The sequence below is a fragment of the Malania oleifera genome, chromosome 5 (assembly GCF_029873635.1).
Source record: "Malania oleifera isolate guangnan ecotype guangnan chromosome 5, ASM2987363v1, whole genome shotgun sequence".
NCBI lineage: Eukaryota > Viridiplantae > Streptophyta > Magnoliopsida > Santalales > Ximeniaceae > Malania > Malania oleifera.
The window spans coordinates 6978736-7050824 of NC_080421.1; the positions used below are offsets into that span (position 1 = coordinate 6978736).

At 35.7% G+C, this 72089-nt stretch overlaps 4 protein-coding genes across 10 annotated transcripts; 3 read left to right on the forward strand and 1 right to left on the reverse strand.

Moving 5' to 3' along the window:
- Positions 1 to 7015: 7015 nt before the first annotated feature.
- Positions 7016 to 38027, forward strand: LOC131156431 (uncharacterized). Its single transcript, XM_058110117.1, has 10 exons — positions 7016 to 7247; positions 14177 to 14228; positions 15138 to 15215; positions 16936 to 16960; positions 17050 to 17082; positions 17183 to 17304; positions 17427 to 17557; positions 32292 to 32515; positions 37390 to 37643; positions 37756 to 38027. Exons 2-10 carry the CDS (start codon positions 14226 to 14228, stop codon positions 37849 to 37851), a joined length of 966 nt encoding a protein of 321 aa, XP_057966100.1. The 5' UTR covers positions 7016 to 7247; positions 14177 to 14225; the 3' UTR covers positions 37852 to 38027.
- On the forward strand, positions 19640 to 22714 carry LOC131156432 (uncharacterized). 2 transcript variants are annotated; one of them, XR_009136997.1, is made up of 3 exons: positions 19640 to 21696; positions 21795 to 22474; positions 22577 to 22714. XR_009136997.1 is itself a non-coding variant. In XM_058110118.1 (2 exons), exons 1-2 carry the CDS (start codon positions 22162 to 22164, stop codon positions 22657 to 22659), a joined length of 396 nt encoding a protein of 131 aa, XP_057966101.1. In that variant the 5' UTR covers positions 21795 to 22161; the 3' UTR covers positions 22660 to 22714. The 2 variants fall into 2 exon arrangements, 1 of the variants encoding a protein (XP_057966101.1); XM_058110118.1 differs by lacking the exon at positions 19640 to 21696.
- A 2537-nt stretch (positions 38028 to 40564) lies between the features above and the next one.
- Positions 40565 to 66629, reverse strand: LOC131156433 (epimerase family protein SDR39U1 homolog, chloroplastic). Of its 6 annotated transcripts, none has more exons than XM_058110120.1 (13): positions 66356 to 66629; positions 66180 to 66263; positions 59702 to 59768; positions 56102 to 56161; positions 46273 to 46391; positions 45640 to 45684; positions 45417 to 45495; positions 44141 to 44202; positions 43415 to 43517; positions 42779 to 42839; positions 42279 to 42349; positions 41544 to 41683; positions 40565 to 40961 (listed from the first exon to the last, which is right to left on the reverse strand). In XM_058110120.1, exons 1-13 carry the CDS (start codon positions 66413 to 66415, stop codon positions 40863 to 40865), a joined length of 1050 nt encoding a protein of 349 aa, XP_057966103.1. In that variant the 5' UTR covers positions 66416 to 66629; the 3' UTR covers positions 40565 to 40862. The 6 variants fall into 6 exon arrangements, with proteins under 6 accessions (XP_057966103.1, XP_057966102.1, XP_057966106.1 ...); XM_058110119.1 differs by having other exon boundaries at positions 59702 to 59777; XM_058110123.1 differs by lacking the exon at positions 56102 to 56161.
- Positions 66630 to 70546: 3917 nt separating this feature from the next.
- On the forward strand, positions 70547 to 71186 carry LOC131156434 (small ribosomal subunit protein bTHXm). Its single transcript, XM_058110126.1, has one exon. The coding sequence runs from the start codon at positions 70717 to 70719 to the stop codon at positions 70999 to 71001; it is 285 nt and encodes a 94-aa protein (XP_057966109.1). The 5' UTR covers positions 70547 to 70716; the 3' UTR covers positions 71002 to 71186.
- The last annotated feature ends 903 nt before the right edge of the window (positions 71187 to 72089 follow it).

The following is a 72089-nucleotide window of genomic DNA, read 5'->3' on the forward strand; positions in this document are numbered from 1 at the left end:
CATTTAAATTGTATTTAATTCCCTATAAACTAATACAAAATTTAAAATTAAAGATTTCATCAAAATCTATATTCCTAAACCAAGTTTGAATATTTTGATGAGAACTGAATATGTAATGTGAAAATACAAATTCATATTCAACTTGCACATACAAAGGAATTTTGGATAAAGTCAGATTTCAGAACAGACCGTTTGTTCATATCTATTTGTTTGTGTAGCGCTTCCAAACCTAATAGAGTCTAAGGTGCTACTTCTTATAACTATTCTTTTAGTGAAAACAGTAACACCGAAAATAAATAAATCTTATATATTATTATACTATTATATTTATATAGTTGATTAGATTTATGAATATGAAATTTTAAACCATTGATGCATGTTATCTAGAAATTAATTATGGATCATCAATATATGTGTATGTGTTTTTACAAACATAAATAATATATTTTTCTTATAACTATTCTTTTAGTGAAAACAGTAACACCGAAAATAAATAAATCTTATATATTATTATACTATTATATTTATATAGTTGATTAGATTTATGAATATGAAATTTTAAACCATTGATGCATGTTATCTAGAAATTAATTATGGATCATCAATATATGTGTATGTGTTTTTACAAACATAAATAATATATTTAAACTAAGTGACGTGTCTCCACGATAATACTATTATTTTTCTTAGAGAACATAAAATTGTTACTAGTCATTGGGAACCTCCTCGTTAATCTCAAATCCTTCAGCATTCACATTGCTATCTTTAGGGTCCATTTTTAAACAACAACCAATGTCATTTTAAATTCATAAATCTATTGTTGACGCATAATAATATAATAGGTTGAAAGAAAATATCATAAACTACCCAATCCTATCCACATCATAAGTATTGCATAAACTCTGGTAAAATCTATATGTTAGAGTATGCAGGGTCTGTATCCTATTCTCTAATATCAATTGTAAGGACCCGAAACCGAGTGAATTCTTAAATATAAATTTTTCAGTGGAAGCAAATAAATTTAAATTATTTTTATTACCAGAACACTAATTAACTTTATTACAAATATATATTTCAACTATTAAAATTAACATTCTTAAAATTTTAAAATACACAAACATATTCTAAAATTGTATTATACTAAATTTTTATTCTACTCTACTCTTTCTATTCCCGCTCATGCACTTGCTACACCAAGTTTCTAATACTCTCTTTAGAATTATCTAAAATGTAAAATAATAGTTGGGGGGAGACGACGCTCAATAAGTAAATAAGATTATTATTGGTATGTGACCAAAATGAGTTTTCATAATATTATAATTTTGTAAAATAATATTGAATACTATAACTTCAATTTTTTTTAAATAAATATAAATTTAAAAATTTATATATAAAACTTTTACTATCATCTCTATTAGTAAAATTTTATAATCATATACTATAACTATTAAACTGAACTTTTTAACTTTAAAACTATAACTATGATATATATATATATATATATATATATATATATATGTATACACATATTCCTTATGTGTTTCCTTCAAATCATTAATAGTTTTATACACGTAATTAAATATGTATATACATATATTGTAAAAACTACCTTTAGGTCTATTAATCGTAAGTCATATTTACCTCTATGATTGGGTTGTACAGTTCAAAAAATGGTCTTAGTTGACTGGGCGGCTAAATTAAATCAACGTACATTATCATTAAGTGAGATTTTCTCTATTAAGCCCTGATCCGCCTCAGGTGTGCACTTAGGAGAAATCCATTGTCATATAAAACCATTTTGTAAACAGTATGAGTGCACTCTGATCCGTTTAAATTTTAAGTTATGGTACCGAACATTCGTAGTTTTACATATCTTCTGAGTCATAAGGGGTTTTGAAAACATCTTAACATATAATTTATGCTATTAAAATAATATCATGAAGATATCATTTTTACGTAACGTAAAAATAAACTCATGTCATATTTACTCATATTTTCGTGAAATATGCAACGTATAAATAAACTCATGCCACACGATTTTCATGTTAAAAATATTTTTTTTGAATATAAATTAATGTTAAAAAATACCTGAGGGATTTGAAACATTTCTTAATTAAAAAATAAACGCAAGTATATTAAAGATAAAACTTGTATAATTAAATAAACTCAGGAAAATTTTATGAAAATAACTAAAATAATCAAAATTTACTTACAAATAAACTCGGGGATAAATTTTAATAAAAATCTAACATAATCAAATTTACTTACTCTTTCTTAACATTGTGAAATGGTCACCACGAATATATTTGAAAATGAGATTGGAAATAGCGGGTAAGTGAGAATTTTAATTATAATAATTTTTTTTTCTCTATTACTAATTCTTTCACTCACGAATCCTTCATTTCTTTTGAAAACTTTTTATAAAAAATGAAAGTTGAAAGCTTCCTATTTATAAAAAATTTTGGAGAAGAAAATAAAATTTATAAAAGTATCGGGAGATTAATGAAATTATAATTTTTTTAAAAATAAATGAATAAGTAAGGAATGTACATGTAATGAACATGAGATGAGCTTGGGATATGAGGTATGAGATGAGAGTACATGTGGGGAAAATTAAAGTGTTTGTCGACACTCCTATTTAATTAATTTACTTAATTAATTAATTAATTAAATTTTTTTGAAATCATTATTATTATTTATTATTATTATTATCATTGTTATTATTTTTAAGTTATGTTTTAGTATTTATTATGAAAGAAAAATTAAATTTGAATTTCAAAAACTCATATGAGCCTTATACGGTCTTGTGGGTCCTACATCACTTCAAGACCCAAGTAGGTCATACGTAACTCCAATAGTCCTTACATGGTCTTTTGGGTCCTACTTGGGGATTCATGTGGATCTCACACAATTTCGAGACTCATGTGGACCCTACACGATCATGTGGTCCACATAAGATACTTATATTATTATTATTATTATTATTATTATTATTATTATTATAAATTATGTCAATCAAAATATTATTTTATGTATATATACTTATTTACGTGTACAAATAGTATCTACTGTCATGCCCTGAACCCGAAAATGGGACCCGAGGGTGAAAATATAATCTAACCTGTCCTTGTATCATACAAATCATCACAGATACAGTACAAAGGATGAGGCACCTTAAACACATCCAATCATAATCTTATACGCAGCGGAAAAAGTCATTCTATATCAACATATGCAATACCATACCAGAGTTTATACAAGAGTAGAACGCGACTCTAACAAAACGTACAAACTGGGTGCCCAAATACAACTCAAAATGGCAACCTAACAAAACAACAGTCCTAACACTTATCCAAGTGCTAACGTAGTACACCTACCATTATGCTCCCTATACCAGGACGCTAGTTCTAGTTACCCGAAAGACCTGTAAAAATGTACGTACAGTAGGGGTGAGACACCTCTTAGTTATATCGGTGTGTGACATTTGAGTGTTATCATGATACAACATACACGCAGTTAAATGCATTCCAGTACTAATTTACACAGTGCATACACGCACACATACGACGGCCATTTATACGCAGTCCCATCACAATACATGCACATGATCAGTAATCCTTAGTGTCATCACACTCTTCGGCCCGAAGCCGGCCCGCGACATACGGCGTTGGCCCGTAGCCAACCCCGCGAACACGACGCCACCGGCACATAGCTAATCCCCGACTCCCATGGCATCGTACCGACGCTAAACTGGTGGATCCACACCCTTCAGCCTGATCTGTCGGAATAGGCTCACGCCCTCGAATATAGAGCAGGACACTCTTACCTACATGACAAGCGATAACACGCCCTCAGAAATAGAGCTGGACACTCTCAGTACCTGGGACAATTTCGGAACCTTGTTCCTACTAGCATTTCAACATATCACACACACATGCATGCTCATATAACCAAACAAACCACACTCATTTGGTAATCTAAATTATGGTTTTCCAAACAAATACTGTTTAAACAAAGTCAAGGCACGACCATCCTAATATCATAGTATAAATCACACATATACTCGGTTTTCAACAAAACTTGGGATTCAGCTCGTCACCCTCTTTTTCCCAAAATTGTAATAATAAAAAACTCATAGTTTTCCCCGTTAGATCCCCCCAAATGAGTATCCAAAACACACACAGGACCGTGGACCACAGTTTCACTGAGTCCGATTTAAAAAATAACCAATATAAATATAGTTCCCCTTATCTTAACCCCGTAAGCAAATCCCGACCTCCAAGGTCCCTAAACAGCGAATCGAGTTCTAAAACCTACAAATCACAGTACATAATATGTTCACAAGACAGTTACCTACAAATCTACAGGATTAGAATTGAAAACCGAGCCTTACCTCGATTTTACGTCGAAACCCGAAAATCTCCGAAACGAGATTCCGATCCATAGAAGTTGTAGAGAATCCTTCCACGATCCTCGTGGTAGCTTCCGTTTCCCGATTCCGTCAACGATCGACGAAGAATTCTAGAGAGAAAGAGTAGGGAGAGGTTTAGAGAGAGAGAGATAATTGAGATTTCTTAATGAGGAAGCAAATGAAATTTCCTTTTATAACCCTTTGACCTAGAATTTCCAATTTTACCCCTCTCTTAATATTTAAACCCATTTTTCATATTTTGGGTTCTAACATCTACCTTATTTATCTTATGAAATTACATTTTGACCAGATCGACCTCTAGGGAGCGATTGAGTTATAATGGTCATTGAACACTAGTTAAGATAAAATATTTCTTAAGCATCAAACGTGGAATCAATGATCCTTAAGAGAAACACCTTCGTATTGATATTAACTTAATGAACAATTTTATTTTTTTATTATTATTATTTAATCGTATAGACATTTATGGGTCATTACACACTTTGTACGCACTATTCAATTAGAAGATTATTTTAGTTTTGAAAATATTAAAAAAGTAAGGGGTTGTTTGGTATCTCTATCAAAAAATATGAAAATGGAAACAAAAAATGAAATCTAAAAATTTTATAAATTAAAACTAAAACCTAAAAAACAGTAACCTATTTGATTATTATATTTCTAAAACTAAAAATTATTAAAATCTTAGTTAAACAAAAGTTCATTTTTATTCTTGAATCAAATAATAATTAAAATATGATTAAAATAATAAATTACAAAATAATACAAATTTAAAATACTATAATAAAACATATATGTTATTGTAAATATTTTACATATTAAAAATTTAATACTATAATACAAATACAAATTATCATAATTATTTTACTTAATTATTATATTTCAAAATTCACTTTATTAGAACAATCTTAATGTATATGACAATTTTAAAATAGTAAAAATATTTGGTAAATGGCTTCATTATTTTTATTTTTTAAAAATTATGGATATTTTATTTTAATTATAAATTAAAAATATATAACATCATATATATATATATATTATATTTTAACTTTGAATTAAAAATATGCATAAAATGAATAATTTAATTCAAAAAAATTTATTTTAAATTCTAAAATATTTTTGCAACAAGTTGTCGAAACAATTGAAAACATAAAATTTGTTATTTAGTGTTTTTGCAAATAACCGAAAATCAATAACAAAAAACAATAAAAATCGTAACGTAAATAAATACATTTTTTTTTGACAATAATATAAGTGAAAATGAAATCTCATAATCTTTAAACTATTTTTAGACTTTGATACGTTGTGTAAACTAATGCGAATCGCCATGAAATAAATTTCTAATACAAATCAATTCAATGTCAAAGACCGCAATATCGAAATAAATTTCAAGTACAAATCAATTCAAAATCAAACAGCACAACACCATTAGAGTGCATGTGGTCTATAGTAGGCTAGACTTGCTAAACTCTTTAAGGCATGTCAATTGCCAAGGGGAAGACCCTTTATTCCATCCAGGTAAGCTAGAGGTGGCTTGCCCTTCCCCACTTTCTCCCACTACTAATATGAACATTAAGGACATGTTTAGTTATGAAAAATAATTTTTTTTTATTATCATTTTTTTAAAAAATGTGAAAAAGTTAAACTAATTTTTTAGTTCTACAATATTTGTATAAAATGAATAAACAATAATATATATATTTTTCTATATTATTTACTTATGGAAATAGTTTTATTTTTAATTTCTAATTTTTTGAATAATTACAGAAATTTCATTTTATTTTCAAAATTTTAAATTTATATAGGCAATTTAGAAAATAATTTTTTAATTATTTTTGAGGGTTTTGACTTCTGACTTTGCATATGGGAGTATGATTCAGATCTTGAACTCTGGTTTATGTTGAGTTTTTCAAATCCATACAAGTTCAAGAAAATATTACTTTATATAATTTAAAAAAAATCAATTTTTTTTCATAGTTATTGAAATCTAAAAATAAAACAAGAACTATTTTACACAATTAAATAAACTCTTGACTGTATACCTTATTAATACAAATTTTGGAAACTAGAAACAAGATAAAAATTTTATACAGACTCTAAAGGTTTTTCATAATAATAATAATAATAATAATAATAATAATAATAATAATAATAATACAATTTTACTCACAACATTATCTTGTGTACTACTAATGATAGATAAATCACAAAACACAATTATCTTGGTCTAATCTAATTTTACAAAACACAATTTCACAAAACAAGTGAACCCTTAGATAGTGTTAGAAATAGGAATTTCAAGTTCTAAATTTCAATTTATAACAAAATTAAATAAAATTCTTATAATAATTTATTCAAAATCCCACAAACCTAAATGAAAAATTCAAATGCCAAGGTGGGTTAAACACAAAAGGCCCATGCTGGGCCCATTTTGGTTAAGGGCCTAAAAAGTTTGGACATTTCCATTGGTATCTGGGCCTGGGTATAAAACCCACTCCAAGTTTGCCTTAGTCCCCTCAAGGATCTGGGCCTCACTTGGGCCATTCCAAATAGCCCACGATAGCCACTCAGCGAGCAAAAGCCCTGGTGCAAACGTGGCTGCTGCTGACTTCGCGTGCGTAATACGCAACGGAGCGCATCTTTAGTTCTCCTAGTTCCTCTGGACCTCTGGCAGCAACAACATCGCCTTGTCAACTGTCTCTTAAATTCTTAGGACGACTAAGGGTTTGTACCTTCAACTCTCCAATCTCTATCTTTATCAATCGATCGTTCAAGATCAGAACTTCGCAAGTTGATTCTTCGTTCTCCTCAGTCGGTAGGGCAATTTCCCTAGCTTATTTCAGTTTTTTCCACTGTACACACTGCTAGATCTGTTCATTCCTCGGTTTCTCATCTTCGTTAGTTTTTGCTTTTAATTTTTGAATAAATTCTATTGGATTGAATTGTTTTTAGTTTCGCGATGTACACCGTAATGTCAGTGGTTCAAATGATGGAATATTTCACTAAAATGCTGTTTAATTTCATGAGTAGAATTTTTTTAAAAATAATTTGCTATGTTCACTATTGATGATACACACACACACACACACACACACATCTATATACAACTGCGCATATGTGTGTTTTGAAAGGGGGAGAGAGGTGCAAGGATGGTTTACAAACCTTGCTTTTGTTGCCTAAGAAATTAGGGTAAACTGGAATAACATTTACAATTTTTTGTATCATTCTGCTTTTGCAGTTGTGTGATTTATGTCGTGGGAGCTTAAAAATCAGGATTTTTGAAGTGGCAAGTGATTCTCTCTAATTTGGTTTGGAGGACGCTCATCTTTCTGGTTTAGTTTTACTGTTCCACTAAGGGTTTCGTTGAGGGAGTGATTTGGTGGATATACATAGGGATTGGAGAGCTTAGCTAAGGGTTTCGTTAAGGGAGTGGTTTTGGTGGATATACGTAGGGATTGGAGAGCTTAGTTTCATTACGGTTTTCTTTTTTCTTTTATTTTAAAACTTTGGTTTAGTTGATCTAGTAGAATTTCTTGCCCTCCTTTTTGCATTCGTTCTTCTTCCTCCCTCCCTTTATAACACCTTTTGTTGAAAAAACAAAAAACATAATGTTTGTTTTTTTGAGTTAGTAGAAGTAAATTACTTACCCTGGTGTCACGGTCCGACTATTTTCACACCGTTGTGAAAGGGCTATGCGGGTTAGTTAAAGCACTCTTGTTTAATTAGCCAGCCTATTGTTTACTAACATTCATCCACGAAACACTTTCATTAGCATTCAATCAAATGACAGCGAAAACAGTAAGTATTCATGAAAACAATGGCAAGCAAGCAGTAAACATTGAATCTACGCAATTCATTAACAACACCTCCGTTGACATCGTGTGTTTAGCGAGGGAGGCAAGTAGGCTAAACACGTTGACAATAGCTAGTGAGTTTTACAATGACTGATGAACACTCACCCTCCCCTAAAGAGGTTTTTATGTAATTATCATCCTGACACTAGGAAACATCAAAGTGATCGAGAAGTCATACTGCCTTATTTGGCATACAAATAAACTACTAGCAGAAAATAACCCTATACTAGTATTTATATGATGGAAAACCATCCCAAGTACACGAGACAAGTGGTCATAGGCAAGCATAATGCCCTGAACAAGCTTAGCTCATGATATTCTCTCTCACTTATGCGGTCAACATCCTCGTAGACTTTGGTGGTAGGTACACTTCAAGTTTGTCCACGAACGGTTTCATATCTTCTGCAGAAATTTAGCTGATTTCTTTGTCATCAAGGCATTTCCACTTCACTAGGAACTTCTGCCGCTTCTTCCTTGAGAATATGAACTTTCTGTTTGTAAGGATCTCTTCAACTTCACGTTTGTCAGGTTGCACTGTCTTCAACTCTGTTCTGTTGGATTGACTTCTGCTCAGGTCATTGGTGTCGGTGTTGAACGACTTGAGGCAGTTGACATGAAATTGCGGTCTTTTCCCCTGATCTGCCCACTTCATCTGCTTAGAAGCTTTCTTCAGATAGGCTTGGGCAAACTTTGCATTCTGTCTCCATTCTCTGGTGAAGATGTACGCCCTGAGACTCTTTCATCTGTAAGGTTCGCCCACTGTGTGAGGTAACAGCGGCTGCTGGCCTACAACAAGTTCAAAAGTTCTCTTGTTGGTTGTTGAGCTCCTTTGGGCATTCCTGCAGAATGGAGTCACATCAAGTAGTTGCACGCCATTCTTCTGGTTGTCGTTGACAAAATGGCGAAAGTACTCATCTAGCAGCTCTCTGAATCTCTTCATCTGTCCGTCTATCTATCGGTGGTAACTCGAAGAGATGTCAAGATGTGACCCAAATATCCTGAAAAATTCTGTTAAGAAGTTGTCAGTGAACATTAAGTCTCAGTCACAGACAATAACTTGGGGAATACCCAGTGTTTCACAATGGTCACAAGGAACAATTGTGTCATCTCTTTTGCCAAACAGTACTTTGGTTCGGCCATGAAAGTACCATACTTCTTCCGCTCCTCCTTTGTTGGCAAGTGAGACAAGTTTTGGTATAATCAACCACATCATCCCGCGTGTGCAGCCAATAATACCTCCCCAGTAGTCCTGTCATTGGAGTCATTCTTCACGAATACCCCTTAACGGACTTCCTGCAATATCTAGTAAGGTTAAGAAAGGAACGCAACTCCTTCATTGTAGTGGGGATCTTTCGTTCTTTTATCATCCTTACCTTCTCCATACCCCTTTGGATACGAGCTTTTTCAACCACATGACCAAGGAATTTGTTGCTCCACTGAGCGAAAAAGCACTTCTCTTTCTTCACATCCAGACTGTTTCCCCTCAACCTGTCGAACACCTTCCGTAGATGCTCTTCATGTTTCCTCTGAAACAACACCGATTCTTCCAATAGTGCTTTGGAAGGACGAACACATTCTGCTTCCAATTTATCAAGCTGTTTCCCCAACTCTACTATATCTGGAGGCGCCATCCGACATGGCCCTTTAGCAGGTGGTTTCACTGCTGATAACAACTCGATCTCATGCTCCATAGTCCGTCGTGAAGGCAAATTGTGAGGCACCTTATCGAACAACACCTCCTTATACTCCTCCAACATTGCTTGGATGGTCATAGGTTTCAGCTCTTGGCCTACTTCTTTGTCTACCACCACCGTGGCTAGATGTGTTTGCTCACCCTGACTCAATCTCTCATTGAATTGTATGGCTGAAAGGAACTTCCCGTCGTCTCCTTTCGTTGCAATGACTTGCACCATGCACGAGTGATCTCCCATCAGACAAAGGGAGTCGGTCGAAGGCATCAGCACTGCCCTCGTCCCCCTTAGGAACTTCATTCCTAGAATGAATGGAAAGTCATCCAATGGCACCGCTGTGAAATTTGCATGACCTTCCCACTGTCTAAGCTTTACAGTCACTTGCTTGGCTATTCCTAGAGTAGGCTGGGTTACATAGTTCACTGCTTTCATGCGTCCAGTATCCTTCTCTAAGGATAAGTTGAGTCTCCATGCTTCCAATTGTGAAACAAAATTATGAGTAGCCCCCCGCCCTTGTATCCACCATAGCGCGGGTACTCTTCCCAGTTATCCTCAAGTCCACAAACATTAACCTTTTTGCTTGTGCAACTTTCGGTGCTTTTTCCTGCTTTTCCAATGCGCTCACCAGCCGCATTGAACCTACCCTTAGGGCATCATTCTCTTCCTCCTCGCTTTCCACCACTTTTCCTAAAATGGAAGCTTGTAAGGCATTGAGTAATCCCTTGTGTTGACACTCACTCACTCTGTGAGATCCACCACACAAGTAGCACGGAATTTTACTCTTCCCCTTCTCATTGGGTGTGTTGAACCCTTGAGACGACGAAGCTTCCTTTGAGGTTGATGATTTAGAGTCGGCTCCCCCACTCTTGGGTTTGCTTTTTGTGAAAGACTTTACTGTTTCCCTCTTCGCCAAACTGTTTGGACGAAACAGTATCATCACCAGCGTAGTCAGTCAAGTGTTCTGCAGTAGCTTGTGAAGTAGACAAGTCTTGAACTCTTTGCCTATAAAGTTCTGTCCTTGCCCACTGTTTCATCCCCTCAAGAAAATAGAACAACTTGTCCTTCTCCTACATGTCCCGTATATTCAACATTAAAGCAGAAAATTGTTTCGCATATTCCATGATTGACCTCAAATGCTTGAGATCTCTTAGCTTTCTCCTTGCGTTATACTCAATATTCTTAGGAAAGAATTGGGCCTTGAGCTCTCTCTTCAAGTCTGCCCAACCATCGATTACACAGCTTCCATTTTCAATATCTTTGTACTTGGTACGCCACCACAGTTTGACATCACCAACCAAGTACATGGTTGTAGTATTCACCTTTGCCTGTTCTGAGGCCATCCTTACAGTGCAAAAGTACTACTCCACATCAAACAAGAAGTTCTCTAACTCCTTGGCATCACGGGCACCCCCATACGTCTTGGGTTCTGGTACCTTGGTTTTGCTAACTTCTGGAGTGTTGGAGTTCCCCATAGCAAGAACCATTAGATTTAGTTTTGCATCTAGATCCACCATTCGAGATTGCAAAGTTTCCACTATATGGCGAAAGTCCTCTAACATCTCACCTAGCAAACTTGCTTGATGCTTTTGTGACCCCATTACTTCATCAACAAGTTCTCTCATCTAGGCCACCTCTGCGGCCACAGTATTGGTTGTTGCCTCAACCTGTGCTTCCAGCACGTTGATCCTCTCAGCATTGTTTGGTGCCATGGTCACTTACCAAAGCTTTCCAAATCCCACAACGAAGGTAACTGAATTCTCGTAGCAACTGGCTTTGATACCAAGTGTCACGGTTCGATTATTTTCACACTGTTGTGAAAGGGTTGTGCGGCGCTAGCTAAAGCACTCTTGTTTGACTAGCCAGCCTATCACTTACCAACATTCATTCACGAAACACTTTCATTAGCATTCAATCAAATGACAGTCAAAATAGTAACCATTCATGAAAGCAGTGGCAAACAAGCAGTAAACATTGAATCTACACAATTCATTAACAACACCTCCGTTGACATTGTGTGTTTAGTGAGGGAGGCAAGTAGGCTAAACACGTTGACAATAGTTAGTGAGTTTTACAATGACTGATGAACACTCACCTTCCACTAAAGTGGTTTTTATGTAATTATTATTCTGACACTAGGAATTATCAAAGTGACTGAGGAATCATACTACCATATTTGGCATACAAATAAACTACTAGCAAAAAATAACCCTACACTAGTATTTACATGATGGAAACCCATCCTAAGTACACGAGACAAGCGGTCACAGGCAAGCATAATGCCCTAAACAAGCTTAGCTCATGACACTTGGCTATGTTAGGGTCTGTTGAGTATTATTGTTGTTTCTTGTTTTCTGTTTCTCTACAGGGAAAAACTAGATTATAAAAATGCACTTCTGTTGTCAGTTTTCTCTTCTGTTGCTGGTTTTCAGGTGTTTTGGCAACTTGTTGCCAGAAATTTTAATATCCAAAAATAATTTTTTTGGATTCAATTATTCATTTTATATGCTTTTAAATTAAAATAAAAATTAAATGATCATATAAATTTAAATATAATTAATTGTGTTTTAAAAGGCGAAGGTGTAAGGTGAGGCGTTTTACCCTCATTGAGGTGAGGGGTAAGCCTCACGGCATTGAGGCGTAAGTCTTTTGGGACTGTATTTTTTTAAATAATTAATAAATAAAATCAATTTTATATATAGTAAAAAATTAAAAAAATTTTAGAATAATGGAGAAAAAAAGAAAATATAATATTTAAATATCATATAAGCCAATTTTACATTATGAACACAAATAATACATGTTAAAAAATAAGCATGGCCACATTACTAAAAGAAGAGAAAAACCAAATTAAAGCATCCTCCACTAATTTCTAAGAATATAAAACTAAATGACCAAATTCAGAGGCAGATCAAATTGGAAGGGATCCACGACTCATCGGAGAGAGACGAGAAGCTTGGAGGAATCGTCAGAGAGGGAGAAGGAGCTAGAGGAAAGCAGAGGCTTCGTCAAGCTTGTCGAGGCTTCAAAAGAGAGAGCAGAGGCTTCGAGAGAGAGTAGAAGCTTTGTCGAGTCTTCGAAAGAGAGAGCAAAGGCGTCGTCGAAGGCTTCGAGAGAGAGCAGAGTCTTCATCGAGGCTTCGAGAGAGAGCAGAGGCTTCGTCGAGGTTTCGAGAGAGAGCAGAGGCTTAGTCGAGCTTTGTCGAGGCTTCGAAGAGAGAGCAAAGGCTTCGTCGACAAAGCAGAGGAGAAGAAGCTTCGCGGGAGAGAGGGAGGATAGGGTTTCAGTGTGTTTTGGGTTCTGGAAAGGCGTACACCTTGAAGCTGAAGCGTAAAAAGCGAGGGTTTTTGTCTGAGACATACGCCTTTTTGCCTGATGCGTACGCTTTTATGGAGTTACACCTTTTCACATACGCCTTGGAGCGTTTTTGGCCTAAAACGCCTCAAGGTGCACCTGAAAAGGGCCTTTCAAATCATTGATAATTGAAATAAATATGTATATAAATTTTAAAAAATAATAATGAACCCAATTACAAAATACTTTTACTATTTTTCAATTGTCATGTTCAATAAAATTTTTATTGTAAGATAAATTTTGAAAGTAAAACAGTTATGTAAAATAATTATAATAAATTTTATTTTTTTAATGTGTATTATTTGTAATTTTATTATTTTAATCATATTTTTATAATATTTTGATTTAAATATGGAAATGAGCATTTTTTAATTAAATTTTTTTTTTGTATTAGTTTTATAAATGTTAACCAAACAGGTTGTTGGTTTTTAGTTTTTAGTTTCTGTTTCTAGTTTTTGGTTTTTGTTTCTCCAATTTTTAACAGTGATACCAAACGGCCCCTTAAGTTTCCCACCCCTATTTTTCTTTTGTTCAGTTAGTGGTTAGAAGATACAAATGTAATATTTGATTTTTTTTTTTTAAAAAAATAAAAAATGTGTAGCCTACCCGCTAAACAGAGTTCAGTACTTATATTGAGGCTTGCTGAATGCAAATAATTCTCATAAATAGTAAAGGCTTGAGAATTGTTCAAAATTTTATGTTTACATCAGAAAATCTGAGCATTAGTTGTTCAATGTGGAAAAACAGTGAGATTTTCTTTATAATTGTCTGTGGTATTGCAATATTTTTTCTTTGGTTATTGAGTTTGCTATTTATTACTCACCATGGTAGATGTGCTTTTCTCATAGGGAGCTTGGAAGGCTGATTGCATTGTGTGACAATCCAGACTCAGTAGAAATGGTATGTTTTGTGGTGGTAGAATTTCCTTGTTCAAGCTTGGAAACTGTTTCTGGGAATCCCCTTAGATTTTAAGTCACAGAATGACATGTCTGATATTCAATCCTGTCGTGGAAATTTGTATTAATTTAATGAACATAGTTTTTGCATTGCCACTTAAGAAGTTTTTGTGCAGATTTTTTGGGGCTTGAAACCGATAGTGTTTGACTATTTGATCCTTCATTTTTCCTTTTGTCATGCAGAATTGTTTGTGTGGAACAGTGAAAGAATCCTAAATAGTTTTATTTTTCTTGTTCAATTGCTTTAAATTTTTATAAATGATCTGGTTTTTAAAGCCTCTATAAATTGTACAAAGGAATTGTTCATTCTCATCTAGTGGGAAAAATAGGGAAAATAAAATTTTGGAGGCATATTTACATTCAATGCTATGCCATAATAGAATGGAAGCATATTTTCCTTTCTCGGAAAAAGTTTACAATGGGTGTCTTGAAAATTATTTTATTTTTGCTTCTATGTTCCATCTTGGATTTTTGTTTTCTACATCAATCAATTTTTAGTTTAAAAATTTTAAGGATTGGTTTGAAGGGGAGCTTAGGTGCAACGGTAAGGTTGTCGCCGTGTGACTTGGAGGTTATGGGTTCGAGGTGTGGAAATAGTCTCTTGTAAAAATGCAAGGTAAGGCTGTGTACTATAGATCCATTGTGGTCCGCCCCTTCCCCGGACCCTGCATACGTGAGAGCTTTGTGTACCGGGCTGCCCTTTTTTATTTTTTTATTTTTTATTTTTAGGATTAGTTTACTTAAATGTAAGTTCTATATGTATGCTTTGATTGTCACCAAAGTTTGCTTAGACTATTTATAATTTATTACACATGCACCTTGTCATTTTTCACTCTTACTGGTGTTGTTACAGTTTTTTGATGGATATGGATACCATGGAACGTCATTTGAGCAAACGTATCGATGTTACCCGGCATCTTTCATTGACAAGGTTTGGATGGATTCCTCATCATCATTGTTAATGTTGAATTATAAGATTTGTTGTAGACTTGTAATCACTTGATTTACTTCATTTTTGTTAAAAATAAAAAGAAAACCATGACCCCTTACTGTACTGCAATGTAAAAGGCAAAAAAAATGTTGGCAAGGCATCTCATCACAAAAGAGGTGATATTTAAAGATAAGGGTTTAGGACTAGCAAGGTCTTAAATTTCGATTCAACTAAATTTTCGAAGCTTTAGAATTTTAGAAATTTCGATGAAAATTTCAATTTTGATGTCAATTTAGATTTAAAAAAATGACGAAAATTAGTAGTGAAACATGCAATTCTTTTATGGAACTTTAGAAATGACACAACAATGCAAGTTGTAGAACATATTATAAATTAAAGGCATCAATGACAGGTATTTGTTTATGAGGTGCAGTAGCTATAATATAATACTTAAATTAAACATATTCAGTTAATATATATGAAATCAATAAATCAGTTACATATTTTTTTTTATACAAATAAAGATAATTTTGGCATAAATGGTTAAATATAAAATTGTTTCTAATTTCTAAATTTTAAATTTTTTTTGAGTGATTTAAAAATTCTTGTAATAATTTTTTCAATAAAAAATAAGATGAATTAAGAGAGGAATTTCACTTTGTGTTAAATCTCACTTTTGAATTCAAGGAAATTTACTTCTACAGTTATAATTTCAAACTTTTTCTCCAAATTTTGAGATTTCGATAAAGTTTGGTTGATTCATTGAAATTTTGACAGAATTAAGGAAATTTTGTAAGAAAGAAATTGACTGCCATTTCAATTTTGAGGGAGATGGACAGCAGAAAATTTGACGAGAAATTTGATAATTTCATGGAAATAAGACTATGAGGACTAGGCCTTATTTTATTTTACATTAAAAAACTATATAATAACATTTAAAACAGAAAATTGATAATGAGCAGCATATGTATACTGATATTTCAGAACCTTTTTATTTTTGACTTGAATCTACCTGTGTAGCTATTTGAAAAAAGAGAAAAAATAGAGGTTAATGTTGTGTTAAAGGATTTAATTGTGTGATTAATGTAAAGAATTTGGCTTCTAAATTTCTTAGATACAGCCATAAAGTACACTTGAACAAACATCTTATTTTGCTTTAAAATATAAAAATTATTGACTTGTGAAGTATAGGCTCGTGAGTTTAGGTTCAGAAAGGTGTTAAAGGTAGTCTTTTTTGCTTTGAGGCTTGTGTTGTCCTATGAGGTTAATCAAATTTTTTAGTCTCTTGTATCCTCACGAAAATTTGTGGCTGCATAATGATAAAAAAATGAACCAACCTTTACAGCATGCAAGAGTTTGGAAAATTACGCTCTGAAGCATTAAAGAGGGGTGGTTATGATGCCATTGGTATCTCTGAACCTCTCAATTGCAAGACCTTCTACTTGGATGTAATTTTCTACCTTTTACAGTAGACTTTGCAAGCCTGCTAGTTCATTGTTGTGCTCTGAAGCATATAATTGGGGGTTTTTTGGTGGGGGGGAGGGAGTGGGGGTTGTAATTATGCCATTTGCATCCTGTCTTTATGTCTGCTGTCTCTCTCTCTCTTTCTCTTGCACGTGCATGCATGCGCTCATTTTAGATGTGTGCCATCTAGATGTTGATATGTTCTTCATTATTTATCCATGGTTCTGACTCCATCTTTTCTGTCTCTATATTGCAGCCACAAATAGAAAGTGGTGATAAAAGTAAGACCTCAAACTAATATTTACTGTCAATGTCAAACTAATGTCTTGTTCAATCTTTCTTGATCCTGTTTCTGTGTAAATTGTTTCAGTTATTATGCCTCCATCAGCCCTTGATCGCCTCGGTTAGTATTTTCATGGATAATTTATGATTGCATTTGCTCTACATAATTCTTATGCACTTTGGTTTCGCAATATAAAAGGCACCAAAATTTAATCCTGCAGCATCACTTCATATTGATTATCCAATGCTGTTTGAGCTTCGCAATGATGGTGCTGAGAGGATTTCTCACTGTGGTGTTCTAGAGTTCATTGCAGAAGAGGGCATGATCTATATGCCATATTGGGTAGGCATCCAAATTTCTATGATTGTATGCTTCCCATTACAAGCCTGAGTCTACTGGTCAGTTTAGCTGTTAACTTCTTGGCGTTTAATTCCTGTTGTATTATTTGAAATGATGTCTTTTAGATGATGGAGAACATGCTTTTACAAGAGGGAGATATTGTGCGAGTGAAAAATGTGACCCTCCCAAAAGGGACTTATGTTAAACTGCAACCCCACACAAAAGATTTCTTGGAGATTTCAAACCCTAAAGCAATGTGAGTGAATGTTTCTTATTTTTTGCATGTAGTCAGGCGTATATTCTATTTTCTGCCCTTTACATGTTTGATTCTTTGATAGGGGAGGAATTAACATAATCCATCATGATGTTCTTGCATCTGTAAAGACAACGCTGACTGTCAAATCATGATTTTGCATTTGGGCATAGCATTTTGCTCTTGTTTACAATTATCACCAGTTGTGTGAAGGGCTAGGGACCGTTTTCTGTTGAAGATAAAGATAACTTATTTGAAAAGAAATGGCTACTTCTTTGCACAACTATTGTTCCTTAGTCAGTAGGTGAGGTACCATTCCTCAGGGCATCAATTGTTTTTACAGCCACTGCTTTAACGGGGAAATGCATTTTCTTTATGTTTTCAAATACTAGGATCTAGAAGTATTGGAATGCCAATATGTATCCTGCCACTGAGATTAGAGAAAAGAAAGATGTTTTGAAAAGGGGATATGGTGGCCCAATATTGGTTTTTAATAGAAGGGTGCGATTTGAGTGTTTCTTTTGGTCCATTGGAAGGCTGTGTGCCTGGGCTACCATTTGATGATTGTGCTAAGAAGGTTTGGTAAATTTAAAATCAGCTGACTAGATAATATCAACTAACTTACCGTATAAATTTGTCCTTAACATCCATAATATAATGAAGTGAAGCAATTTAAAGAAGAGGATTTAGTCGAGCAATATCAACAACAACCAAGCCTTCATTCTTACATGGGGGGTTGTCGCTACATGAATCCTTTTTCACCATTCCACATGATCTAGGGCAACATCTTTCAATTTTCACCATTCCACATGATCTAGGGCAACCATGGTTTTAAATAACGGCCACGTAACGTAAATCAAGGGCTCCGAAACCAATACGGGCCGATAATGCGGTTCGGAAAAAATTCACAGCCGTAACGGCCGTTACGTCTCCGTAACGGCTGTTACCCCAACGTTACACTCCGTAACGGTCCGTTACGGACTGTTACATACCAACAACTTGCAGATTCTCCTTTCTGCTGCGCAGTGTTCCTTTCCCCCTTTCCCGAGTCCCAAGCTCTCATCTGCCATTCAATCTACCTAAATCTAACATTCAAAGAGCAAAAAAACTTACCTTGAAGTTTTGTTGGCCGAGCTGCCGAAGCTATAAGAAGGCTTCACGCCTTCACTCTTTCGAAGCCTGAGCTGATCTACTCATCTTCGCAGCCTTGGTCTAGCCTTCTTGAATCCTAATCCTAACTAAGTTCTTTGAAGCTTGAGAGTGGTCGAAGGCAGCTTCATCCGCCAGTCGTCGCACTCGCCACCACCAGCCAGCCCTCTGCCAGTTGTCGCACGGAGCTTGGAGTCATTGATAGCCCTTCGGCAGCCTCCGCCAGTCGTCGCACTCGCCACCACCAGCCAGCCTTTCGCCAGTCGTCGCACGAAGCTTAGAGGCTTCGAGGCTCCTCTAGTCCTCCGAGTCGCCTCCCCTCTCTTGGTCTCACTCAGAGTCTTAGACTCTTTGGCCTCTGCTCATCTCAGCGTATAAGATAAGCTTTAAAATTTCAGTAACACTCAACACCCACATGGCCACATCTTAAACTTTTTATTATGTTTTTTTTTTTAAAATTATAATTTGTTGTAAATTATGTTCGTTAAATTGAATTAAAAAAAAAAAGAGTAATTTAATAGAGTAAAATATTAATCTCAGCGTATGAGATAAGCTTTAAAATTTCAGATTCATTTAATATGCAAATTGGTTCCTAAACAATTTAAGCATGTCATATTCAGTTTTGATTAACATACTTTTATTCATTCTTCCAAATCGGCATACATATTCTTTCTTTCTTTTTGGTTTCATTGCATATAAAATATATATTATTTTAATATAAATGACTGTGACATGGCATTCCAAAAATATGGGGTGGACAATTTCTCATGTTCTATTTCTATGCTATTTTATATTTGTAAGAGTAAAACAACATTTTGCATAATTATTTCCCCTAACAGCATTTTTTTTCTTATAAGTTATTATAATCATATACAATATCAATTTCATCTATATGGTATTGCATTAACATTTTTTGAAAGCTGACACTATTAGTAATAGTATTATGGTTACAGACTTCCAAGATACAACATTAGTACAAAAAATACTCTTTTCTAGTCTTATGCCTTGCCCATAGATGTAGCTTTTGTTATTTTTTTTTTTTTTTCAAAGATCAGAAATCTCCCACATCTTAAACTTTTTATTATGTTTTTTTTTTTTATTTTTTATTATAATTTGTTGTAAATTATGTTTGTTAAATTGAATTAACGAAAAGAGTAATTTAATAGAGTAAAAAATTAGAAAACAATAATAATTATGTAAAATAAAATTTTCTTAATTTATAAATATTTTAATTGTCTTATATTTTTTGAAAGGTAATTAGGAAAATTTAGTTTCATCACATTTTTCCTATTTATAAAATATTTTTTAAGTTTTAAAACATCATTTTGACCTTAAATTTAAAATTAGATAAAATAAATCGTTACATGATCTATTTTTTGTTTTTAGTTATCAAATAAAGTAAAAATTGATAACTTAATAAAAAAATTTTTAACCTAATAGTTATTATATTAATAATTCAGCTTTTTACTAATTACTAGTTTACTAGTGGAATTTGTAGAAAAAATTTATTTTAATCCATAAACTGAGAAAATGCTTAAAAAATTAAATAGTCAATTTGTACTGTATGGATCTCTATTAGTGATGTTGTGATGTATATGAAAGTAGAGCAAGTCTTTTCCACCTTTAAAATTACAATGTTAATTTCTTATAGTTATAAATGAAAATAAAATCAAGTTACAAAAAATAATGAAAATATCTTTTTAAAGATAAAGGAATATATTTTTTTGTAATAAAATATCTAATATTTATAATTTTGCTTATTTAAATATAAAAATAAATTAAACATTACTTATTATTTTTAATCAAATATTATATTTTATTTTTACGTAATAAATATTTAAAATTAGAAGGACTATTTAGTACTTATTATTCAATATTTACTAAATTACTAATTATAATATTATTCTTGTCATTTTTTTTAGAAAGGTTGTAACTTTGTATTTTTTCTATGTTTTGTGTAGAGATCATCAAATTAAGTCTATCAATATGTCACGTGATAGAGGAAATGAGAACTTATCTAGTGAGGATATTGGATGGCATTTTGGTACTGCGGTGGACGGTAATAGACATGTTATTATGTGTAAGTTATGTGGGAAGATAATTAAAGAGGGCATTACACGCTTGAAACAATACTTGGCACATAAAAAGGTCAAGTAGCTGGATGCTCAAATGTGACCACACAAGTCAGAGAACAAATGATGAAACATCTACAACAGTATGTTGAGAAGAAAAGAGATAAACAAAAAAGGCAAGAAGAAGCAGAAGCCCAAATTAGAGGAGATTTTGAGAATTTGAGCGATAAAGAAGACTTGGAAGAAGAAAGTATGAGATTTGCTCGACAAGGAAGCATACGATCATAGCAACAATGGGAAGAGAGACAAAAATTTCGAGCAAGAACATCTAGAGGGGGTAATATTTATGAAGAGGGAGGTGGCTCTGGCAATGGTGCTACCAGTGGTTTCAATAAAACAGGAGCTCGATTTTATAGTGGTCGAGAAGTTGGAGGTAGTGGACGACAATGGATCAGCCCCTGAAGCTAAACTAAAGGCAATGGATCCTATTTTAGAAAGAAGCAAAAGTGTGAAACAACCAAAAATCAACACAAAGTTACTGAAAGGTTTAAGAAGTAAATTAGGAAAAGCAGTTGGAAAATTCCTAATTTATAATCGGATTCCAGCGAATGTAGCTGACTCTCCATTTATGCAGCCTATGCTTGATATTGCTGCAGAGATTGGAAAGGGGGTGAAGGGTCCATCACCCTATGAGATATTTGAAATTTATTTGGAGCAAGAGCATCAAGAAATGAAAAATTATATAGCTTCTTTTGCTAGAATTTAGAAAGAGAGAGGTGTAACCCTTATATGTGATGGTTGGTCAGGATCAACTAGAAAACACATTAGAAACTTTTTAGTTTATTGCGATAGAGGCACCGTGTTTCATAAATCAGTTGATGCCTCTGATGTGCCAAGCAGAACAACTGAATATTATTTCAGGTAATTTTCTAATTTTTATTGTATATGCAAATAGTATTATGAACTTGCATGTTTTTAATTAAATAGTAGTAATTATTGGATCTATAATTTCTTTTCAGATTAATGGACGAGGTGGTTGAAGAAATTGGAGAGGAGAATGTTGTCCAAATAGTGACTGATAATGAAGCTGCAATGAAGGCAGGAGGAAAATTATTAAAGCAGAAGAGGCCCAATCTCTATTAGACAGCATGTGCAGCTCATTGCATATACCTTATTCTTGAAGATATTGGTAAGAAAAGTAACGTGAAGAAGGTCTTAAAAGATGCAAAAACAATAAGCTCATTTATTTACAACCACACATGGACAGTGAATTTCATGAAGAAATTCACAAATAATAGAGAGTTATTTCGCCTTGCCATCACTTGATTTGCCACAAATTTCATTGCTTTGGAGACTATTGTCAGGCATAAATAAGCACTAAGGGAAATGTTTACATCTGATGCTTGGAAAAACTCAAGGTTTGGAATGGCAAAATCAGGTCCAGCATATGATTCAAAGAAAATTATCTTAAGCAAAGAGTTTTGGTTAAAGGCTTTTGATATAATTAAAGTGCAAGAACCCTTAGTGAAAGTTCTTAAATTGGTTGATGGTGATGAAAAACCAACCTTGAGCTTCATATACGAGGCAATTGATAGGGCGAAGTTGGCCATTCAAAAAGATTGCCGGTTTTACAAAGACTATTGGAAAATTATTGACAACCGGTGGAGTTTTCAGTTGCACCAAAATTTGCACGCTGCTGGTAAGTGTAAATCAAATGCAATTTTTTATTATTTTAACTTTTAAATTATGCATAGTTGCATTACAAAATTATTAATTAATATGTTTCTAAATTTAATTATAGGGTATTTTTTGAACCCACAATTTCTTTATGGTGCCCCACCCTCTCTTGAAGTTGATAGAGAAGTCATGGATGGAGTTAAATAAAGTGATAACCAAGTTGGTACCCGATATAAATACTCAAATTCGGGCTATTAATCAAGTAAGTATTGGTTCCATTAAATTGAATAATGAATTGTTCTAATATTAAATTGAATAATGAAATAGATTAAAGTACATGAAACTACAAAAACTTGTTTTTGTACATTACAACATGAGGTTAAAGTTAAGACGTACAATGAGAAGAAGCCAACGAGAAATTGAAGAGAGTTTCAATCCAATCAATTTGGACTACATTTTCGAAGAAGATGATCCTTTAAGTCAATGGTTAGAGGAGAGAGAGACACCACTACTCGACAGTCAAGACAATTCAAATTGGTTAAATGAAGAAGTTGGTGGTACTACAGAAGGAGGTGATCAACCACCAATAAACGCGCATGATGATTCAAGTTCAAGCCCTGAATGTACACAAAGTGATGACAATCTTGATTTGAGCTCACCAAGTGATGATGATGGGAATAGTGGTGCTGGAGCTGGGGTTGGGGGGGGGGGTGGCAGTGGTGGTGGTGGAGGCGGCGGTGTAGAATATAATTATGGATATGACACATGGACATCATTTGCAAGGGATATATATCCTTCTGATCCTCATGGACTACATGACATACTTGAAAATTATGACTTGGGTATTCTTCCAGGGAACCAATCTTCACAACCCAGGAGAAGGAGTGCTCGTGGTGACCCTAGTGATTCTATTGAAGATTCATATGGTGTGGTTCCTAGTTTTGGCGACTTTGGTTTAGATGGTTTATCATCACAATCATATGGATCTCATCCAGCATATGTACATTATGCATCTCGTGACTCACATTTTTATCCCACTGGATCAGGAATCTCAGGATCTAATGAGTCTTCTTCTACACACTACCTAGAGCTAGCCCCTGCCCCAACTTATAGACATTATTCAGGAGAATTTTCATCACCAGTACATTTTCAAGAGCAACAATGAAATGACGCAAACTTGGGTTTATTCAACTATGTATTTCCACAAGGATGGGGAGATAATTTCCCATCCCAATTTTAAGATACAGATGCAAATTATGAAGACCCTCCACATCATTCTTTTTGGTGTTGACATGTGTTATGTTATAAATTTGTAATATTGTATTCATGTATTTTCAACTATTTATTGATATTTGATATTAATCACTTTTTGAATTCATGTATGTGTAATGTGTATATTGAGTATTGAGTCTATTGAGTATTGATTCATTTTTAGTAACTTTATGACTTTAATTAATTGATTCTTACATTTCTACATCTTTTTACTCATTAAAGTAATGTAAACTATAAAAAAATATGTTTTTTTTTGTAAACAGCGCACTAAAATTAATATAAAAATTATAATGGCTATTAAAAAGCATTTGTAGGTTGAATGAAAGCCTTCAAAATTCATTAAAAATCATGTATTAATGGATTTCATGCTTATTTTTCAATTTTGGCATGGTTGTGCATGCGTGAAAAAAATTCACCACCGTTACGCCCGCTTCTCGTTACGTAACACCCGCGTCTCCCGTGACCTGCGACACCCGCAACCGTTATGCGACGTTACCCGCGACCGCGATTTCGAACCATGAGGGCAACATTTTAAAAAATTGGAGGGCTGTCAACCTACCTCATCCCTCCCCCCCCCCCCCCCCCCCCCAGCATTACTAGGCATACTTTGCAAGGGTCCAAATCATTCCATATTTCCACTAGCTTATCTTGTACAAGTTCTACACATAACGTACTATGAATGTGTTCATTCCTTCATCTATCGTTTAGAATTACCACTCATTCATTGTAGTGTTCTCATTTAGGCAACTTTTACTTTTTGGATATGTTGTTTCTTAGTCGTCCATCATTCTAATCCATATAGCATGGTTGCTCTTGTAACTGTTCTATAGAAGTTTCCTTTTAATTTAGGGGTATCCTCCATTCACATAACACGCCTAACCTGCTTTAATTCTATATATAATATCTTCTTCAATTTCTCTTTCAGCTTGCATGATAGGTCTAAGGTATAAAAATCTACTAGTGCTAGTAATTCGTAATCATAAAGTTTAATCATATGTCCAATATTCCTCCAAAAAAAAACTAAAATTACTTTTATATATTTTGTCTTATTTTTACTTATCTTAAAAGTAGATTCTAAAGCTTCTTTCCAAAATGCTAATTTATTTTCAACTACACCTCCAATTTCATCAATCAACATAATATCATTGACAAATAACACGCCATTTGGAATTGCATTTTGGATATCCCAAGCACATCCATCACTAACGCAAAGTATAAGGGGACTCAAAGCAAATTGTACACCTATTGTGATTAAAAATTTCTCAGACTAGTCTTACTACTAGCCATTACTTTGTCATAGATAACCTTAATGACATATATATTTGTACTTAGTCCTTTTGTTCAAACCCACAACTTCCCCAGGTACCTATCTTAGTCTTTCTCAAACTATGCACAAGTCTCTCTTCTTTACCCTAAACTTTTCCATGATCTTCTTAATTGATGCATAACTTCTATGGTTGATCTCTTGAGCATAAAACAAAATTGATTTTCGAAACTCTCGTTTCTAACCTTAGCTTTTGTTCAATTACCCTTTCCAAAGTTTCTTTGTATGTTCATGAGTTTAGTTCCATAATAGTTATTATGATTTTGAATATCTCCTTTGTTATGTATACAGGTATTAAAGCGCTCTTCCTACATTCATCTAGCATTTTTTTAGTTCTTATAATTTTTTTAAATAAATTAGTTAACCATATAATTTTGTTTTCACCTAGGCGATTCCAAACTCCAATTGGGATGTTGTCTATTCCTGTAATATTTCCATTTCCCCCCTTTTTTAATACAAACTCAACTTTATTGACTCAAATTCTGTGGATGACTCCCGAATTTTTAGCCTTTAAAAGTAAGTCATCTATTTGGTTTTTTTAAATAGCTCATTAAAATGATTTTTTTTTATTTTGGTATCTTCTTTAATTTAAAAAAAAAGACAGCCTAGTGCACAAAGTTCCCTCATATGCGGGGTCCGGGGAAGGGGCGGACCATAATGAGTCTATAGTACGCAGCTTTACCTTGCATTTTTGCAAGAGGCTGTTTCCACACCTCGAACCCATAACCTCTAGATCATACAGCGACAACCTTACCATTGCGCCTAAGCTCCCCTTCTTTAATTAAAGCACGATATTCTATCTTGATTTTTATAGATTTGATATTACCTAAACTCAGCCCCTTCTTTCTCCAGAGCTAGCAAGTTTAAATGTCTTTTTCTCCTTCTTGTATCTAATTTAGTATATAAATACACTTAGTTGTTAAAATTGATTTTCCTTTTTTTTTTTTTAAGGATTTCCCTATTTTTATGATTTTTTATAAATTTTAATATATTTTCCCTATTTTGTGCAACCTTTTCAATTTATTTTAATTTTTGATTTTTCTGATTTTTCAAAAGATTTTTTCTCAAATTTTCTGATTTTCCTAACACCCACATGTTTTTCTTAATTTTTTATTCCATGATCTCAAGTACTTTTCCTAATTAGTCAATTAAAAACAAATAAAAGATAACCAGGTTGGGTCAATTCGCAATTGGGCTCAATTCAAATTGGCTGCATTCTTCTGGTGGCCGCATGTCTAAGGGAGGGCTGCTATTCCTGGCAGTCATGACTGGTGGCCTATGGTCGTGGTGCTCTACCTGCTGTCCTGCTCCACTATTGGAGCTTGTTGGAGCTCTGGCACAGATCCACTCTCTTTTTTAACTCTCAATTCTCTGTTTCTTTCAGCTCTGTTCTTTTTGGCTCTCTCTCATCTCTCTGTGCTCTTTTCAGCTTCTTTTGCCCTAGAATTCTCACAGCACCTCTGCTTTCTCATCATCGCAGTCTCTGTCTGTCCAACCTGTAACTCTCCTTCTAGCTTTAACTCTCTCATCTCTAGCTTTTGGGTTTCTCTCTCTCATCTGTTCTTGAATTTTGTGCTCTCTTAAAAATCTTCTCTTTAAAATTCTCTTAACTCTATATCTCATCTATCATAAACCAGCAACCAGAGGGCCTGCATTCTCCATTTATCCCAGTGAGGTTCACCTTAGTCCGTGATCATGCATCAGTTCTTCTGTTATCTATCTTCTCTCTCATCTTCAGCTCTAAAACTTCCCACTGAGCTGCCTGTGCACACCATCACACACAAGCACTCTGCTTCTATATCCCTCCCTCTGGCCTCTTCTCTGTTTCAGCACTCACATACTCCTATACTCACAGTTCACTCACTGCTCTAGCTTAAGTCAGCACCTACTCTATTGCTGTCCTCTCCACACCAAAGCACAAGTAAGATGCATGGTGAACAGTAAATTAATGGGACAAACAGAACATGCATGGACAACAACATGCCATCACAATAGCTAGAAGGAGAGGTAAAATTTTCTCTTGGCTATGGTTGAAGGAAGTGGATGGCATAATGGAGGGCAGATTGCGTGGATGTGAGTGGTGTGTGGATGAAAGTGCCCTTGCAATTGGCCAAAAGGGGCTTTAATAAGTTGGTCAATAATACCGGAAAGGCGAAATGTGTTGGAAGGTTCTTGTTGGAGGGCTTCCTTGGTGGAATGGATGGGGGATGCCTGTCTCATGAGGTGAAGGGATGGGGGACAAGTGCCTCATGCCAACTAATTAGCGTCCTTGCCAAATGAGAGGGTGACTCATAGAGAGGTAGGGGTGGCAAAACGGGTTCACGGGTTGGGTTTGGGTGGATCGTTAACAGGTTGGGTCATAAACAGATCGGGCCATAAACGGGTCAAGGTTAGATGGGTTACAACCATGTAGAACCTAACTCGCCCATTTATTAAACGGGCGGGTCATGGGTTACCCATTTAAAAAAAATTGTTGATTTTAAAATTTTAAAGCAAAGAAATTAAGAAGAATAGATCTCTCTCTCTTGGTTGAGGAAGAAGAAGAAGGGCTTTGATTCGCGAGACTGCAAGAGAGAGAGATGATCATGGCGTCGTCGGCGTGAGATTGTGAGAGAGGTGTCCACGGCGAGAGAAGAAGAAGAAGAAGAACTGCGACCGCGAGGTGTCCTAGGCAGATGGTTAGACGGGCAAGGGCCAAGGGCGCACTGTGGGGCTGCAAGAGAGAGAGGTGACCACGGCGTTGTCGGCGTGAGACTGCGAGAGAGGCAACCATGACGAGAGGAGAAGAAGAAGAAGAAGAAGAACTGCTGCGGGTGACTCGACCCGAACCCTCATAGTTCATTTCTTCAATTCCTGCTCCTCTTTTTTCTTCAACTTCTCATCCAACGATTGAGATTGCTGCTGTTTTCTGAGCAGCTGCCTGCTGCATTTTCTCAATGGTTTTGGTATTTTTTTGGGAATTCAGTTGAAGAATTTTTGGGCTCCTTTCTTATTGCTAGACGGCAAGTGAAAATGTGGAATAGGGTTTTATGTAAAGGGGTGACCTAGTCGGGGCACGGGTTGATCCGTTTATGAACGGGTTGCCTTGAATAAAATCCGAACCCGTTTTAAATGAGCGGGTCATGGGTCACCCGTTGGGTTTTGACCCGTTTTCCCACCCCTATAGAGAGGGTAGGTGTTGTGAGTTGAGCTTTTAGTGGCCCTATGAGAATGGGTCACATACAAAGGGTGTACTTAGCCCAACTTAATGTGGATTTGTGACAATGTGGGTGGATTAGGTGTCAATTAGGGGTTAATTAAGGGTAGGATATAATGGGGTTTGATGGGGGGGGGGGGGTTCTATTTTAGAGGATTAGGTTATTTGAGTTTTAAATTGAGAAAGTAAGGTTCAATTGAGTCCTGATATTAAGTTGAAATCCAATTGGGCCTCAATTTTAGAGCACTAAGATGCAATTGGGCTTCAATTTCAGAATTGAGGTTCAGTTGGGTCTCGACTTGAGAATTGAGGTTCAATTGGGCATTGATTTGAGGATTGAAATTCAATTGGGCCTTGATTTTGATATTTCAAATTTGTATCGGATTTGCATTGGGATTTTCAAGCGTCTAGTGTGAAATTGAGGGTCATTTTGGTTTGTTGGGTGGAATTGGGTTGAAATGAGAGTGAAATGTAAATGCAATGTTGTAGTTGGGGATGAATTAGGCACAATTTGCAAATTTAGGGGTCAAATTGAAGTTCAAGGGCAATTGGGACTAGTGTAATCTTTGGGATGTTGAGGTTTAAAAGGGCAATTGGGGTTTCAAATGTATTCATTGTGACAATTAGGATTTCGGTTGGGCTCTTTCAGGGTTTAATGTGGCAATTAAGGTTTCGATTGGTTTAAATTCGTGTCAATTTGATAGTTAACATTTAATTTGGGTTGAGGTGATGTCTTGTCAATTTGATTTGAGTGACAATTTGGTGTTTCAATGAGGTTTCAACTTTTGAGTTTTGGGTAAAATCTAAGATTTTTGGATATGATGTTGGGTTTCAAACTTCAAGTTGAGGAGAAATTGCATAATTGAGTGTCAATTAGGGTGGTTGAGGGGAAATTGAATTTTGATTTGGGACGTTGGGCTGTATTGGGTTTCAATTGGGGTTGAAGGTGAGGGATTCCATCTAAAGGTTGAGGGTTGGGGTTGAATTCAGGTTTCATGGTGGAACTAGTTGGATTTGGTTGTGGGGCTAGGGGTAAGACTAGCTAGTTTGATTTACATTTGATTGATTTGGTCACATTTGTGAGGGTTGACTTGCAAAAGAAGACACAATGGAGAGGGGTTTTTGATTTGGTTTTTTGTGATTTTGTGTATGATGTGTTTACAGTTTTCGATTGTGATAATGTGTGCGCATGCGTGTGCATGAGATATATATATATATATATATATAGAGAGAGAGAGAGAGAGAGAGAGAGAGAGAGAGAGAGCAATGGATAATTTAGGGCTTCCTAATTGAGAGGTGAAAGTAAAGGTGGCATAGGATTTTTAGCAATTTGCAATGAAGCTCAAGGAATGCCTGAAATGTTTTTTTTTTTTTCATTTTCTTTACAAATTAAAATTTATTGTCAATTTAATATTTTGTGTCCAATTTTGGCTTACTTTTGAAAAGCAAAAGAATAAGATAGAAAAAAGACATCCAAGAAGAAATGAGAAAAGGGTAGAAGAATAGGTGTTCGAGGGGGCAAAAGCTATTTTAAGTCATTTGGTCAATCGACACTAATGTTCTGCTTTATAGTTAAATTTTCACCTCAAATAATTTTACAATCCTGACATGATAAAAGATCTGCCCTCTTTATTTGCTCACTCTTTAAGGTTATTAAGGGCCAGTTAGTTTGTTTTCCACTTTAGTTTTCCAAAGAATTACACAAAGGTTATATAATTTTTTATTTTTACAATATTTATCTGCAAAAAATGTAAAATTATTAAAAGTTTTGGTAATATTTGCTTGTGGAAATATTTTTTGCTTTACTTTTTAAAATTTTCAAATAATTACAAAAATGCTATCTTCTTTTCCAATCTTCTAATTTTGTATGGGAAAGTTGGAAAACATCTTTCTATTGTTTTCTAGATTTCTAATTTCTTGGTTCGTTTTTGGGAGTACGGAATTCAAATATTGGATTGGATTTGTGTGGATTATGACAAAAATATAGTATAAAATGTATTGAGTTTCTTGAGATCCACTTAAATCCAAATCCAAACCCCAAAATTCATGATCTTAAACACTAACATATATAATTTTTGGAAAATTGAAAAACAAGTTGTATTTTTTGTAGTTATTTTAATTTCCAAAATTAAAAATGAAAAACTGTTTTGCACAACTAAACGAACTCTTTATTTTCTACTTTTTTAATGCAAAACTTAGGGAAAAAAAAAAACTTTGAGTTTTTTATTTATTTTTAAATTCTTTAAGAAACTAAAAGTAAAATGGAAAATGTTTTTCACAACTAAATGGGTCGGAAGTGTTTTTCTCTTTTCTAAAAGCACAGATTCATTATTTCATGTGATATAACAAAGTCTAAGATTTTGTCATTGCACTCATTTTTACCTTCATATCAACGCCCTCCATGTATCCTCTCATAACTTTTATTGCCCCATTCAAAACGTGGCCTTTCAAGTATGCTCCTATGAATAATTTCTCCGCCTTCCCAAAATTGCCTTTTGCTATCTCTTATGTTAAGACCATCATGACTTTTATGATTGTCTGCCACCCTTGACATATACAGCATTGTCTACAATGATTGCCCCATTCTTATATTACCAAAGTTCAATTTTTTTTTTTTCCCCCAATTTTTCTAGCTTTCCCCCCTTACCCACTTAGTTTCTTGAAGGAAAGTTCAGGAACAGGATTTAGGAGACGGATAAAATTATCAAGTCTTGCTAAATTTTGAGTAATAGGATAACCTGGCGTGGTGCCTATGAGTGCCTGACATGTCAAGTTTTTAGACATTCCTTTTATATTTGATTGTATGTGATGCAGAACCATCTGAGCATAGGAAAGCCAACGTGGCTAATATTTACTGTTCATGGTACTGTGGTAATTTTGCTGTTTACATTGCTATCATGGAGTATTATTCATGCTGCTGTAAAAGATTTAATTCTTTTAGGGCCTTATGTGTTGAGATTAATAAGTAATAGCTCTCAAGGGAGATTGATGGTTGGGATTTTAGCATTTTCTGTAACTTAAAAAAAAATAAAAATTTACGTGGAGGCTATAATTTCAATTATTTCAGAATTTATTTATAAAATTTTTAATTTGAGTTTTATTTGCAGTCAAAACCCTAGGATAAATAGAAATAAAGCAGAATATATGAAATGTAATTTTCGTAATGATAGGAGGAATATTGGAGACAAAGTTAAACTTGATGATGATGAAATAAATAGCACTTGTAGATTTCGATACCTTGGATCTATCATGCAAGTTGAAGAAGAAATTGAAGATGATGTAATGTATAGAGTTAAAGCAGGTTGGGTAAAATGGAGAAGTGCTTCAAGTGTGCCATGTGATCGTAGAATATCGTTAAAATTGAAAGGGAAGTTATATAGGACAGCTATAAGACCAGCTATGCTATATGGATTGGAAGGTTGGGCGACGAAGAAACATAATATCCAAAAAGTAAAAGTTGTTGAGATGAGAATGCTTAGATGGATGATTGGTATAACATTGAAAGATAAATTAAGGAATGAACGTATTCGTGGTAAGTTAGGTATAGCTCCTATAGGAGATTAGATAAGGGAATGACGATTCAGATGGTATGAACACTTGCAACGTAGGCCACATAGTGCACCTGTGAGGAAGAGTGACTTAGTTACTGTGGGGGAAAGTAGAAGGGGTAGGGGTAGACCTAAAATAACTTGGGAGGAGATAGTGAGTAAGAATTTAATATCCTTGAATCTATCAAAAGAAATGGTCCATGATCACATAAATTGGTGGAAAAGGATTCATATAACTGACCCCACTTAGTGGGACTGAGGCTTGGTTTTGTTGCTATTGTAGTTAGAACTCTTTATACAGTTGTTTGGCAACAACTTAAATTGCCCAATACTGCATCATTATTTTTTTTTTTTTTCTGTTTAATGTTTTGCCTTTTATTTTTAATAAATTGTTGAAACAATATTATTATGTAAATATAGGTCCTTCTATGCGTACCATTATTGAATACACGGGATTGATTTCCTAATTCATCTTTTTGCCCCTTTTTTGCCCATGCAGCTTAGAGACAACACTAAGGAACTTTTCCTGCTTAACCACTGGCGATAGTATTATGGTGGCATATAACAACAAGAAATACTACATAGACATCATAGAAACAAAGCCTTCTAATGCAATAAGTATCATTGAGACGGACTGTGAGGTGGACTTTGCTCCTCCCCTTGATTACAAGGAACCTGAAAAGCCTGCTGCACTATTACCTTCAAACAAGGCTGCATCTGAAGGTGCACATTTCATGATCCTCTTTATGATACTTCATTTTTGCTTTTTCATTGTCATTATGGTTTTGTCTTTTCTTCCGTGTTCTCATTTCTGCATTTTTTATTTATAACAAAATTAGAGCTTCAGGTTCTCCACATAAGTTTTAAGTTGACCCCCTTTTTATATAAGATTGTGCATGATGGTTAAAACTATGTGATGTTTATTCTTCATGGGTTTGAAGGCCTTTACAAGGATAGGGCTTCTTGTATTGTCAAAACCAATCCTCTAATTTTGTTACTGAGGTTCTGATGTAGAGAAACAAACACATGCTAATTAGAATATTGTTGCAAGAGAGGGTAAGAGAATTGAAAGAGAGAGCAATAGAGATTGTATACTCAGCCAAAGGGCTGGTCTTCTTGAGTCAATCCAGTAACTGAGAGTGTATTTGAAAATTTTTATTTATTTTAAAAAAAGTTGGATTGCCTCGTTACATCATTTAGATCACCTTGTATAAAATAAAACCCTAACAAAGAGAGGAATGATAACCCGAAAATGGGTTTAATATCAACCATCCAACTATCCAAGACAAAGGAAAGAACTGAAAAGACAGAAAAGCCACTAAAAATAAGACTGTTATAGTGGCATGAACAGTAACTTTGAACTTTCATACCTTTTGTTCATGCATCAAGATGGCTTATTTTTTATCTGCAGAAATGCCCTTGTACCTTTGTGTGATTCATATTATCTAACCATACCAGACAACAGCTGTAAATCCATGGCATTTAGGGGAGTTTAGGTTCATGTTTTGCTCATTGATTCCAATTTGCATTTAGAAATGAGGTAATTAAGCACAGTTTGGATATGTTGGTTTTCTTGCTTGATGAGTTCTTACTTTGGAAGGCTTATAAAATAATTTAATTTTATTATTATTGCTCATGTATGATGAATATCTTTGCATTTGTTTCTGGAAGTTTACACTGACAGGGAAAAGAAAAGGGAAAAAAATATCTTGACAACCTGGTCAACAACAACAACTAGCCTTAAGTCTCACCATGTGAGGTTGGCTATATAAATCCCTTTTCGCCAATTCATGAGATCAAGGGGTTTTGCTCAACTAACTTTAAGACTGTTAAACCCATCCTCACTATCTCATTCCAAGTTAATTTAGGTCTACCCATGTCTCTTCTAGTACCATTAACCAGCTCGCTCCTTCTCAATGGTGCCCTACCTAGACTGTGTTTCAAATGTCTAAACCATCTAAGTCACCCCTCTCTTATCTTATCTTCTGTTGGTGTTATGCTTAATTTGTTGTGAATATGTTTATTCTTTAATTTATCATTTAGTGTTTTATCACTCATCCACCTTAGCATTAACATTTCGGAAACTTAGTTGTCTAGCATTCTGAACCACATAGCATGGCTGGTCTTACAGTCATTTGATATAACTTTCATTTTAATTTTAACTATATTCTATGATCACATGGCTGTTAGATTACCACTTTACCTAAAAACTTAAGTTATTAGGTTGTGGGCCAGCAATGTATATTAAGCTTTAACATTCACCTGCACGTGTAGCCCGTCAGCATGTGGAGAAATAAACAAATGACAAATAATACCACACAATAAACGCAAGCGACAAGACTAGAACCCAAGACCTCCTGGTAACCAGAGCTCTGATACCATGTTAGATTACCACTTTACCTAAAAACTTAAGTTATTAAGTTGTGGGCCAACAACATATATTAAGCTTTAACAATAGCACACCTGAAGCATTCCTCCATTTTCCTGAACCTGCTTAATACACATCCTCTTCAATTTCTCCTTCCGCATGCATAATAAATACAAGATACCGAAATATACTGATGTTGTTGTTTTCTTGATTATCAATTTTAATCTTATTATCAATATTCCTCATGGAAAAAATTGCATTCATATATTCTGTCTTATTTCTACTTACCATAAAACCTCTAGATTCTAAAGTTGTTATCCGTAGTTCTAGCTTAGATTCTACCTTGGTCCTACTTTCATCACTAGAAATGATATCATTTGCAAACAAAGTACACCAAGGGATCTCGTTCTAGATATTCTTAGTGAGTTCATCAATCACTAAAGCAAACAAATAAGGGCTCAAAGTCGAACCTTGATGTACACCTATTGTGATTGGGAAACTTGTAGACTCTCCTTTTGCAGCCCTAATGCTATATTAATCTATCATATACTTTTTCTAAGTCAATAAAAACTATATGCAAGTCCCTCTTTTTTTTTTTTTTTTGAACTTTTCCATTAATCTTCTTAGAAGATGAATAGCTTTTGTCGTTGATGCCCTCATCATAAGACCAAATTAATTCTACAAGACCCTTGTTTCTATTCTTATTCTTTTCTTAATTATCCTTTCCCATAATTTCATCGGATGACCTATAAGTTTAATTCTAGGATAGTTATTACAATTTTGAATATCACTTTTGTTTTTTTCTATAGATATTAGTGTGCTCTTCCTCCGTTTTTCCAACATTTTCTTGGTTTCTATCATAATGTTAAATAGATTAATTAACCATATACTTTATTTCCTAGACATTTCCAAGCTTCAATTGGGATGTTATCTAGTCTATAAATTTCTCACTTTTCATCTTTTTTGTAGCCATTTTAACTTTAAAGACTCAAATTTTGCGAATAAATCTCAATTTTTAAATCTTTTCCTCATTTGTCACTTTTAAGTGTAAGTTTTTGATTTGGTTTTCATGAAATAACTTATTAACATATTTTCACCATCTCTATTTTATGTCTTCTTCTTTTGCCAAGATATTTTCATTCTCATCCTTCATTTATTTACATTATCTAAATTTTTGCAGTTTCTTTCCATAGCTCTAGCTAGTTTATATATGTGTCTTATGACTCTTTTCCCTTCTTTGGTATCTAGTCTAGCATATAAATTATCATTAGTTCTATTTTAGTTTCACTATTGGCATTTTTCATCTCTTTCCTTGCCTCTTTATGTTTTTCAAAATTTTATATATTTCTACAATTGTGACATGTTTTATATCAAATTCTTTTTGTCTTTACGGTTTTTTGGACACCTTGATCCCACCACCAACTTTTTTTTGTTGCATGAGAATCTTTCTTTGGGTTCACCTAAAATCTCTTTCTTTCTAATAGAGTTTGTAATTCTATTCAACAAAGTGTTCACATTTATTCCACCCCCTATTATCCAATCACCCTCTTTGATCATTTTATCTTCAAATTTTACTATATTTTATTTTTTCAGACTCCACCCCCTAATCCTATTACATTGAATTATGTTGTTTTTCCTCTTTTAGTTCTTTATACAAATATCTAACACTAAAACTCTATGTTGGATAGTCAAGATTTTCTTTGAAAAAGCTTTGCAATCCTTACAAGATAAATGATCTCCTGTCCTAGTTAAGAAAAAACACCTGTCCTTTTTTAATGTGTCCATTCAAATTGGCTCCTATGAATGTCTTTTTAGACCTTGGTATCCCTTGTATAATATTATATCTTTTCAAAATTGTCTTTTAATGTTTTCTGTTGAGTCTATTTGGGGAGCAACATACGCACTAATGACATTTATTATCTCTTGGTCTAAAATTATCATGATTTATATGATCCTATTTTTATTAACATTTACCACATTATATTAAGGTTTTTATCTACAATGATTCCCACATTATTTTTATGTTTTTCTTTTTACAGAATTTTAAAGTTTAAATCTCAATTTTCTGATTTCTCTAGCTTTCCCCATACCCACTTAGTCTCTTAGAGGCAAACTGTTAATTTTTCTTGTAATTATTATATTAACTAACTACATGCTTTTTCTTGCAAGTGTCCATATCTTCTAAGTTGCTAATCTAACTATAGTCTCCTGGATTACCTTCTTGACCTTCTCCTGTCTAGACAGGTCCAACCGAGCCCATCCATGTCATTTTGAAACACTTAGGTGGTATAAGTGCAGTGTGTCTCTCGTGGGGATGCCTTGGTGAACATTTGGAAAAAAATCATATCAAAGTATTTGAGAAGTTTTACATTAGCTGTCAGCTATCTAACGCAATCCTTCTCCTTTACTCTTCCCCTTTATCCGGGCTTGGAATTGGCTGTGTGAAGGGATAATTATGGTGAAATGGGATTGGTCCGAAACACCTGAGCTTATTTGATGCGGATAGCAGAAGTGATGATAAATATAAAATATGTACATAAGTTGATCTTAAGTTGCTGTTGTTTGAAAGGAATTTCCTTTCTACTTGTTTGGTAATTGGATGTGAGACTTGGATGTTAGGTGGGTTTGGTTTGTACTTATTCCTCAATTCTTTTAGGCCCTATTCGAAACTTAGAGAACTCCAAAGAAAGGAATGGAGAATAAGAAACAATTAGGGCCTTGTTTAGTTGTGGAAACAATTTTCATCTTTTATTTTCAGTTTTCAAAATAATTACAAAAATGACACTTTGTTTTCTAGTTGTCTATCATTTGCATAAAGGTGGAAAACAATTTTTTTTTTTTAAAAAGGTTTCCTAACTCTTCCTATATAGATGTTGGAAACAAGGTGGTACTTTTGTATTTCTTTGATATATTGGCAATGGAAAAGAGAACTGTTTTCCACGACTAAAATGACCCTTGTTTGGTTTTCAAGGAAAACAAGTATGACAATAAAATATATAGTAAGTTTAAAAAACAAAAAATAAAAAAATTTACATGTCATTGGGGTTTCATTTTTTTAAAATTTTAATTGTATAAGAATAAATTTTTATTCTTAATAGTATTTGGTATGGAGAGAAAATACAATGAAAAATTGATTTCATTCTTTTTTTTATTTTTCCCTTTCCCTCGTAAATTCTTTGATCCAAATGGAGCCTTGAGAAAATTCACTTGCCTCTTATTGCTCTTGCAGCCTCAGAAGCTCCAGCTGAGAATGAACCAAAATTTAACCCATTTAGTGGAGTCGGGAGGCGCTTGGATGGAAAACCTTTGAAGGAACAGCCTCCGCCACTTTCTTCCACTGGAACCAAAGACAAGAAGCCGGAAGTTATCGATGCTGTTGGACGGCCTTCTGCAGGGTCTAGCTCACAAAGTGGTGCTCGGCAGTCTCAGGGAAAGCTTGTGTTTGGTGCAAATGTAAGCCGTACTCCAAAGGAAACCCACAAGGTACTGTTTTTTCCCTCCCTCTTCATTTTGAGCTAGCACAATTCTGATGATTGAGCCACGATTGAGATATTCAACCTTCTTAAAATAAAAATGAAAAAAATTAAACCTGCAGGAAGTTGCAGAGGAGAACAAGCAAGAACCATCGCAAAAGCCAGAGGAGCCCAAGTTCCAGCCTTTCACAGGGAAAAAATACTCATTGAGGGGTTAATTAGTTTTTTTTCTTCTAACGATTGATTTACTTCAACTTGTGCAGCACCCCCGTCTTTATGTGGCTCTGAAAATACAAGTGATTTATACTAACTGAGAAATGTTGTATTATCAAAGCGAAAAAAAAAACCAGTTAAGATATCCTTTTGAAGTATAAATTACTACTTTTTTAGCTCACTGTTTGAAACTTTGTCCCCTTTGCCTTGTAGCCAATAGTCCTGCTAGTACCATATTTATGTCTGGTTGCTCTAGTCTTATGCGGCTCTCTACCTGTCACTGGATTTGGGAAAAAAAAAATAGGGGTGCACAAAGCTCCCACATGTGGGGTTTGGAAAGGGATGGATCACATTGGGTTTATAGTTTGCAACCTTACCTTGCGTTTTGGTTTTTTTTTTTCGTAAAAGACTTTTCACACCATGAACCCGTGATCAGGTGATATAACGACAATTTTACTATTTTGCCTACTTCCTTATCTGTCATTGGATTTCAGTTTCATAAAGAGGGCATTGCATCACTTTGCCTGTGGTGATTGCTATAAAACCCACTGTTTTCGAGAGGTTGACTATTTTAAATGTGCATGAGTTGGAATTAACCCTCTTCAGAAATGTCCTATTTGGAGAAATTTTAGATTTAAATTTATATAAATAAAAAAGATGTAATATAAAATTGTATTAGATTTTGTTCAGTCTATCTGAATCAAGATTTAAAATATATGCTTTCAAAGGTAGCATAGAAATGATATGTTTTCTAATTTGAATCTCTCCTTTTCCTTATCATAAACGACGGCCTAATCCTTATATTCATGAGCGGCCAGGCTGCATGATGGGAGATTCAAGCTCAAGCCTTTAAATTAAACATGATGGGAGATTCAAGTTCAAGCCTTTAAATTAAATAAATGACGAGGACATTTGGTCACTTACCTTGAGAACCAAGGTTTTGAGATGATATAGGCTTTATTACTTTGTTAGACAATTATTGCAAGACTTGTTAGTATTGTTGTTTTGTTTGTTTCTGCTCTTTTTATTGACAATTTTTAGCTGGCTGTGAAAAAAATTTGAAATTAGATTTTATGATTCACTTGTTATCGCTGTTAGAATATTATGTTATTTTGAAGTAAATTTTTGAATTAAGATATTCATTTTATCTATATTTTTTAGTTAAAATAAAATAAAATGAGCGTATGATTTTAAAACATAATTGAAATAAAAAAGAAAAACTCATGAAATTTTAAAACAATTTAAAAGTAATAATTAAAGCTATTTACAAAATAGTTTTATTATATTTTAATTTTCATGTGATAAAATTGTTTTTGTAAAGTGAAATTTGATATTTTGTAAAGTGGATTACGAATTTTGATGTTTGATATTTAATAATTTTTTATTTTATTATAGTATTTTTAATTTATATTCATTTTGTTATTCTATTTTTTTGATCATATTTTATATTTAAGGACAAAAATGAGTATTTATTGAACTAAAATTTTAATCTTATAAATAATAATCAAATATGTATTGGTTTAGTTTCAATTGTTGTTTTTGGCTTTAGTTTCCTTTTTGTTTTCAAAAATAATTTTGACAGTGCCAAGCAACTCCTTAGATTAACACTTGAGTTGTTAGTTTGAGAAATACTAGTTATGTAATAGTTAGTTAGATTTATTATGACTTTTTCGTAAATGATTGAAGTTAATACATATTAAGGAGAAAAAAAAAATGAACAGTTGATGAAGTGAGAAAAATGATTAAGTTGGTCATATTTCGGCTAAGTTCTCTGACGATTAATTCGAGACATGAAAATAAATTTGTTTTTGACCATATTTAAAAATATATATTTGTATTTTCAAGTTCTTTCGTGGTCATTGTTTAACTGTTAATTATTAATCATCAACTGTGGCATGCCGAAACATAGAGATTATTATTATTATTTTGGTAGCACCAAAAATGATGATGGGTTGATGCCAGCAACAGCAACGGTGCTTGTGTGTTGAAGTCACACTTGGCCACCCATTCATTTGTTCATTTATTTATTTGGCCATCCCCAGGTTCACCCAAATGCCATAAATGAGGGGAAAAAAATTTAAAATTTTAAATTATTCGAACACATTTTCAATTCTCATATTTGACGACTTAATTATCCAAACACATTACCGATGGAGAACCATAGTACTATTTCTGGTTGAACCGTTCCAAGCCCACATCATTGAGCCTCTTTTAGGAACTTGAAAAATTTTAGGGAAAGAAAAAAAAAAATTATATATATATATATATAGGAATCCATTTTTTTATGCTTGGTTATAGAAAAAAGTAAGAAAGAATATAAAAAACATGCCAAATTAATGAATAAAAAAATGATTTTATGAGTTACGTATATTTGATTTTTAAAATTTTTAACCATTTTAAAATAAATTTTTGTTTTTGATAATATTTAATATAGAGAGAAAATATAATAAAAATGAGTTTCCTTCTTAATTTCTTTTTCTTTTTTCAATGAAAATTTTTAATCCAAACAACCTTGATTAGTGACATGAGCACATTATAATTATCTGTCAATCACAGCTCATAATTGTGCTAACGAGGGGAAAGGAGAAAAAAAATAAGAAATAGAAAACAAGAAATCAACAGAACCACAATTTTCCATTTCGATCTCAATCTTGCTATGGTTCCTAAAAACAAACTAGGTGCTTCGAAGAAGCTTGGATCCAAAAAGAATAAAGAATATATGTAACCCACAAGTTCTCTTTTTTTTTTTTTTTCGATCACTAAACGTAAATGTATTGACCAAAATGAATATGTACAGTAAGTCTGGAAATACCCAAGAGAAAGGGAGACTTGAGTCTCCACTCACAAAAATATCAAGCAATTACATAAAAACCTGGGCATTCCATGGCCCTAAGGCATTTACATCAAACTCATGAAGATGAAACTCTGGGTCCGGGTGCCCAATTCAACATTCAGACAACCGAACCTACATTAAAAAAACAATGAAACCAATACTAGCTTTTGAAAACAAGCCAGATCAAAGGATGGCTTCTAGAGCATCTTTGACATATGGGTATTTGAATAGGAAACCCAACTCCTTGGCTCTAGCAGGAACCACTCTTTGCCCTTCCAATACCTGCAATACAAACTGTTCATCACTTTACTTGCTTCAGAAATATGTGGTTCGCATTTTTTTTAATAATATTTTTTGGGGATACAATAATAATACAGCTTATACAATGACCCCAAAAGGGGGCAGTCTAGTTACAATCTGCCCATTTCCTCTTCCATATGAAGGCCCGAATATGAGCAAATGCACCGAAGGCACAGTTCATGCGATCGCTGAAAGAAAACACATTGCCCTGTGTCATAGGCTGACTATTTTCACACCTTCGTGAAAAGGATCATATGGCTCTTGCTTAACTAGCCATTTTATCGTTTACCAACACTCATCTACGAAAAACTTTCTTTAGCATTCAATCAAATGGCAGCGGAAACAGTAGGCAATCATGAAAGCAATGGCAAGCAAACAGTAAACATTGAATCTACGCAATTCATTAACACCTCCGTTGACAATGTGTGTTTAGCGAGGGAGGCAAGTAAGCTAAACACGTTGACAATAGCTAGTGAGTTTTACAATGACTAATAAACACTCAAGTGACACCTTGCTTGTCCCAGGGCCCAAAACAAGAGAGAGAGAGAGAGAGAGAGAGGTTACCACAGAAGCACCTTCTCCAAGGACTGCTTTGATTGCGAAGTCAGGGACAGGCAGCCATGATGGTCTACCCAAGACATTTCCCAAATGGTTACACATCTCCGCCAGTCGAACGGGGTTTGGTGCAGTTCCATTGATCACTCCTGACAGTAAAATTACTAAACTTGATTAAAAATGCAATAAACAAGTTTGATAGTCCAACTATAAAAAAGAACGAAATAGATGCCTGACAATTAGTAACCTATTGAACAACAGAATCGTGTATGGCACACAAAATAATCATACGTTTGTACAAAAATCAAAGCAATAAAGTAAACAAGTCACATTGAAAAGAAATATCATCAAGCAATTGGAAAGAATTGTAAGCATCCAAACGGTTTATTAGGTTGAAGAACGCAAGTTACACAACTGCAGTGTGCTGAAAAAAGGAAGAAAAGTGGATGGACAAAAGCAACCTAACATTTTATCCGACTTCTGCAGTTCCAATCCTCAAAAAAGGAAAATCCATATATCAAATTTCCAAATAACAGTTATATTCAATGGCTAGTTACATAAAAACCATTTTTTAGCTCAGTACTCGCTTCCATGAGCTTGCAAAATTATTGAAACTGAAAAACTAGATATGGGCAGAGAGAACATCTAGCCAATAACGAAGTTTCATGCCAATAATATGACTACCCTTGATTTGTCCAGAATCAGAGAGGAGAAAAACTTGTAAATTTAAGAATACAAAATTACCTTGATAAGAAGAATTGGATAATGCTTCATATATTAGGTTCACAATGTCGTCCAAATGAATCCAGGAAAACCTACATGGTAGTAAGAACATGATTTCTTTGTTATGGAGGAAAGGATAATGCTAAAGGAACATGAACCAATTAACATAGTTCATATATCCCTTTTTTTTTCTTTTGATAAAAAAAAGAACTGTATTAGAATGGAAAAGAAGATGCAACAAAGAAGGAAAATAGAACAAGAACAAGAAGTCCTCCCTTCACAAAAAGGAAAACAGTGATAGGATCACCAAAAACACAAACCCAAAGACAACTAGCTCAATGAAGCAAAATGATGGATCATGACGTTCAGGTGAGTCAAGTCAGTAGTTTGGAATTTCTTTTCTTCTTCTTGAGAGCAATAAATAAAGCCAATTTTCTTGTGAAATGCTAATGGTGAAATGCAAAGTAGCAGACAAGTGTCGCACGGTAACTTTTTATGGAGGATAGACTGAGTTTCAGTACCATTGCCTTCCAGTGCCCAAAGGTCCACCAGCAAACATCATAAAGAGTGGGATCATCTTAGCTGCAGATGTTCATAAACGTCAGTAAGCAGGGATAACTGGAATCAAGCATTTAATATATGAACAGCCGCAAAATTTGAATATGTATTCTTCATACAGAGAAAAGATGCAAGCATGCAACCAAGTATGGTGGCATAGATGACATGACAATATGACATTACTAAACATGAAAAAAAAAAAAAAATTAGCAGCAACACAGCTGCTACAAAGCCTCAAGTCCCACTAGGTCATCTTTTCTGCCATTCTGCTCACCCAGCATCTTATGATTCTTATTGAAGCTAAATTTATGTCTATCAAATCAAGTCTAAGTCTAGTATGGCCTCTTCATGAGCCTAAGAAATAACAATATCAGAATAATCATTTGGTTTCATGATTGGCCATGAAAATAAATGATAATTTTGAGCATGAAAACAAATGATTACTTTAGTTTATTTATTGAATGAGTTCATCTAAGGGCCACACAGAAGTTGAACTTGATTGATTCACATAAATATATAATGGTAATAATTTCACATAAAGCATATTGGGAAGTCTATAAGCATACAGTGCGTAAGAGTTCAAAAGACAAAAAACAAACCTAAAGCACCACCATCTTTTCCAAGAACAACACCAATACGAACAAGTGCCAATCTAACATCCTTATTAACTTTAAGGGCTGTTGCTTCCCACTCTCTACAAACCTATAAGAACAAGTTTCATAATCAAAACTTTGAACAGAAATGAGGAGGTTCTGTGAGTAGAAATGTTGAGACTAAGAACAAATAACTAATCCATGCCATGAAAATTGAATAAGTTCGTTCCTCCCCACCCCACCCCCCAGCCCTTTCCCTTTTCTCTCTTTCTTTCAGGTGGCATGTGGCAATACAAGTTTTTATTATTGTCCTGAAATGCCAAAAATAAAAGCATGGAATAAAAAACAAGTAATTTTGAATAGAGAGAGAGTTTTATAAAGATGAGGTTGACTTAGTTTAGATTAAATAGCACATCAAGCTTCACAGCTGCTGTTGCTGCACTATAAAAAATTTGACCAAGCAAGGAAGGTGAACATAAAATGCAAAAGGAATCTTAAATAACTTCAGCTAACAAAAGAAAACTGGTTATTATAGTAAGTTAATTTGAATCTTAACTAGTTTATCATAGAGCTGATTGAATCATCAAATCCTATGAATGACATAGAATCAAACTATAATCTAGTCGGAACAAAATATTTCTTATTCCCCCTCAATTCTTCTCTTTGGGATCAAGTTCCAAAGAGCTAATGAATCCATTCATTAACAAAGATTGAAACTATTACTGCATTTACCTCAGCCAAGTAATCATTTCCTGATGGACTTTGTTCATCAAATACTTGTGTCTCACTGGAGCCTGAAGGAAAATTAAACATGAGATCCTACAGAAACTAAAGGTGCTCATATTCAGGGTAAAATGAGCTTCATCGTTGACTGTCTCACTTAAAAGGGATGAATAGGCACGAGTTCAGCTATGAAGAGTAGACTTTCAACCCTTTATTTATGAGACAACCATATTCTGGTGTGGGTAAACAATAGCTTTTGGAAAACAGGTAATCATTCAAAAAAAATTAGGGCTTGTTTAGTTGTGATTCATTTCCAAAAAAACCAGCTTATTTTTCGGTTTTGCTACATAATATTTTTTTTTTTTTTTTAAAATGAAAAACAATAAGAAGGCTTTGGCACTATTCATTTGTGAAAATATTTTTGTTTTCCATCTCTATTTTCTCAAACAATTATAAAAAGATACTACATTTTTTTTTTTCTAATTTCCTAAATCTGTATAGGAAATTTGGAAAACATCTTTTTATTGCTTTCTACATTTCTAATGTCTTATGTAATTTTTGGAAAATAAGAGGACAAGGTGCAATTTTGTTGTTATTTAGAAATCTAGAAATGAAAAATGAAAAACCATTTTCAACAACCAAACAAATCCTTCATTTTCTACTTTTTAATACAAATTTTAAAAAACTAAAAAGTAAGCTGACATATGATCCTTTGGAAAACCAACAATGGAAAATGAAAACTGTTTTCACAACTAAATGGGCCCTTAACTTTTTGCAATAATGGCCACATTAAGAACTCATCAAATACAGCATGCTTTGTATAAAGCAATAATGGCCCTTAATTACTAATTTTATTGCAATAATTTACAGTCTGCCATAAAGAATTTGCGATCTTAGGGGATCCTCCTTTAACAGAAACCGATTAGAACAGAACATGAGTTAAGCATGTTGTATAACTGCAGCTTGTTTTGTGTCTTTAACAGTATAATTATGAATAGATTAGCAATACTATAACAAAAGGCAATGCCATTCTGCATATTGCATAAAGAATATTTTTCATTCTTTAGTTATTTTTCATTTTATTATAAATATAGAGGAGGGATTTGTTGCAATAGGCAATATGGCTGATGTAATGTGCATCAATGAGTGAAAACTAGTGTGTCTAGTGATCCTAGGCATAAATAAATGACATTCTTTTAAGAGAAGCATTAAATAGTTATCTCCATTCTATTCAATTGTCAGATGAGATAATACTTGAGCAGAGAAGTCTGCATTAGGTACATACCATAATAACCAACAGCGGTTGCGCTAACCATAACTGTAGGTCGAAGTTCATCTTGTGCACCATTTATGAGACCTACAACCTTCACAGTTGAGTGAAATGATCAGTTGTGGAAAGAGGAGAGTCAAACTCAAACTTTACGCACACAAAAGATTAAAAAATTAAAAAATAATTGTTGTTTCTCATAATTTGTAAGCTGAGATTTGAGAATAAAATGAACCCTAACCTTTGAGGTGACTCTAATTCTACTTTCCTTTATCTCTTTCTTTATCTGCAGCAAAAATAAGAAATCAACAAATCAACTCTGAGTTTACGGGGTAGACACAAAATGACACTGTTCTATTAGAGAGGCAAAAAACTGATATGTTCAACTCATTAGAATACAGTGAAACTTAAATGAAGGAAGACAAGAAATTTGTATTGTAGAAAGTAATATACATTTTATAAAATGAGATTCTGAAAAATCACTGTAGAAGTATAAAATTATGGAAAATGGCCAAAACATTTAATTGAATTGCTCCTGAGAAGGGAAAATTTTGGAAATGCTTGAATACACACATATAGATAAATTTATTACATAACTTGACGGAGGACAATACACTTCCAAATACTGATACTTAAAAAACAATATCTATCAAAATCTTGCACATAAATTGCTTTCCATATTTTTAACAGTATTGATCCATAAGGCATGCTAATATGAATCATATAATAGTGGACACAAGAATTGTGAGTTCTGCAAAGGCAGGCAACAATTAAAATAATGCAAAGCATATTCCATGGAGCACCCATTTATTGTAACTTGAAGGTAGCATAGTCGAAAATCAAACTTAGGCAATCTGATATACTCAATGGCAACCTCAGAAGACCATCTTGTACTGATTGGCACTCCTGCCAAATTTACAACAGCATCGGAACCATGAATACAATCTTTCCACTCCGGCTCCTCCGCAATCACAATTCCAGGAAAGTCTTTGGCTATAAATTCCAAGACAAAGAAGAAAAGAATCTTAATATTATGATAAAATATTCTAGTAAATAAAATGCAAAACAGCCAGCCTTAGCAGGAAATAAGAGCTTCAAAATTGTAAAAGAGATACATACCAAAGTAAATAATCAAGAATTTTGGAAGTTCTGTATGGGAGCTTTTAAATCAAATGTAATTGCTCAAATAAACAAAGTAAATTGTTTTTATAGTGTAAGAACCCAAACTATGTGGGTTAATATTGAAAGAAGGGTAAAAAGGTAATTGGGCAGACTTCGTCGACGAGGCCATCATTCGTCGACGAAGGTTGAAGGCTCCTTGTCGACGAAATTCAGAGGCTCGTTGACGAGGGAATGCCGAGAGGCTCGGAGGAATTGGAAATATCCGGCTCGTCAACGAGGCCACCGTCTCATCGACAAAGCTAATGACGAGGACGCCAATTCGTCGACGAATCCACCCGAGTCAAGGGCTATAAATATCAATTTCATTACTTCTAAGTTAAGTAATCTCAAATATCCTCTATCTCTCTCTCTAGAACTCGAAGCTCTCTCTCTCTCTCCTCGATTTCTTCGCCGTGTGTCGCCTGATTCGTAAATCCAACGTTACTGCAAGGATCAGAGAAGGATTCTCTAAGTTTCTAACAGATCGGAATCTCGTTTGAGCGATTTTGGGTTTCGGGCTAAAATTGAGGTAAGACTCGGTTTTCGTTTTTGATTCAGTATATGTGTAGCAGTACGAATTGTAAGTATATATTGTGCTGTGGTTTGTAGGTTTTGGAGTATCGGTTCGTAGTTTTGGGGACTGTAGAGCTCATAGTTGGAATTCGGGTTAAGGTAAGGGGATTCAGTTTATATCAGTTTATTTTCGAAATCAGGATCAGTAAACTTGTAGGCTACGATCGTATGTATGTTTTGGTAACTTATTTGGAAAAATCTATCTGGTAAAATACGGAATTTTAGGGTTATAGTTTTCGAGAAAATTTGGGAATTTCGGATATCATCTTTACTTTGTTTGGAAAACCGTTCGTTTTATTTAAATTGTATTATTGAAATGACTGTTATCCATATTTGCATAAACTATATACTTGAAATGGAAAACGATATGATTTACCGTAAACCAAATAAGTGTGGTATGTATGGTTGTATGTATTTGTTCCAGGTATTTGTAAAACAGCTATGTGGCGGCTAATTACCGTATGCTGAAATGTATAGGGACATGAGTTCCAAAATGATTCCAGGTTTTGTGAAATCAGCTAGGGGCGGCTAATTACCGTACTCCGAAACAGCTATGTGGCGGCTAATTACCATATGCTGCGCCATGTATCGGTTAACTACCGTGGGCGAGAGTGGCTGGCTCTATATCCGGGGTGTGAAATATCACCAGTATGTTCCGACTGGTCACCGATGGGTGTGTTCTACACCGTATGGAGCAATGTAATCACTGTAGGCCTCGGTCGTCGCAGCGTAGTTGCATATGTAGCAATGTAATTTCTGTGAGACTCAAGTGACCTTATGTAGTTGCGTATGGAGCAATGTAATCACTGTGGGCTTCGGTCGTCGCAGCGTAGTTGCATATATAGCAATGTAATTGCTGTGAGACTCAGGTGACTTTGTGCAGTTGCGTACTAGTGTGACGACATTGACCGTATGTTTTGGGTATCGTATGTACTGGAATGGTTTTGTGAAAATACTGGAACTGTATGTAACTGTATGGAAATGTTTCGAACTGTATCGTATTTTATAGTGTTATGAAGTATGTAAAATAACACTGGTATACCACACACTGATATAACCTACTTTCTTCCTTACTGAGAGGTGTCTCACCCCGAATGTACTTACAATGTTTTTCAGGTCCTTCAGATAACCGTAATTAGCATCCTAGCGTCTGGAAGCGAGGGTGTCGATAGCTACTGCTAGTACCTGTTAGGTACGAATTTTGGTATCCGGGTTGTCGGGATGGTTTTGTAGACACCTGGGAATGTTTGTATTATGGGAATGTATATCCTAACATGTATAGACTCTGGTATGATATTGTATATGTATTAAAAGACCATATTCCGCTGCGTATCTTATGAGTATGGATTTGTATGTGTATGTGTATAGGGCATCTGTGTACCCCACGGGGTCGGACCTTTTTATTGTATCGTATCATGTATGTTTGAATTGATACAGAGACAGGTCAGGTTACTATTTTCACCCCTAGGTCCCATTTCGGGGTTCGGGGCGTGACAACTTGGTATCAGAGCTAATCAGGTTGTTAGATCTTGTAGAATTGGTTAGGTGTATCTATTGTGTACATACCAGAGTATAGGATATAGGAAATGGGTAGAGTTGGTTAAGGGTTGTTTGGTTGCTAGACTGGGATTTGTCGACTGTAATTCGTGTTTTTCCTAGAATGACGATTCCAGTAAAAGCAGGGCAGATCATTGATGGATTCGTGTCAGTGTGACGGGACAGGCTTAGACCTGTGAAACTAATAGCTGACATGATTAGGTCTATGACTGTGTTAATTGTGTACGATATAAGAATTCTAACCGATTCCTATTTTGTTTTCAGAATGGAGCCCAAGGATAATAACTTGGAGAATGGCTCTGAGGAGACGGCGAGCGATGAGTCTCCTTCTTTGTCTCGTGGTTTAGCGAGACAGGTGATCCGAGAAATTAGGCGGAATGTTAGGAGACGTGAGAGCTCTCCTACTGATGTGGGGTGTACCATCGAGAGGTTCACACGTATGCACCCTCCGACTTTTACGGGAGGACCTGATCCGATAGTGGTGGAGGATTGGGTCGAGAAAACCGAGAGGATTTTGGAAGTCCTCCACTGCATTGAGAAGCAGAAGGTTTTGTACGCTACCTTCCAGCTGACTGGGGAGGCAGGGCGATGGTGGACGGCAGTGAGTCTGCTTGAGAGGCAGAGAGCTGGTCCATCTGATATGACGTGGGGCCGCTTCAAGGAGGTATTTTTCAAGAGATACTTTTCGGTCTCCACTCGGGATGCGAAGGCTGATGAGTTTTCGGGATTGACGCAGGGAACTTTGACGGTGCAGAGGTATGCTGTCAGATTTATCGAGTTATCTCGATTTGCGCCGTACTTAGTTCCAAATGAGCACGAGAAGGCTCGAAGGTTCGAGAGGGGTCTGAGGAAAGACATCTTCCGTCTTGTGGGGATGCTGCAGATCCGTGAGTTCTCTGTCCTGGTGGATAAAACTACCATAGTTGAGACCGACCTTCGGGGAGATGAAGTAGTGCAGGATCAAGGGAAGAGGCCAGTATCTTCTGGTCCTCAAAGTGGTCCTCGACAGGGACAATGGAAGAAGAAGAAGAGCTGCAGTTTCGGTTATTGGTAAAATACCGAGCGGCAGAGTTATCAGGGGGATATATCCTCCGCACCGTGCGCCAAGTGTTGTAAATGGCACAATGGCGAATGTCAGCCATTCTGGGGTGTCTGCTACAACTGTGGCAAGTCAGGCCACATGGCAAAGAGCTGTCAGGAACAGAGGAGGGTTATGCCTGCACAGAGCCAGAACCGTGGGAGCAATCATATGCCTCGGGGGAACTACCAGGCAACCACCGCTCCGGCGAGGGTATATTCACTAACTCCAGCAGATGCGGAACACACTGGGAACGTGGTGACAGGTACCATGTCACTACTTTCGAATAGAGTTGCTGTTTTATTTGGTTCGGGGGCAACCCATTCATTCATATCTGCTAGTTTTGTGAAGTTGTGTGTGGTTGAAACTTATACGATGAATGAGATGTTGTCTGTGACTACGCCGGCAGGGAGTGTAACGATCTGTAGTAAGTTGTTGGAGGATTGCCCAATGGAGATCCAGGGGAGACTGCTACCAGCGAACCTTATAGTATACGACATGTTGGGGTTCGATGTCATTCTGGGGATGGATTGGTTGTTCTCCAGTTATGCTGTGATCAACTGTCGTAGGAAGACAGTAGTTTTCAGACCTCCTGGGGAGCAGGAGTACGAATTTGTGGGATCGTGTGTGCGTCCAGCTCCATAGATTCTTTCGGCACTACAGACGACGAGGCTACTCTTGGATGGATGTCAGGGGTACCTAGCTTGTGTGCAAGAACCGCCGCGGGGTGAGTTGAGACTCGAGGATATTCGGGTAGTCAGCGAGTTCCCGGATGTGTTTGCAGATGATTTACCCGGTTTACCTTCGGATCGTGAGGTGGAGTTTACGATAGAGCTGCTGCCTGACAAAGCACCAATCTCTAAAGCTCCGTATCGGACGGCTCCAGTAGAACTTCGGGAGTTGAAGGAGCAGTTACAGGAATTACTGGACAGGGGATTCATTCGACCTAGTGTTTCGCCCTAGGGAGCTCCAGTATTGTTTGTGAAAAAGAAGGACGGGTCGATGCGGATGTGCATTGATTACAGTGAGATTAATAAGGTAACTGTAAAGAATCGCTATCCTTTACCTCGTATAGATGATCTCTTTGACCAGTTGCAGGGAACGCAGGTCTTTTCGAAGATCGACCTACGGTCAGGGTATCATCAGGTGAGGGTTAGATTTGAGGACGTAGCGAAGACTACTTTCCGAACCATATACGGCCACTATGAATTCTTGGTTATGCCGTTTGGGTTGACCAATGCGTCAGCAGTGTTCATGGATCGGATGAACAGGGTGTTTCATGAGTACTTGGATCAGTTCGTAGTGGTGTTCATCGATGATATTCTGGTATACTCGAGGAGTTGGGAAGAGCATGAGAATCATCTGAGGTTGGTGCTACAGATTCTACGAGGAAAGAAGTTGTATGCCAAACTGAAAAAGTGTGAGTTCTGATTGAATCAAGTTGCGTTCTTAAGCCATGTAATGTCTAAGGGCGGTGTCTCAGTTGATCCTAGCAAGATCGAAGCTGTAGTTGACTAGGCGAGACCGAAGAGTGTGCAGGAGGTTCGGAGTTTTCTGGGACTAGCGGGTTACTATCGTCGGTTCGTGGAGGGTTTCTCTAAATTGTCTGGACCTCTGACACGATTGACTAAGAAGGGGGTGAAGTTTGACTGGACTAGTGATTGCGAGCAGTGCTTTCTTGAGTTAAAGCACCGGCTGGTTACTGCTCTAGTATTGACCATTCCTTCAGAGAATGGGGGTTTTGTGATCTATAGCGACGCGTCCTTGAAGGGTTTGGGATGTGTATTTATGTAACACGGTAAGGTGGTAGCTTATGCTTCTCGGCAACTTAAGGAGTATGAGAAGAATTTCCCTACGCATGACCTAGAGTTAGCTGTTGTTGTTTATGCCTTGAAGATCTAGCGACACTATCTATACAGTGTTCAGTGTGAGATTTTCACTGACCACAAAAGCCTCAGGTACTTTTTCATGCAGAAGGAGCTGAATATAAGGCAAAGGCGGTGGCTAGAGTTGATTAAGGAGTACGATTGCACTATCAGTTATCACTCGGGAAAGGCTAATGTGGTAGCAGATACGTTGAGTCGGAAGTTAGAGCATGCAGCATGAACTGCAGTTGTAGCTCAGCATCATGTCAAACGAGATCTGGAAAGCCTTGGTGTGGAGTTGGTGTCTGGTGATCATCAGACTTTCGTTGCTAGCTTGGTAATCCAGCCGACCTTGTTTGAGCGTATTAAAGCCGCGCAGCCTAGTGATGCGGAGTTAGCTGAGATTGTGGAGAAAGTGCAGCAGGGTTTGGTTGCAGATTTTAACATCTCTGACAGAAGTGTGTTGAAATTTGGGACCAGACTGTGTGTTCCAAGCGACGATGAGATCAGAAAGACGATTCTGGAGGAAGCGCATTGTTCTCTGTATACGGTACATCCGAGTAGTACGAAGATGTATCGAGATTTGCGCGAGTCCTTCTAGTGGAGTGGTATGAAAAGGGATATTGTCCGGTTTATGGAGCAATGTTTGACGTGTCAGCAGGTGAAAGCTTAACATCAGAGACGCGCAGGGCCGTTGCAGCATTTACCTATTCTGGTATGAAAATGGGAGCACATTTTCATGGACTTTGTTACCGGATTGCCGCCAGCGCTTCACGGGCAGAATGCTATTTTGGTAATTATGGACAGATTGATGAAATTTGCTCACTTTGTACCGACGAAGGTTAGCTACCCTTTGAATAGGCTAGCAGACCTGTATGTGCATGAGATAGTGAGAAGACACGGAGTGCCGGTGTCCATTGTTTCAAATCAGGATCCAAGGATTACTTCTCGATTTTGGAAGCGCTTGCAGGAAGCACTGGGGACAAAGCTTACTTTTAGTATAACGTTCCACCCCCAGATTGATGGACAGTCGGAGAGGACGATACAGACCTTGGAGGATATGTTACGGGCTTGTGTATTGGACTTCGGTGGTAATTGGATTCAGTTTCTGCCACTAGTAGAGTTTGCCTATAACAACAACTTCCAGACTAGTATATGGATGGTACCGTTCGAGGCTTTGTATAGTCGGAGGTATCGATCTCCTTTGTATTGGGATGAGGTCAGTGAACGTCAGGTTTTAGGACTTGAACTCGTGCAACAGGCGTCTGAGAAGGTAGGTTTGATTCGGGAGAGGATTAGATCGGCTCAAAGCCGGCAAAAGAGTTATGCGAATGTTCGCCGCCGTGAGTTGGAGTTCGAGGTAGGGGGTAAAGTATTCCTTAAAATCGCTCCGATGAAGGGAGTGATGAGATTCGAAAGGAATGGCAAGTTGAGCCCGAGGTATATCGGACCATTCGAGGTTATTGAGCGAGTGGGTCCGGTAGCCTACAGAGTTACACTACCCCCAGCACTCTCGAGGGTCCACGATGTGTTTCACGTATCCATGCTAAGAAGATACGTGTTGGATTCATCTCATGTTATCAGTTATGATGAGTTGAAAATTGAGGATACTTTAGCGTATGAGGAAATACCTGTTCAGGTTCTAGACTGTAAAGTTCAGAAGCTTCATACCAAAGAAATACCGTTGGTGAAGGTATTGTGGCGAAACCACGAGGTTGAAGAAGCTTCTTGGGAACTAGAAATGAAAATACGCCGGAAGTATCCGCAGTTGTTCTGAGTAGTAGTTGGATAGCAGGGTGGTATGAGTATGTATATATATATATGTAATCCTCTGTTATCATATTGTATTTGGTGGCTAGTCTCTGGAAGAGTACTTTTGTATTGTAAACTCCCGAGGACACGTATGTATGTAACCATGGTATTCCTCCACCATAAATGAGGGAGTATGTATGTATGTATCGTAACGGGGCTGCGTATAAATGGCCGCCGTTTTCTCTAGAGTATGTATGTATGTATCATGACGGGGCTGCGTATAAATGGCCGCCGTATTCTCTAGAGTATGTATGTATGTATTGTAACGGGGCTGCATATAAATGGCTGCCGTATTCTTTAGAGTGTGTATATGTATCATGAGGGACTGCGTATAAATGGTCGCTGTTTCACCTCAGAGGGTGTAGGTATGTAGTAGTATGAATGTGTTCGTAATAAGAGATTGCAAATTTCGAGGACAAAATTTTTGTAAGGAGGGGAGGTTGTAAGAACCCGAACCGTAGTATGTGGGTTAATATTGAAAGAAGGGTAAAAAGATAATTGGGCAGACTTCGTCGACGAGGCCATCATTCGTCGACGAAGGTTGAAGGCTCCTCGTCGACGAAATTCAGAGGCTCGTCGACGAGGGAATGCCGAGAGGCTCGAAGGAATTGGAAATATCCGGCTCGTCAACGAGGCCACCGTCTCGTCCACGAAGCTAATGGCGGATTTGTCGACGAGGACGCCAATTCGTCGACGAATCCACCCAAGTCAAGGGCTATAAATATCAGTTCCATTGCTTCTAAGCTAAGTAATCTCAAATATCCTCTCTCTCTCTTTCTAGAACTCGAAGCTCTCTCTCTCTCTCTCTCTCCTCGATTTCTTCGTCGTGTGTTGCCTGATTCGTAAATTCAACGTTACTGCGAGGATCAGAGAAGGATTATCTACATTTCTAACGGATCGGAATCTCGTTTCGAGCGATTTTGGGTTTCGGGCTAAAATCGAGGTAAGGCTCTGTTTTCGTTTTTGATTCAGTATATGTGTAGCAATACAAATTGTAAGTATGTATTGTGCTGTGGTTTGTAGGTTTTGGAGTCTCGGTTCGTAATTTTGGGGACCGTAGAGCTTGTAATTGGAATTCGGGTTAAGGTAACAGAATTTAGTTTATATCAGTTTATTTTCGAAATCAAGATCAGTAAGCTTATAGGCTACGATCGTATGTATATTTTGGTAACTTATTTGGGAAAATCTATCGGGTAAAATATGGGATTTTCGGGTTACAGTTTTCGGGAAAATTTGGGGATTTCGGGTATCATCTCTACTTTGTTTGGAAAACCATTCGTTTTATTTAAACTGTATTATTGAGATGACTGTTATCTATATTTGCATAAATTGTATACTTGAAATGGAAAATGATATGATTTACCGTAAACCAAATAAGTGTGGTATGTATGGTTGTATGTCTTTGTTCCAGGTATTTGTAAAACAGCTATGTAGCGGCTAATTACCGTACGCTGAAATGTATAGGAACGTGAGTTCCAAAATGATTTCAGGTTTTGTAAAATCGGCTAGGGGCGGCTAATTACCGTATGCCGAAACAGCTATGTGGCGGCTAATTACCATACTCTACGCCATGTATCGGTTAACTACCGTGGGCGAGAGTGGCCGGCTCTATATCCGGGGTGTGAAATATCACCAGTAAGTTCCGGCTGGTCACCGATGGGTGTGTTCTACACCGTATGGAGCAATGTAATCACTGTGGGCCTCGGTCGTCGCAGTGTAGTTGCGTATGTAGCAATGTAATCGTTGTGAGACTCAGGTGACCTTGTGTAGTTGCGTATGGAGCAATGTAATCACAGTGGGCCTCGGTCATCGCAGCATAGTTGCATATGTAGCAATGTAATCGCTATGAGACTAAGGTGACCTTGTGTAGTTGCGTGCTAGTGTGACGACACTGACCGTTTGTTTTGGGTATCGTATGTACTGGAATGATTTTGTGAAAATACTAGAACTGTATGAAACTGTATGGAAATGTTTCGAACTGTATCGTATTTTATAGTGTTATGAAGTATATAAAATAACACTGGTATGCCACACACTGATTTAACCTGTTTCTTCCTTATTGAGAGATGTCTCACTCTGAATGTACATACAATGTTTTTTAGGTCCTTCAGGTAGCCGTAATTAGCATCCTAGCGTCTAGAAGCGAGGGTGTCGATAGCTACTACTAGTACCTGTTAGGTACAAGTTTTGGTATCCGGGTTGTCGGGATGGTTTTGTAGACACCTGAGAATGTTTGTATTATGGGAATGTTTGTCCTAACTTGTATAGACTCTGGTATGATACTGTATATGTATTAAAAGACCATATTTCGCTACGTATTTGATGAGTATGGATTTGTATGTGTATGTGTATAGGGCATCTGTGTACCTCAGGGGGTCGGACCCATTTATTGTATCGTATCATGTATGTTCGAATTGATACAGAGACAGGTTAGGTTATTATTTTCACCCCTGGGTCCCATTTCGAGGTTCGGGGCGTGACATACAGAGCCATATTATTATTATTATTATTATTATTATTAAAATCACTACAAGAATTATACATATATCAAATCTCTCACTGAAAAAATAAAAAAATCGTCATGTTAAATTACTTGTGGAAAAGCTTACTCATTCTAAAGCCTGACACAGAACTAATAGTACCGATTACCTTCTTACCAGGAAAAATTAATTGAGCATTATATCTAGACCGTGTCAACACACGAACACAATGTTTATCTACACAAAACAGAAAATTATTACAGTTAGATCTATAGATGAATTAGTCACAAATAGTAACAAAACCTTAAGTTCTACTATGTGGTTCTAAGTCGATATCTTGGGGAGTACAACCCGAACAAAGAAATAAACATGATGTATAATTGAGTACAACATGACTAAAAATGAAAACCCAGTGGTCTGAAGCTAGGTCAATACTTTCAATAAACCAAGCCAACTTGAGAGTTAGGAAGCAAATATTTATACAAACAAACAACAAACCAAGCCTTAAGTCCTACTAGTTGGGATCAGCTACATGAATCCTTTTGTGCCAATTTATGCAACCATGGACATTTCTTATGGCAAATTCTGGGATACTAAATCCTTACTATCTTATTCCAAATTATTTTAAGTCTATACCTACCTCTTCTACTGCTCCTTACAATAACTAACTCATTCTTCCTCATTAACGCAATATGTGACTTATGTTGCAAGTGTCCAAACCATGTGAGTCATCCCTCCCTTATCTTATTTTCTACAGGTGCTACGCGCAACTTACTGCAAATATGTTTATTCCTTAATTTATATTTTAACATTATACCACTCATCCATCTTAGCATTCTCATCTCAAAAGCTTTTACTTTTTGGATATGGTGTTTCTTAGTCGCCCAACATCTTGATCCATGTAGCATGGCTGATCTTATAGTCGTCCTATAAAACTTCCTTTTTAATTTTAAAGGTATTCTACCATTGCACAATACACTCGAAGTACTTCTTCATTTTACCCAACTTGCTTTAACTCTATGCCTCACATCTTCAATTTCTCCTTCAGCTTGCATAATAAATCAAGGGTATTAATAGGGCTGCAAATAAGTCGAGCCGCTCGTGAGCCACTCGGTGCTCGACTTGATAATAGCTCACTTGAACTTGTTTATTGAGTTAAACAAGCTGAACTTGAACTTGAATTTAAATGAGCCAAGTTCGAGCTGGTTTATACTCGGCTTGTTAGGCTCGCGAACAGGCTTATTTAAGTCGCGAGCCAGCTTAATAGCTCGCGAGTCGGCTCGTTTATTAGTTTATTTAGTAACTCGTGAACTCACTCGAATCTCGATATTGAGCTCATGAACTAGCTCGATATTAGGCTTGTGAACAAACTCAATATAAATCACATTAAATATTTGATTTTAAATTTTTTACTTTAAAATATATTTTTCTCATATTATATTTCTTAATTATCAATTAATTTAATTAGTTAGTGGTTTGGTTTGTTTATTAGTTTGAAATGAGTTTCAGTTGAGGCAAGTTTGTGCAAGCTTTAGTCAAGTCAAGCTCGAGCCAAGCTCGAGTTATGTAAATGCTAAATGAGCAGAGCTCGAACAAAAATTTTAAGCTCAAGTTCAGCTCAACTCAGCTCGGTTTGTTTGTTGCCCTAGGTATCAAAATCTACTAGTGCTATTAATTTCTTCATCATCAAGTTTAACTTTTTTCTCCAATTTTCCTCCTATTATAACTAAATTACATTTCATATATTCTGCCTTATTTCTACTTATCCTAAAGTCTCTAGATTCTAAAGTTTTTCCCCATAATTTTAACTTATATTCAACTCCAGCCCTAGTTTCATCAATCAAGACAATATCATTTACAAACAACATACACCATGTAACCTCATTTTGGATACTCATAGTCAATTCATCCATTACTAAAGCAAAAAGATAAGGGCTCAAAGAAGATCCTTAATGTATACCTATTGTGATCGGAAATTCCCTAGTCTCTCCACCTATAGTCCTAACGCTAGTCATTACACCATCGTACATATCCTTAATGATATCATTACACCAACTATATACACCCGTATTTTTATTTTTATTTTCTTCTTCTCTAAAACCCACCATAGAAATTCCCTAGATACCCTATCATACGCTTTCTCTAAGTCAATAAATACCATGCCTCTTCTTTTTCCTAAACTTTTCCTTTAATTTTCTTAAAAGATATATAGCTTCTGTAGTAGATCTCCCGGGGATAAAACCAAATTGATTTTTTGAGACCTTTATTTATAACCTTAATCTTTGTTCAACTACCCTTTCCAACAGTTTCATTGTATGACTCATAAGTTTAATTACATGATAGTTATTATAATTTTGAATATCTCCTTTATTTTTGCATATAGGTATTGAAGTGCATTTCCTCCATTTGTCTAGCATTCCACCCTGAAACATATCAACCTCAAGCAAGATCAATTTCATCCATTTCAATATGGTTCTACACAAAATGTCTCTAAAATTATAGCTAAACCAATCTAATACAAAATAAGTCGCCAAAGGAGCATAATAGCATACAAGAATACCAATGGCTATATGACGTTCCAGAATTTCTCAGCTAGCAACGGTACCCATTTAGTCTTTTTTTAGGGCAATGAAGAGAAGAAATAATAGCATACAAGAATACCAATTGCTATATCACGTTTTGGAATCTCTCAGTTAACAACAGTACCCATTTAGTATTTTTTTAGGGCAATGAAGAGAAGTTCACCAACTATCTGAAAAACGAAAAAAAAAAAAAAACATTGTACACCCAAAGTATGGATCTCATCAGCTCAATCTTCTACCAAGAACATTTCCAAAGCAAAGACCAATCAAGGGACAACCCCTATCAATGTAAGTGCTTGTATGTCTTTTCATTACACTCCAACACTAATTGCCATCAATAATGCTGAAAATTTCCATAACAACAAAGACAAAAAAAATTGATGCAACGAGATAAGAATGGTGGAGAAGGAAAACATGATATAGACACATACAAACATAAAATGCATGGAATACAATATGCAGGGGTGGACAAATCAAGAACATCCAGAACCAAAGAACTAGCAGAAAAAGTGTATGTTAGTCAAGTACAACAGTAAGTTAAAGCATAACACTCAGAACACCAACTAATCAAGAACTACAAAGCAAATAATGCATATACAATGAAAGACCTCAAAGCCTCTGATTTAAGTCAGAAATTAGTAGTGCATCTTGATACATTAGAAGAATGTCTTTTACAAAAACAAAGTTGTAATCTAAGATGAAGTACCAAGATTGACATAGGATTATACTAGCAATCAAGCACACGTGCGCACAATATATCTTCATTTGATTTTCTATAGAATTAATTAACATTTTTTTTGCTGCTTTTATAAATTTTTCTACATCTCTAACATTTACACTCTAGCCTGCAACAAATTGTTTTAAGCTGTTATACAAAGACAGATAACAATTTTTTTAATTGAAATTTAGGATTTGCATATGGATATTTTAACAAGTTAAAAAGTGGCAACTAAAGAATGAGTTATAAGTACTTATGGATTAGTCATTGAATTGTTCCATATTTTCCACTCAATTTACTATTTGACCAATATTTATACAGGGATATAATAGGAGAATATATAAATGGACACTAAATGACTAAAGTAGAAGAATCCCCTTTCTATTTATATAATTGTATAAATGATCTCAAAAACACTGCATAATAGTTCTTAGTTCATAGTGTTATGGAGTTATGTCTAGATGGAGTGACCATGACCTGCATACAGCCGTTGCACCAATCTTCTACCTATAAAACCGGTTGCTCCGGTTATTGCTATAATCATCTGGTTTTCCTACAACAAACTGCAAAAGATCAGTAGAAACCATTAATGAACCAATAATTGAACTATAATGAATTGAATTGTTAATAACTAGTGCCTTAATGCCTCACTACACCTGTGGTCCAAGAGGTTTTTCGCTAAAATCCCAATTGTTGGGCCACATTTATGCTAAATGGCCACATTATATGCCATTTTAAGCAGGGGAAAGAAACATGGAGACCAAACTTACCAAAATGAGCAAAGATAGAAATTTCACACAATGCTGAAATTTAGTCATGCATTTTTTTCAGCTTTGGGTTAATGTAATTGAAATGTTATTTTCCATTGATGAGCAAGCAAGAACGAATTGATTCACTACTTGGATTGCAAATCACACCATTTTAATTCTCATTTTTGGTTTAATCAAGTGCTTGGGATGAAAATAGAAATAGAGCTAGCTAGAATAACAATAAAAAATTGTATATTTTGTAAGAGTAATCTAACTAACAAAATAATGGTTGGATTCCGCGAAAACTTGTGAGAATTGAAAATGAAATACCAATATCACCCCCAATTTATAAATCTTTCTTTAAATGCTATTTTAAAAGGGGGATAATTTTATTTTATTATTTAAAAGAGTAAACAAATAAAAATGTTTTTCCATTTGCAAAACAAACAAAAAGAGTTCAATTATAATTATATCCATTATAATTTGTATTAATGGATTCCTAAATGAGTTGAATTGAATTTAAATATTATTCTGAGCACCATGTGACTTGTGAGGGAGCTTACAAAATTCTATAATGTTGTGAGAAATAAAGAAATTGAAAATAATAGGAATTCAGAATTCCAAATAACATAAATATGGAGACAATTCTATTGGCAAGAAAGACAGGTAAAGACAAAAGAACATCACATCATTGTGTGCGAAGGCTAATCAGACTCTTTATCATGTTAAGCAAAACTAAGATGATGTTTGGTTCGTAGAATGTTTATTTTTAAGAATAGAATGAATTATAGAACCACTTTCATTGATGTAGAGATGTCCTATATATAGGACTTGTACAAGGTATAGTTTGTTACAAATTCAAATACAAATTCAAAAGTATTTATATACTAAATCAAAGAGATTCTAGACTATCAAATTCAAATACAAATTTAAAATATTTAAATACTAAATCAACTAGATTCTAGACTATCAAATACAAATAGATATTCTAGTAATACAATATGAAGAATCCCAGATCGCTGCATACAATCAGATATTCGCAAATCTTCAACTATTAGGATTCTCGGCAAATTTCCTTAATACGCTCCCGCAAGATAGGCGTGCCATCAGTTAAGCCAATCTTGGAGCACAGAGAGTGGAATTTGAAACGGGATAGAGCCTTAGTTAAGAGATCGGCAAGTTGATCATAGGTGCTAACATGAGAGACTTACAGCAAAACCCATTGTAACTAGATCACAAACAAAATGAAGATCAATAGCGATATGCTTCATTCGTGAATGCTTAACAGGGTTAAGACTCAACTGGCAAGCACCAATATTATCACAAAACAGATGTGGGGGATTAGGAATCGGAATACCAAGTTCTTGAAACAACGAGTGAATCCAAACAAGTTCGGAGGTGGCGAAACCAAGACCCTGATATTCCGCCTCAGTGGAGGAACAAGCCACAGCACGCTGCTTGCGCGTGCTCCATGAAATAGGACAATACAACAACAAAAAAACCAAACCTTAGTCCCACTAAGTGGGGTCGGCTATATGAATTCTTTTTCGCCAATTTATGTACTCATGGACCATTTCTTTTAATAGATTCAAGGATATTAAATCACTGCTCACTATCTTTTCCCAAGTTATTTTAGGTCTACCCCTTCCTTTTCTACTGCCCCTCACAGTAATTAAGTCATTCTTCCTCATAGGTGCACTATGTGGCCTACGTTGCAAGTGTCCATATCATCTGAGTCGTCCCTCCCTTATCTTATCTTCTATAGGAGCTACACCTAACTTACCACGAATATGTTCATTCCTTAATTTATCTTTCAATGCTATACCACTCATCCATCTAAGCATTCTCACCTCGGCAACTTTTACTTTTTGGATATTATGTTTCTTCATTGCCCAACATTCCGATCCATATAGCATCCAGAAAAATAAGATAGGCAGAGGTGGAGGATCTGGTATCCCTATCACCGACCCAATCAGCATTCGAAAACCCTTGAAGAGTGAGATTCCCAGTGCGCTTGAGGAGGATGCCATGATGAAGAGTACCTTTCAAGTACTGCAGAATACGTTTGGCAGCGGTCCAATGGAGCTGAGATGGTTTAATCATGAATTGAGCCAATTATTGACCAATAAGGCAATGTTGGGCCGAATTAGAAAGAGATATTGAAGAGCTCCTATAACTCGGCGAAATTCAGTCAGATTAGCAGGAGAAGAGCCATCATGGAGCTGAAGAAGATCCTTTGTGGCAAGTGGAGTCATCACTGCCTTAGCACCATCCATCTTAGTGCGATAAAGGAGATCCCGAATATACTTTTGTTAGGAGAGGAACAGTCCATAGGGAATTGAAATCACCTCAACACCAAGAAAGTAATGCAAGGGACCGAGATCCTTAAGAGAAAACTGATGAACGAGCGGTTGAACAATCTTAGAAATAGCAGCAGAGTTACTTCCAGTGATTAAGAGATCATCAAAATATACCATAAAATAGAGAGTAACATCAGCACTCGTGTATGTAAACAAAGAAGAATCGGATTTAGACAGCTGAAAACCGAGTTGAAGAAGACAAACACTCAGTTCTTTATACCAAGCATGAGGTGCTTGTTTCAAGCCATATAAAGATTGTTTTAACCTGCAAACATGAGAAGGCATATTAGGATCAACAAAACTCGGGGGTTGAACCATGAATACATCCTCATGAAGGCGGCCATGGAGAAACGCATATTAACATCCATTTGGCGAAGGGGCCAATTTTTCTGAAAACCAATGGAAAGGACGGCCCGAATAGTTACCGGCTTCACAACAGACTGAACGTCTCATTATAGTCAAAGCCAAGCCGTTGATGAAAACCTTTGGCCACTTACCAGACTTTATAACGAGAAATACTACCATCAGGATTCTGTTTGATACGGAAAACCCATTTGCAGCCAACGAGTTTGATTTTAGAGTGTAATGGAACCAACTCTCATGTACCATGTTTAACCAACGCATTGAACTCTTCGGACATAGCATGCTGCCACTTGGGATCTTTCAAGGACTGAGACACACATGTGTGCTCAACAGGTTGAGGAAGAGGGTGTCAAGTAGCAAGGTAAAGTTGTTTGGGTCTATGAATATTATTCATATACCAGGTAGTTATACCATGAGTACAGGTGGACCGGGCCAAAGATGCAGGTATGGTGGATGAAAGGGTTACCTCTGGCGGAGAAGGTGCAGGGGAGAGTGAAGAAGCCGGAGCTGCAGGAGCACTATTCGTCACGGTGGTAGGAGAGGAGGGTATCCGTCCAATGTAAGGCACCATTGGAATTCGTCATAGCATCTGAAACTAACAGAGAAGGCACAACAACATGGGCAGATGAAGAAAAGGGAAAAACACATTCATCAAAAACCACATGCTTAGACAAGTAAATGCATGAGGTAACAAGGTCCATACACCTATAGGCACTCTGAGAACTTGAGTAACCGAGCAAGAGACAAGATGTAGATTTTGGTTGAAGTTTACCGGTGGCATAAGGTAGCCATAGGTAACACTGACAACCAAAAATACGCAACTTTTTGTAATCAGGGCGACGACCAAACAAACATTCGAAATGACTTTTATTTTTCAAAAGAGGAGTGGGCATACAATTTATTAAATAAACCACTGCCTGAAATGCGTAGGACCAATAAGAAAGAGGGAGACTCGCTTGACTCAACAGGGTGAGACCAGTTTCGACAATGTGCCGATGTCGGCGTTCACTTGTACCATTTTGCTTAGGTGTATAAGGAGTAGTGGTAAGCCAGCCAATGAAATTAGAGGAGAGAAAATGACGAAGAGATTGAAATTCGCCCCCATTATCGGAGTATAAGTGTTTGATGTGAAAACCAAACTGTTTTTCAAGTAGTCCTTTCAGTTGACAAAAAATGTTGCAAACATCACTTTTTCACCTGATGGAAAACAACCAACAATATTTAGTAAAGTGATCAAAAAACAAGACATAAAAATGAAACCAATCAAGCGAAGTGGAATTTGTAGGCCCCCAAACATCAGTATAAATGTACTCAAGTGAATGAGTGCTAACAAGAGAAGTGAAAGAAAAAGGCAACTTGTGACTTTTATTGCATTGACAAGCATTACAAACGAAAGATGAAGAGACACTAGACACCACAACTGGTAGAGAAAAGGTACGAATAACAAAATCAACTACTTTATTTGACGGATGCCTAAGTTGTCTATGCCAGGTGTCGGCTGTTGTTCGTTCACCAATTGTTCGTTCACCAACAAGTGCTAAAACAAAAGACACTTTAGCGGAAGACGCCATTGGCATTAGATAGACACCATCCTGACATTTACCGCGAAGTAGAGTCGCCCCCGTGCTCTGATCCTTCATAAGAAAATAAAATGGGCAAAAATCAAGATAGACATCATTGCTACGAGTGAAATTATGAACGAAGATTAGGTTTTTGTGAATATTAGGAACACAAAGAGTATTAGTCAATTTAAAAGACTTCGAGGACGAGGGAAGAGACATAGAGCCAACATGTGTGACTCGCAAACCTGAGCCATTGCCAATGACGACCTCATCCGTGCCATCATACTCTGAGTGAATAGAGAGATTGGCAAGATCGGAGGTGATGTTGTGAGAAGTAACGGAATTCATAAGCCACTTTTTGTCGGTGGACGCATTTGTAGCGGCACAATTAACAGACTACACTCTTAAAGCCGAGTGGCCGACTTTGTCACATAGCTGACAAATGCTCCGAGGCTTACCAAACTGCTCCTTACGATTATTGCAACCAGAGTTGGAACAACGCTGACCAGAGGAACCAGGGTTGGAATGTTGGTTGTAGTTGAAAGTGGAAGCAGAAGTGCGGCGCTGAGTGGAGTTCACAGTGGCAACCAGGACAGCATTGGACGCATCAACACGTCATAAGTAACTTTCGTGGCCAACCAGCATATCATGAAGCTCCTCAAACGTAAGAGAAGTCTCACGTGCCTGAATAGGGGCTGTAATCTCACGGTACTTAGGGCCAAGGCCGTTGAGGACATACAAAGTAATGTCATCTGTTGAGACAGGACTGTTGAGACAGGAGAGTCAGCTGTTACAACAAGTTCATCAACTAATACCTTGATGGCGTGGAGATGCTCCGAGACCGAGCGAGACTCTCGCTAAATGAGAGTCAACTCCTCCTTAAGTTGCATAACACGAGTGCGTGACCGATAGGCGTACAATCATTGCAACTTGGACCAAGCATCATGAGCAGTGGTGGAAGTGGCAATGAGCGGCATGACCTTCTCGGAGATAGATGCAAGGATGGCGTGGAGGATCAACTTATCTTACCAAAGCCAACGCCAGAAAACCGAATTAGAGACACCTGCAAAAGATGAACTAGTAGAGGAGGTGCTGGGAGAAATGGTTCATGACGGACAAACGGTTGTACTGTCAAGATAGCCCTGAAGGTCATAGCCAATGAGCAATGATATTAGTTGGGTGCACCAAGAAGGGAAGTTGGAAGGGGTAAGCTTCAAGGGAAGCTGGGAGCCGGCATTGATGGCAATAAGAGAAGAGTTGTCGCTGTCGGGAGTGTCTAGGGTGGTGACAACAACGGATTCAGAAGAAACGACCATTAGGAAAGAGAAGGGAAAAAAAAAAAAAACTCGTTAGAGAAAGAACTCTGATACCATATAGAAAATGTAGGACACTTACATTGATGCAGAGATGTCCTATATATAGGACTTGTACAAGGTATAGTTTGTTACAAATTCAAATACAAATTCAAAAGTATTTAAATACTAAATCAACAAGATTCTAGACTATCAAATTCAAATACAAATTCAAATACTAAATCAAGGAAATTCTACAATATCAAATACAAACAGATATTCAAGTAATATAATCTAAAGAATCCCAAATTGCCGCATACAATCGGATATTCGCAAATCTTCAACTGCTAGGATTCCCAGCAAATTTACTTTATATATATATATATATATATATATATATATATATATATATATATATATATATATTAATGCACAGCATGGAAACTCAAATTTCACCCTGAGAATGTTTACTCATCCTATACCATGTTAGGTGGACTTTCCCTTGAGTGAATTTTGTCTTAATTATTATCCCATTCCCATCACATTCTATGCTAGTTAAAGCATTTTTTCAATAAATAAATAAACCCTGGGCAATGTCTAATACACATAATGAAAATTAAAAATCTTACCTTCTCAGATTGATCAGAGGCGTTCTTCTTGTTGCTGCCGTTGTTGAGACACCAAACCCTAAATCTCTTCTCAGTCCCACAAACCTAAACATTGTAAAGGGTTAGATTTCATGGGCAGAGCATGAATTGAATGAATGCCCAGAAAGAGAGAGAGGATTTGGCAAAAAAGTACTCACTGACGAGGGCTTGGGAATGTGAAGAGAGCTGGGAGAGAAGGCTCTGCTGTAGAGCTCCATTGGCGGGGTGTGATTTTCGAAACTCTATGGAGTCTAGCTCGACTGTGTGTCTGATCCTGCTCGTGGGGGAAGTAAGGATTGATGAAGCAGTGACGCTGTTCATTTAGTACCATTTTTTTTTTTTCACAATGTGTGATGTCTGCGTGCCGTTGGAAATCGTGTCCAATTTCGAACCACAGCAGCCAATAAAGCCATATCAATTATCCATTAGGACAATTACCCCACACACACACACACACACACATATATATATATATATATATATATAATTAATACAAATTTGAAGAAAATGTAATACACAATTATTTTAAATTTCTTCTAAATTTATGTAAATTTAAAATCAAAACTATGAGCAGCAAATAAATCACATTCTATTTTACCAATTTTGTTGCTGTTACATGGACTCGTAATGACACAGTTTTGTGACACTAAATATTTTTCACCTTTCTATAAATGTTTTTTGGATGAACTCAAAATAGAAAATAAGAAAGATTAAAATATTGAGTAGAATGATCAAGTTTCTATATTGTTTACTGTTAGTATTTGGAGGAGAATTAAAGAATTATTTTCTTTAGTATTATACTAATTAAAAACTTTGTAGTTTAGTTCATTGAATGAATTGAGGCTTCATTTTAAGTTTGCATTTTACAAAACCTTTTGGAAGTGGGGTGGGTTGCTTTCTAAAAATACGTGAATAATATTTTTATGAATAAGAGGTAAGAACGGACCAAAATAATAAAATAATTAATTAAAAAAAATATTGAACAATTTGATTTAAACACTCCATAGAATTTTAATACTAAAACATTTTTCACCTTCAAGCACATCCTTATCACTTTAAATCAAACCACTAATAATATTTTAATTTGTTGCAATTCTATTGTGATAACCCAAATAATAATAAAATTTAAATAATAAAGATGAAGGGAACTGGAGACAGTAACAGAAGGAGGTAGTTGACTTCGTCGACGAACGCTGGACTTTGAAAGGAATAATCGAGGAAAATCATCAGGGATTCGTCGACAAAGACTGAATTTCGTCGACGAAGAAATACCGAAAGAGTTTTGAGCCGACTGAATTTCGTCGACGAGGACTGAATTTCGTCGACGAAATTATTGAAGGATTTGTCGACGAATGACGTGGCTCGTCAACGAATCCAATTCTATAAATATAGAAAAATCCATATATTACTTCATTGTTAAGCAAACATTTCTCTCCTCTCTCCTCCCTTCGGTTCTTACTCTCTCTCTCTCTCTCATCGATTTTGGGTTAGATTTACGCCGGATCAATAATCCGAAGTCACCATGATGCTTCTGGAGAAGTTCTCTCCAAATATGTCGGAATAGATCGTTGGTGAAAGCAAGTTGGAAATCATCCCTAAGTTGAAGTAAAGTTTTTAAAGTCAAATTTGATATTACGACAGTTATAAGAAATGATATACGCGCGAGAATACTGAAGTTTAATACTGGGAGTTTTCAGTTTTAGGGTATTGATTAGGAAATTCTACGGGGGTTAGACTAGGATATTTTAGGGGCTTTCTCAGTAATCAGGTAATGGAATAAACTAAAACAGTTACTTTCTTGCAAATTATTGTTATTTATAAGAAAAGTTATTTTCAGGAAAAGTATATATTATATCTGTACGTTTGAGAAAAATACTGTTACTATGTTAATATATATATATATATATATATATATATATATATGTATGAGATATCAGCAACTGTGATTTCAGAATATAATGTATGGTTTTTATATAGCAAATGTGTGGCATAAATATTATTTTACATTGAAGAATATCATGATATGACAAATATACGAATGGGATACGTTTTGAAAAATTATGAAAGAGGTAGTACATTACAATGTTGAAATACATGTTAAATGATTTATTTTTAGAATGATATTATGATATGTTCGGCGCAAGGCCGTAATTTATGAAATGTTCGGCGCAAGGCCATGATATATGAAATATTCGGCGCAAGGCCATATTTATGCAATTATAAAAGATGTTATATGATTATGCATTATACGTTATCAGAACTTGGATGTTAGTTTAGTTCAGTTCGGGAGTTCGGTACCGTAGCTAATTATAAATCAGATATCTCTGTTCAAACTTGTGCTAACCACCCCACGAGGGGGTGGGAGATGGATAGTCGGTGTGACTTCAGTGTAGAGTTGTAGACGTCCACTTGGAAGTCCGGACCAGAGTGTGGCGGGCCTATCGTACTTACATACATATTTGACTCGGCAGTGGTTGGGCAACCATTGTCGGGTCCTGCCTTCGGGTTACACAACCCGTCATGGGGGGTAATACATTACATTAGCTAGCTATTCATCTTAGGTATGTTTTCAGTATTATCAATTATCATAGATGTTTTATGTACGATATGATTTATTAGTAAATATGAAAGTATGTGATTATCTAGTATGATATGATGAATGTTTACAGAAATATGAAATGTACTGTATATGTATAAATGCCTTAAATATTCATATTGTCACATAATTGTATTTAGTTTATTTTTCCTTACTGAAAAGTGTCTCACCCCAAACTAAATATATTTTTCAGGATACCTTGAGTGATCGGCGGGTCGTAGCCGCCGTGGAGTCAGTGATATTACCCCGCTAGGAGGGTGAGATTTTGTACTAGGGTCAGAATCATTTTGTGTTGGACCCTAGAGTTATTTTGATGTTTATGGAGATGTATATAAAATACAGTATTATGATGTTGTAGTAAACTCTGATATTATGTTTTATGGATGGATGATTTAGATTTTATGCTTACTGCTACTTAGGTTTCCGCTGTGATTGGCAAAGTGTCCCTGCTACCCACGGGTTTGGGTTAAGATTGTTATCATTTATGTTAAATTAAGCAGGTCGTTATATCTATCAGATAGCGTTCTATTGTTATCATACTCTAAAAATTCGTCTGCTGTTATTGATAACACTATGATATATATCGAGCATTGATTTGACTTGTTTGTCACTAATAAGGAAAAAGCAAGACTTGAGCTTTGTATGAATATTAATCAAATTATTATCTTAATTTGATCAATTGATTGTATGAATATTTTTTATCATTTCGACATATTTGGTCAATAAAAATTAATGAGGTTGTATTTCTTGTTTTTCAATCAAACTGTGTATGAGAATTGTGTAATTTGATCTGTTTCTTCGAGGGCTTCTAAATTTATGGTGAGATTTATTAATTATTTTTACCTTCAACAGTGATTATGATCTAAGTTATGATGGCTTAGAGAGTAAAATTAATTAATTTCTTTTAACCTCATGAAACCAACCTTGTTAAATGAAAATTTGATGGTTCTCCAAGATAATTTGACAGACCCCAATGTGCAGTTATTAGAAGAGCATATTTTTTTAAAAATAATTACCCCAAGCAAACAGAGATAACAATATTTTAATATTATTTGAAAGATGATTAAAAATTGTCACAATTGCCTTATTATATTTTTAAAAAAATTTAGAGTTCGTTAATATGATATCACTTTTACTACACTTTCATTTACTCATGTTAGTTCCAAAATAATAAAATTTTAAAGTTTAATTTCTTGAATAAAATAGAATATTAATTTTCATGATGTTAAAAATTTTTCATTCTAACAAAATTTTGTTAGCACCGGAGGAGTCTATGGGTAGGTTTGATATACATGAGTGAGCACCAACTTGATCTAAAAAATTATATCTTGAACCCAACCATGTATATAAGTATCTCATCATTCATTCAATTTTTTCAATGTGGTATAAACTTACAAGTATAATTCTCAACAATCTTTCCCTCACTTGTGAGTTCTAATTGCCCCCCTTGAACGGAATTTGTCTCCCTTATGGGAGTAAGCCCACTTTTCATATAGTTGTTTAAGTGATCATCCATTCAATTTTTTCAATGTGAGACAAACTCACTAGTAAAATTTTCAATAAATTTGTGTTCAATTCAAAAATTTGATTGAACTCTATTTTACCAAAGTCAAAGTTGACCCACTTCCTAGAATTTGTAGACCAAAATTTTAATTTGGTTTTAAGAAAATTATCTTCAAAAATAACGAAAAAAGAAAAAAGAAAAAGAAAAGGAACATTTGCACTTGTGGAGTTGTACTTAACAATGTGAGACATTCGGACCCAAAATTTCGGCCCGGTCCAGACCAGCCGAGCCTGGCCCGTATTTGCGAGCCCAGCACTTCTGAGGAACCATGCCCAAAGGCCAACCCTATGGCTATGGGGGCCTCTCGCTCGATTCAACCGTGAGTTCGTTGTTGCAGGCTTCCGAAGATTGGCTCAGAAATGGCGATGATGCAGTGGTGCGGCGCAGTAGCCAGGAGGATGATGATGACGGAGCGATCAGCGGTCGCATCATCTCTGTTCTCGCCGGCGGCTTCATCGTCCTCATCACCGGCGGCGGTGCCGATCCTATGCGGGCGAGGGGATAAGAGGACGAAGAAAGGGAAGCGGTTCAAGGGAACGTACGGCAACGCGAGGCCCAAGAGGAAGCAGATGATCCAGCGGATCAAGGACAAGGTTGAGGTCCCCAGGTCCACTCCTTGGCCTCTCCCTTTCAAGCTCATTTGATTTCAAAATCTTCTCCACATTTACTATACTCCCTTTTGTAAGTTTGTAACCCTCTAGTATTGTTCTTGAGCTGGGGTTTTTCTTTCCTTTTTTCGTCGATTGTGAACTTGGCTTCAGTGCCTGTACATTTTCTTTTTTATGAGATATGAATGAATGAACCCCGTGTTTTACATGGTTCTTGGAAATTTTTCTTTCAGCTGTTCAATTTGTGTGCCTAACTTGTACGTGAATGGGTTTGAGTTGGTTTTTTGGTTGGCCCCTAAATTTGAAAAACAAAAATGATTGAATTGGTGGGAACAATAATTCTTATGATTTTCTCTCCATTCTATTAAAAATTACTTTCAAACTGTGAAGGGAGTTCCAGGATAAATTAGAAGTGAAACTCATTTCTTTTTTGCGTGAAATGTTAGTGATGCATTTTCAACTCTACTCGACACAGTACTGCTGACTGGTTAGGTCTTGCTAAATTTGCCTCCTTTTTTGCAATTCTACTTTATTTTATATACGTTGTCTGCTTAAGATATGTAGTAGCTATAAAAAATAGAAAAATAGAAATTTAGGATTTATGCTTTTGGTGTTGAATGTAGATTACATGGTAGTTATTTGCTGACCCATTCCGTGGGTGTGGAGCTGTAGGAGTATTTTGTTCTAGATTTTTATAGAATTCAGTGAACACTTTGGATCATGCTGTTAGCTTGCAAGTTGCAAACAAATGAAGTCATGAGAGGGAGAGATTATCTATCCTCAAAAAGTAGTTGAATATTGCATCAATCGATCAGTAATTCCTAGAAGTGGGAAATTTGAAGAACATGGCATGTGCTTAGGATGGCAAAATGACTAAAATCAACTGCCAGAGGAAGTGTTTTGGCAAAATCTCCAGAATTTTCAGCTGTTTCCGATGGAAACATGATTCAATTGCCGTCACTGCCATTGAAATTAAGTCAACAGTTGCCTTGAGGCTGGGTTTTGGTTTAGGCCTTGGTTTTGAAACCTCCAATGCACCCAAATATACAAATAAACATTTTTTTTAAAGCAGTCGTTGGAGTCTAAACTCATCTGATTTTTCATCCTCCCCCATGGTCCTTAAT

Bases quoted from the DNA above. Each gene is read 5' to 3' on its own strand.
- LOC131156431 (XM_058110117.1), top strand. The intron at 15,216-16,935 runs GTTTGGATGGAT...TCTATATTGCAG, and splicing joins CGGCATCTTTCATTGACAAG to CCACAAATAGAAAGTGGTGA. The intron at 17,305-17,426 runs GTAGGCATCCAA...GATGTCTTTTAG, and splicing joins TGATCTATATGCCATATTGG to ATGATGGAGAACATGCTTTT.
- LOC131156433 (XM_058110119.1), bottom strand. From the start codon at position 66,415: ATGGAGCTCTACAGCAGAGCCTTCTCTCCCAGCTCTCTTCACATTCCC. The intron at 42,840-43,414 runs GTTTGTTTTTTG...GAACATCTGCAG, and splicing joins AAAAGATGGTGGTGCTTTAG to CTAAGATGATCCCACTCTTT. The intron at 42,350-42,778 runs GTACTGAAACTC...ACTACCATGTAG, and splicing joins TTGGGCACTGGAAGGCAATG to GTTTTCCTGGATTCATTTGG.
- LOC131156434 (XM_058110126.1), top strand. From the start codon at position 70,717: ATGGCGATGATGCAGTGGTGCGGCGCAGTAGCCAGGAGGATGATGATG.
- LOC131156432 (XM_058110118.1), top strand. From the start codon at position 22,162: ATGTTTACATCTGATGCTTGGAAAAACTCAAGGTTTGGAATGGCAAAA. The intron at 22,475-22,576 runs GTAAGTGTAAAT...ATTTAATTATAG, and splicing joins CCAAAATTTGCACGCTGCTG to GGTATTTTTTGAACCCACAA.